Below are 72,089 nucleotides of genomic sequence, written 5' to 3' on the forward strand. Positions count from 1 at the left end.
TGATCTAACATGTGAAATAGTCTCCTTAAAATCTGGAAGGAGACAAAGAGATTTGCCATCACCACTTTAATCTATACTGTAGGTTCTAGCAAGTACAGTTAGACAATAGAAAAAATAAGCAAAGGTGCAAGAACTGGAAAGAAAGAAACAAACCTGTCATTATTTACAGATGTTTTGATCTACAGTCTACAAAGAAAAGCCAAATTTACCTCAAATTATGAGAAATAATGAAAATTTAGTATGGAGATTCTTTTTTCTTTAAAGATGTTATTTATTCATTCATGAGTATACAGAGAGAGGCAGAGACACAGGCAGAGGGAGAAGCAGGCTCCCTGCGGGGAGCCCAATGAGGGACTAGATCCCGGGGACTCCAGGATCACACCCTGGGCTGAAGGCAGAGCTAAACCGCTGAGCCACCCGGGCTGCCCTAAAAAGTTTTTATTTAAATTCCTTAGTATAGCTTAACATACAGTGTTATATGAGTTTTGCATGTACAATATAGTGATTCAACACTTCCATAAATTACTCAGTGCTCATCATGATAAGTGTACTCTTTAATTCTCATCACCTATTGCACCCATCCCTTCACCCACCTATCCTCTGGGACCCATCAATTTGTTTTCTATAGCTAAGTGCCTGTTTCTTGGTTTACCTCCTTCTCTCTTTGTTTTTCCTTTTCTCGTTGGTTGGCTTCTTAAATTCCACATATGAGTGAAATCATATGCTATTAGATTTACTCTGAGGAAGTTTCTATTTTGTTGATATTATAGAACACATCTTCTAAAAATATATTTTTAAATTCTGCTTCAAGGATATAGCAGTGTTAACTGAATATACCACTGTGGCTATGAGCCTGGTCATTGGATATAGCCTACCTGGGTTTGAATCCTGGTTCTGCAACTATTATTGTGTAAATTTCATTAAATTACTAAAATTTTCTGTGCCTAAGTTTCTTAAAGTGTAAAATAGGAATAATATATTGTTTGGTTGTTGTGATTATTGAAGTTAGTTAAGATAATTAAAGTGCTCATGGGGCAGCCCGGGTGGCTCAGCAGTTTAGTGCCGCCTTGAGCCCAGGGTGTGATCCTGGAGACCTGGATCGAGTCCCACATCAGGCTCCCTGCATGGAGCTTGCTTCTCCCTCTACCTGTGTCTCTGCCTCTCTCTCCCTCTCTCTCTGTGTGTGTCTCTCATGAATAAATAAATAAAATCTTTAAAAAAAAACTTTTTAAAAAGATGGCCAAGATTTGTATCAAGAAAACTGTAATATGGCATTGAGATACATTAATAAGAAGAGCTAAATAATTAGAGACATGTACCATGTTCATGGACAAAATGATTCAATATCATTAAGATATTCTGTGCCCATTGATCTATAGAGTCTATTAAATACCAATTACAATTCCAACAAGACTTTTCAGGAAAATTGGCAATCTGGTTACAACATTTGTATGAAAGAACAAAGGACAAAGAAGATTCAAGACCCTAGTGAAGAAGCGAAATAAGGTAGGCACACACACTTTACTATTAAGCTATAGCTATTAAAGCAGCGTGTTGTCAGGAGAAAGAGATGAAAAGAGAAAGACTGACTCATGGAACAGAAAGTGAAGGCCCAGGAGCCCCAGCTCCCACCTTATCTCATGACTTTTATACTTTCTCTCTGTCTGGGAGACTCTCTCTTCGCTTTGATTTCTTATTCTCTCATCATCTTCGGGTCTTTACTCACATGTCACTATATAAAACTCACCTTTCTCCATTATGTCTCTTTTTCCTTCTCTGCTTCATTTTGTCCACATCATTTATCACAGTCTGCTATACTCTGTGTTTTACTAATTTGTTTTGTTTATTTGCTTTCATCTTCAAAACTGATGTGAACTCCATGAAAGCAAGGACCTGTATCTCTCTTATTCCCTGCTGTGTTTTCAGTGCCTAGAATAGTACTTGGTACACTGTAGCAAATATTTATTGAGGTAATGGATGAATGAGAGGGTGAATTTAATGACTAATTTATAAAGCTCCCTGTCTGTCTCAAACCACACTCCCCCCACCACCTAACCTGCTCTTGAGTACCATACTGAACTTTCTTGAAAGCAACTGTGCCTAGATGACTTATTAAGATATTGCTTTAGTGTTTTGTTATTATTGCTGCAGTACTTTTGGAAGAGTGGGGTGTAGGGGCAAAAAATTTCCCCCTGTTCCCTTCTGGGATCTTTGGCTGGTCTAATAATCAAATTGACATAAGACAGATTAACAGGATAAAAACAAATTGTATTATGCACATATGGGAGCTCCATAAAGATGTGAAAGCTCAAAGGCAGTCAGGCAGCCAAGGCTTATATGCTATCCTGAACCAAGGAGAAGGGTGTAGGGGTCTGGGCTTCAAAGGGAAGAGGACAATTCACAGGAAGATGGGAAGAGAAAATGCTGAACAGATGTTTGCCATACTATGCACACAAGTCTTTCTGATACAAAAAGTTAGCTCTGATAACAGCTCTCTTCCTGGTGCAGGAAGAGACTAACTCAATTCTTTTGGGCAGTTAAAGGGGAGGTAAAAAGCTTTTCCTGAGTCACCTGGTAGCCCCTCACCACGTCCTCATGGCCGACGGTCTCTCACACTGCTCCTTTAGGTGGGTTCAAGTAACTTCTCTTTTGCTCTACCTTGGGTGAACTCTTTTACTGCCTATGCTTCCAGCCCCCAAAGAAAGGCTGCTGTGAGTTTGACTATTTGAGATTCCACATATCAGTGAGATCATGCAGGGGCACTCAGGTGGCTCAACTGATTAAGCATCCGACTCTTGGCGTTGGCTCAGGTCATGATCTCAAGGTCATGATATCGAGCCCGGTGTTGGGCTCAGTGCTCAGTGTTGAGACTGCTTGATATTCCCTTTCCCTCTCCCTCTGCACCTCTAGGTCACGTGCACGCTCGCTCTCTCTCTCTTTCAAATAAAACATTAAAAAAGAAAAAAAAAAGCTTTTCCTGAGTCTGCTGCATCTTAACTGTCTTCAGCTCAAAGCAATCTACATGCCAAAGTGGCACATTTTGGGATGACGTATTTTGCTCCTCCTCAGAGGCAAACACATACTTTGCTCTCTCAACTCAAGAAAACAGTCACAATCTCTGTGTTTGGGGTGTTCGTTTTGAAGGGAAGCAGAATTTGGCACCCTAAAATATGCTCCTTTGACATAAGGATTATTTGGGGCTAGTTATTCTGATAAACTGCAGACACAGGAGAAGCTCTTGAAAACCTAGTAGAATTTACCGGTTTATGATATGAAGGACAGTTACATTTACAAAGGAAATGTCCATTTGTAAGGCTGTCTTCCTGTGTGTAATAGGAAGAGGAAGATGATTCTAAATCTCTAGAAACACATCAGTGGGGAAGGCAATAACCTAAAACTGCATAGCAACCATATCCTTCTTTCCTGTGTTTTGCCTGGCCACCTCCCACAGCCGGACTCCCCAACCCCAAACATATGTCCTTTGTCTTTAGCTGGAGATGGTATTTAAAGTGGTGGATTGGACCGTTTGGGGGGAGTTGCTCAGTTTTCCTGGGTCTCTCCCATGGATACAGGAGGGATCTCTGTTATTAAACTTCTGTTTGTTTTTCTCCTGTTAATCTGCTTTTTTATTATAGCCAAGAACCAAAGGTAAAAAGAAAATTAGTTTTCCTCACCTACAGCTTCTTTGTCTGAGGTGGTGACAACCTTGTTCTTACCTATTTCCAGCAGATTCAAAATCCGAACTTTTAGAAAATCTGGAAGATACATACCACAAGCTTTCCTTTTGGAGTTTGTGTCTACTGTGAGAGACTAGGGTTAAGACCAAAGCCCTCTGACCTGGAAGAGAAAGGTTGGGCTTTTCAGAAAGAAGGAGATAGTCACATTAGCTTTTCCACTCCCTCTTGTATAGCATAGTCCACGTATATTAGAGGGGATATTAAATAAGGCACAGTCCATACACATGGAGAGCTAAAAATCAACTAAAGGTGAAATTCTTTCTTTCTTTCTTTCTTTCTTTTCTTTCTTTCTTTCTTTCTTTATTTTTAAAGGGGGGCAGGAGTGGCAGGGATAGATAGAAAGAGAGAATCCCTAAGGGGCTCCATCTCACAACCCTGAGCCAAAATCAAGAATCAAGCTGCTTAACCAACTGAGCCACCCAGGCGCTCCTGGGTGCAATGATTTTTTCAGAGACTTTAGAGTTGTTTTTCAAATAGCTTTTTTTTTTAAATTTATTTATGATAGAGAGAGAGAGAGAGAGAGAGAGAGAGAGAGAGAGGCAGAGGGAGAAGCAGGCTCCATGCACGGGGAGCCCAAAGTGGGATTCGATCCCGGGTCTCCAGGATCGTGCCCTGGGCCAAAGGCAGGCGCCAAACCGCTGCACCACCCAGGGATCCCCTCAAGTAGCTTTTGAACTATGCTCATCTATGGTTTCCTATAAAACTTACTTCAGTATTAATTAGTGAAATACAATTAAATATTGTAAGCATAATAAAAACCAAGGGTAAAAAATCGCCCTGAATTCATCCTGAAACAATAACTGAAATAAAGAACCAAGAATCTATATATATAAAATAAGGAAAAAGTATGAATTTCTAAAACATGAGCAATATTAAATTCTTGCCATCCTGGCAAGGGAGAGGGGATGCTCAAAGACTTTTTTTTGAAGATTTTATTTATTTATTCATGAGAGACACAGATAGAAAGAGGCAGAGACGCAGGCAGAGGGAGAAGCAGGCCCCATGCAGGGAGCCCAATGTGGGACTCTATCCTGGGACTCCGGGATCACTCCCTGAGCCAAAGGCAGGCCTTAAACCACTGAGCCACCCAGGTGTCCCTCAAAGCCAAACTTAATGTGATTTTAGTTGAAACTAAATTTTGTGCTGTTTCTTGCAACAGGAGCTGTGGAACACCTTTATACTTGCTAAACGAACCTAACCACTTAATTCCTCTGCTCAAAACACTCTAACAACCCCCCACTGACCTCAAGATGAAGACCCAGTTTCTTAGTGCATCAAACCCTTCCCTTCACCATTGGGTACATGTAAGTCTTTGCCTGTACAATTGGCCCTTACATTAAGTTTCCAGTCATGCCTGCATTTTCCCACAGAAGCCCTCTTCTCTCTTACCTCTCACCTTTGCTCATGCTGTTCCAATGCCTGGGGTAGACCATCCACTTCCTTGTTTTTCACAAGGAGAACTAACACATCTTTCAAGCCTCTGGCTCCAGGGAGCCTTTTCTTACCATCCTATCCCTGTGTAAGACCATACTAGCTCCTTCTCTGCACTTGCCCAGCCCCCTATGCCTGCCTTTCACAATGCTCGTTGCACTTGTGTCATTGACTACTCATGTCTGTCATCCTCGTGAAGCTGTGAGCTCCAGAACAGCAAAGGCTGCCTGTCATATCTTTTAATCCACAATGCCTGGTATATAGTATATGCTTTATGTATTTCCCTTACCCTCAGAATGGTACTGGGCATCTTGAATAACTGAAATGAAGTCATCCACTGGCGAAACACAAGTGAAGTTGTTACTATAATATTAATTTGTTCAAAGAATTCATTAATCCTGCTTTGGAATGTGAGAGACTGCTTCAGGAATCACAGAAATAAAACATGGAAAGATCTGAATGGAAAACAGTAGTCCTTTTTGATGAATCTGGCTATATTTTGGGTTTTCTCTATGGGGTTTTGGAGAAACTTCTTTAGGCAAAATGTATCACAAATTATGCATGCTCTGCTTCAGAAATTAATGATCAGATCTATGAATACTGCAATGTTGAGAATTTCAACTCTCCAAGCAATATTTCATCTTTACTCACAAATACATGCAGAAAACAAGTTGATATTAAATTTTTCTTTTTTTTACCTTATGACATTGGAGTACTGCTTTATTAGTATTTTTTAAAGAATGAAGATTCTTAATTTTCATCTAACTTTTTCTCCAACGTCAGCCATGAAAATAAATTACAAGGGATATATAGTTATACTTGTTGGTCATTTCTCCTTTTTCAATTCTCTTTCCCTTTGGCTAGGAAATGAAAGATAAGGCAGTAACAGAAGAAATGGAAACAGATCTGCACATCCAGAGCCTTTGGATTTTTATAGTGCATAGATCATCTCCTTCAAAAATGTAGCATCCAATGTCCTAGCTGAAACATTGATCTCATACTTAAAACTTTATACTATTAATTTGTATATACCTCAAAAAATAGTTACAACATGGTTATTAATTTCTATGGAAAGAGAAAAATGTATGTAACATGTAATGGACAACTCATAAAATTATGTGTTAAATGACAAAAATGTTACTTAAAGTTACTGAATGTTAAAACTCTATTTGTTTTGCTTTTCCAAAATCTAATAGAACTGTGCTGGGTGAAGAGGGTTAAAGGGGAGTAGAATTTGTCACCCCAAAATGTGCCTCTTTGACATATTATGTAGGGGCCAAGGGCAGCCCCTCACCCAATATGCCACTTTATCAGAAAGATTGAGTTAAAAGCAATCAAAACCCAGCTGATTCAAATGGAGAACGGAGAGGGCACTTTTAGGCAACAGGCTTGAGCAATGGAAACTTCCACAGGGCACAAGGGCCCATAGCAACCACTGAGAGAATGCAAACAAGCTCCTTAAGCAACCCACCTTGAAACAGCCATAGCCCCTAATTGAGGACATATAACCAGGCACAGTTCCTAAGATTACAAAAAACAAAAAAGGAAAATGCCATCCCTCCCCATCCTCCCTTGCTCTGCCCTATAAATGTAGCCCCTCACCACGTCCTCATGGCAGACAGTCTCTCCTTTGCTCTCTTGCCCACTGCTCCCTTATGGTGTATTCAATAAACCTTTATTCCTTTTGTTCTGCCTTGGGTGAATTATTTTACCTCCTGTGCTGCTAGCCCCCACAGAAAACCTTTTTACCTTCCCCACACTGCCTAAAAGGATTTAGAGGACCTGCTCCAGGAAAAGAGCTATCACCATGGATAACGACATTATGATATGAAGTAGGTAGAGCAGACAGGGAGAAACCTAGCAAAGCTTGCTTGATCAAAATCTTCTATGTCCAATTGTTCCTGAATGATGCAGCAAATATTTGTGTACTGGTATTTCCTTTTTATAGTCTTCCTGTGAATTGCAATCCTTCCCTTTGTAGTCCCAGACCCCTAGCAATTTCTCCTTAGTTCAGGATGACATACACCTCATCTTGCCTGACTATCCTTGGAATTTCCAAGTCTGTGTGGATTCTCCATACATATGAAATTAAATTTCATTTTCTACTATTAATCTGTCTCATGCCAATTTGATTCTTCATCTGGCTAGAAGGACCCTGAAGGGAACAGGGCATTATTGCTCCCAGGCAATTATTTTGAGTTGGTTATTTTTTAAGAAGTAGCAGACCTCGGAAAAGCTATGAAAACAAGTAGTAAGTTACCTTTTTTGTACAGAACATTTAAATTTATAAGGGAAATACCCATTCATAAGTGTGCCTCCCCCTCTTTGGATCAGAAAGAGAAGGATCAGAAAGAGAAGGATGAATCTAAATCTGTAGACTCTCTTATCAATGGAGAAGGCCCCCAACTTAAATCTGCCTAACAATCTTACCATTGTTTACCAGGCTTTTTCTGGTTATTTCCCATGACTGGCTCCCCCGACCATTTTTCTTTTGTCTTCAGCTAGAAATGGTATTTAAGGTCAGTGGCTTGGGCCATTTCAGAGAGTTGCTGAGTTATCCTGGGTATCTTCCATGTATACAGGAAGTATACATTTATTGAACTTGTTTATTTACTATTATTTCTCCTGTTAATCTTTTTATTACAAGGGGGTCTCAGTCAAGAACCTAGAAGGATAGAGGGGAGATAATTTTCCTCCATTACATAGCCTCATTTTTTAAAAAAAATCTTATTTATTTATTCATGAGAGACACAGAGAGAGAGAGGCAGAGGCACAGGCAGAGGGAGAAGCAGGCTCCATGCAAGGAGCCTAACGTGGGACTTAATCCTGGATCCTGGGATCATGCCCCAAGCCAAAGGCCTCTGCCCAACCACTGAGCGACTCAGGCATCCCCAAATTAAGCACATCACTTTTTTTTTAATGTAAGGTATATGCCCAACATGGGGCTTGAGCTCACAACCCCAACATCAAGAGTCACATACTCTACTGACTGAGTCAGCCAGGTACCCCTACACAGCCTCACTTTTAAAAGCAGAAAATGAGGGGTGTCTGGGTGGCTCAGTTGGTTTAGTGACCAACTCTTTATTTTGGCCCAAGTCATCATCTCAGGATTGTGAGATTGAGCACCGCATCAAGCTCTGGACTGGGCATGGAGCCTGCTTAAAACCTGCTTAAAACTCCCTCTTCCTTCTCTCTCTACCCCTCCCCTCTCCCTCTCTAAAAAAAGTAATAAAAACTTTAAAAAGTGTAAAATGGGGGATAATGATAGTACCTGCTTTGAATGTTGTTATATGTATTCAATGAGAAAATTAATCATTTAGCTTAATGTCTTAGCTTACAATGAATGCTTAGTAAATGCTAATTGGATGAATAAATGAATGCATGTGTGAGAACTAGATAATGTTGAGAGGATTCAGAGGGTACTTTTGAGGAGTGACATCTAGTTTGGAAGATAGAAAGGCTTATGTTGCAAATAAAAGCCAACCATATTATATATTTCGTACCAAATACTTATAGATGGTAAAAACTGCAAAGTGATTGAGGACTAACCAAAATAGATGGTACAATGTGATAATCTAGGCAGACAGCTGACCTTGTAAATATCAGCAGAATGACATGAGGATGGAGCACTAGGGACAAATAAAAGGATTCATCTAGACTAGGGATTTATTGGGCAAAGTGAAAGATTCCTCAGGCTTGTGTAGAGGAAGAAAAACAAATTTCCTTCTACTCTTCTAGACACCTCCCCACAAAAAGAGAGATTAATAGGAGAATAACAAATTATTTAATTTTATATACATACAGGGGCCCTAAACATGAGACCCAGTCAGTCATGCAATTTAGGTTTATATGCAGTCTTGAACTAAGGAAATGAGGGTAGGGGGTTGGAATATCAAAGAGGAGGAAAACAATTCACAGGAAGAGAAGAAGAGAAAATGTCTTTCTTATGCAAAAAAAAAAAAAAAAAACCCAAAACTCTGCTATCTTTGGTAATAGCTCTTTTTCTGGTACAGGCTCCCTATCTGCATTCTTTTAGGCAGTTAAGGGGGAGATAAGAAGCTCTTCTTGAGTCTGTGGGGCCTTTATTGTCTTCAGCTCTAAATAATCCACATGCCAAAGTGGTGCATTTGGGGGTAAACTGGCCTGAACCCCATCAGTTCCCTCCTCTGAAATTTCTCTGAAAGTTTCAGATATGAAACGCTGAGCCGATGGCTGTGGAGAGCAGAATTGGGTTTAGTAGCTAAGCATTAGATTGCTCTATATCTCATGGAGCTAGTCTATTAGTCCTGAGAACAGTTGTGATTCATTTCAGGAGGCAATAAAGCAGTTGAGCTCCCAAAGTTAGGTGTATACTGCACAAGCAATCAGGTATTTAGTGAGAGGCATTTCTATGGCAACAAAAAAACAATGTTTAATGATTGGACCAGACTATAATTCCAGTTTCTGAGTTTGGAAGACAGCCAGTTGAGAAGAGTTGTAGATGTCCAGCTCAAAGTATTTTCATATGGAGTGAGGCCAGGCAGTGGGAAATCTGACAGATTTTCCTATTTTGTAGTTTGAATGTCTCTGGTGATCTGAGTGGCCCACACAGCAACAGGCATGAAGATTGTCTATACGTGACCTGTCATGGTGATTTCCTGATGTTTATATTAAGTGGTCTAACTTTAGCTTGCATGGCTTTGGAAAAAGTATAGTTGTAGTTCTCAATAATTTCAAGTCAGAAAGGTGGGAGAAAATTTGGATACGTTAGTTTGGAGAGTTGTAGCCAGATATTGGAGCAAACTAAAGGAATTCAGGATCGAGCTTGGAGGTAGAAAACAAAACCTCAAAGACAATTAACAGAACCACAATCTAATATCCACAAGTATGTATTATACTTTCTACTGAAATATAATTTTTCTCTCTACAATCATCCACATTTCTTATCAGTGATAACCATAGTAAGACTAATTTATTTGTAACTTAAGTCTAGTTTTATAAACTTGGCTTGATTATTGACATAATTATAGCAAGAATAGCAATTAATGGGGCGTTTGGGTAGCTAAGTCAGTTAAGCGTCTAACTTTTGGTTTTGGCTCCAGTTTTACAAGTTTTTTTTTTAAGATTTCATGTATCTATTAGACAGAGGGGGTGGGGAGAAAGAGAGCACAAGCACGGGGAGTAGCAGGCAAAGAGAGACGGAGAAGCAGGCTCCCTGTGAAGCAGGGAGCCCAACTCAGGGTTTGATCCCAGGACTCTGGGACCATGACCTGAGCCAAAGAGATGCTCAACTGACTGACCCATCCAGGCACAACCGCCAGTTTTAAAAATTTTTAGCAAGAGGGGATCCCTGGGTGGCTCAGCAGTTTGGCATCTGCCTTCAGTCAGGACGTGATCCTGGAGTCCCAGGATCGAGTCCTGCATCAGGCTCCCTGCATGGAGTTTGCTTCTCTTTCTGCCTGTGTCTCTGCCTCTCTCTCTCTCTCTCTCTCTCTCTCTCAGGAATAAATAAATAAAATAAAAAATAAATTTTAGCAAGAACAGTGACTGGCCATATAGGTTTCTTTAAACCTGCTTTGCTGGAACTTTTCAAAAGGAATTTTAAATTAAACTTTTAACAGTCTCTCAAGGCTAAGAAGCCAAGCCAAGGAGTTGCCATCAGACTGCCTGTAGTGTCTCTAGGATTGGGTAAATTCCTCTCTCCTCGAGATCGCCAAAATATCCTGAGGTTCCTGGGCCTGCCACAAAGTGGCCTTCCTTAATCACTTGGTAAGGCTGCTGGGAACCCTGTAAGCAAGGTACTGGGCCAATATTTCTAAGGGGCTTTATTGGCTCCATAAAGTCAACTTTAGTTCCTTAAAACTGTCTGGCACATCTGAGTCTATGAATACCTCTCTCAAATATGACATTCCAGTCAAAGTCTTTATAATATACCCAATGTTTCCAGTTGTGTTCTGTTACAAGGAGAAGAGATTTTTATCAAACTTTTGCAACTAACTACATTATCATGAAAATATAAAAATACTCATGGAGAGTTTCCAAATTTTGGAGAGATCAGGTAGGGAAAAAAATAAATGTTTTATCTTTTTTCTAAGTCATAGGTCACTTAAGAGAAAAGAGAAAAAGTTTTCTTTAAATCTAGAAAGCAAAAAGTCAAAAAGCTCAGCAATGTTTAAAACAAAAAGTCATAAAAATTAAATTTATCCTCCTTGGTTCCATGTAATTAAGACTGGTTGGTCTTGATCTTTTGTAGAAGTTTTATGGAGGCCTCAGTTTCTCCTTTAGGTTTTATACATTCTTATTCAGTTCAATGGTATGATCTAAAAGTTATCATAAACCTGTATTCTAAATTACTTGTCAGATTCTTTTCCATGAATGTCTCTGAAAACAAAACACATTTGCAGGAATCTTTTGTAAAAGCATCTGAGTTAAACAATAACTATCTATAAATGAGAAAGACTTAAAATGGCCATGATTAAAGATCTGATGAGAGTTCATTACAATACAATTGACAAGGAAATTTGCTTATTTCCGTGACACACATTTTAAAATAATAACTAGAATTATGACTAATAGCAATATACCAAGACATATCAGAATTTTAGGAATTTTATACAATTTTTAAAACACTATTGATAACATTCACCCATACTATATAACCTAGGAATGTTTATCACCACTTATTTGACAATGCTTCCTATGTAATTTAATATAGCAAGTAGGACTAACTACTGCAACATCTTTCTTTTTATAAGGACAGAGATGAATCCTTTGAGACATCCCAGGGGCCCTCTGATAATTCTCAAAGTCAGTTTGGGGTCAAAAAGATTCTAGAATTTGATTTTGGGGAAGTCTGTCAATAATAACAAAAAGTTCTTAAAACACTTGGTTAAATGGGATCATAGGTCACTCTAAAAACAATACTTAGTTATCTATTTAACCAAAGTGACAAAGACATCACAGGCAAATATAGAAGATTACATAATTCTAAGCAAAACTTAGCCTTTTTTAATATTGAGAGGACTAGGTGTACTTTAGTAATCAAAGATCTGATAAACACAGGAAATTATTTTGACAAAATACAGAATCCTTGTTTTCTAGGCAGATTAATATAAAAGGTAAAGGAAAACCTTTCATAATCTCTTATCATGAGCAGACCAATAGTCCAAAGAACTTTGTCCTTTTAGCAGATGAAAGAAAATTAAGTAGTGGTTTTACATAAGCACACTATTGATATTAAAAGCTTATTTTTAAAACCCTTACAACAACTTCATTCCATTTCATCCAGCTTAATAACACATAAAATTTCATTCCCAAGATTCCATTTTTCAAAAACTTTCTATAACTTCCTATGCCTATTCTACTTTCTCTTGTTTTCTTTCCCACTCAAATAATCAGCTTTACTTTAGAACAAAATTACTTTCTTTTCCCTCAACAAAAATGCATGTCCATTCTTCACAATTTTTCTTACCAAAAACATATATCCTACCTGCTGTATGTATAGAGGTTTTTTTTATTATTTCTAGTAGCTTTAATTAAAGATATTAATTAGAATTTTTAACCCTTGGAGGGTGCCTAGCTGGCTCAGTCAGAGGAGCATGTGATTCTTGATCTTGGGGTTGTGAGTTCAAACTCCACATTGGGTATAGAGAATCCTTAAAAATAAAATCTTTATTTTATTTTTAAAAGATTGTATTTATTCATAAGAGATACAGAGAGATTGGCAGAGGGAGAAGCAGGCTACCTGCACAGAGCTCGATGCAGAACTCAATCCCAGAACGCTGGGATCATGATCTGAGCCAAAGACAGATGCTCAACCACTGAGCCACCCAGGTGCCCCAAAGTAAAATCTTTAAAAAAAAGAATTTTTAACCCTTAGAAAATTTAATTTCTAGTGAAAACTAAGAAGTAAGGAATTGTGAACTTTAGATTGGCAACTTTTATGAATACATTTCATAATTTCTAGAAACATTCATTTTCTCATAGTCCATATTTTAAAAAGGTGGCATAGGACATGTTTACTAATAAACTCAAATATCTTTAGTTCCTTTATAAAAAAAGAGGTCAAGAGTAGGTAAGCTTAGAATTCTTTAGCAATTAATATTTCAGTATTTTATCTTATTTGGAAATGAATCTTATTTGGAAATGATCTAGATACATTGCTAAAAATTTCACCTAAAAACTCTAATCTCATTTATGTCTATTTAATTCATTTGTTCTTAACAATAATGTTTAAAGAACCTACAAAAAGCTTCATTAGACATTGACAATGTGAGTCACCACCCTAAGTTATTTTTTTGGTTGACAAATTTTGTAACAGAGATTTCATAAGCTTATTTGATTAGTAACCTCATGTAGGATAAAAGTTTTATAGTTAATGCTGATAACCCAAAAGACAAGCTTGTTCTAATGAAACTAACAATCTTAAATTTTTATTTACCAAGAATTATTCTAGATAATATGAACTTGAAAAACATTTGGTTTAGTTTCGATATCTGAGATCTAGAAATGATTTGTGAGAGCTTTTTGTTAAGCCAATTAAATGGAGCTCTTTTACAAATTAATTTTGGTAATACCATATCTGTAACATAGATACATAGATATACATATAAACCCATTTTATAGCTTCTGTTGTAAAATGACATAAAACTCACTAGTTAATAAATGACAGCTAGAAGGAATAAGTTAAGTTTATCTGTTCAGATAGCTAAAGCATTTTAGTATTTGTGCAGAAGAACTAAGATTTGTATTTGTCCCCGAAAGTAATCTTAAAGTTTGTGGTCTAGAATTTGGGCAAAAGATCCCTTTTAGCAGTTCGTATTTTTTAAAAGATTTATTTATTTGAGAGAGAGCTCTCATGCATGCATGGGAGTGGGGGTAGGGCAGAGGGAGAGGGAGAGAAGCTGGAGCAGACTTCCTGCTGAGCACTGAGCCTGAGAGGGAGCTCAATCTAATGACCCTGGGATCATAGCCTAAGCTGAAATGAAAAGTCAGATGCTTAACTGACTGAGCCACCCAACTGCCCCTGTATTTTTTTCAAAGGTCTCTTTACCTTTTTTCCCTTCAGTCTCAGAATGTGGGCTGCCTTTTCATTTCAAAGATATGATGATTTACAAATTCAAGAGACAGAAAAACAATGCAAGTTTTTCCTCAAGAGTTTTGGGTTCTATCTGTCTATTATCAAAAGTTTAGGGTAATTGCTATTTAGAGTTTTCCTTCTTTTTCTTAAGTATAAGACAATTTTGTTTCCAGAATTACATTATCTGCAAATATCTGAAAGCAAACAGAAAAGGGTCGAAGTGGGTTTTGAGTTGCTTTCAGAGTTATGCTTTTGTTTCTCTCAAGAGTCAAGTTGTAAATTAAGAATTAATTGTACACATGAAACTAATATAACTATGTTAACTATACTGGAATTAAAACAAAAACAAAATTGTTGATTTTAAGTCTTTTTCATCTGCATTCCTGTATCCTATCTCCAAAGACTTAGGTAGCCTGTTCCATTATTATGTTTAGAGTTCAATTTGCCCATTCAACCACACTATTTGGAATTTGTGTTTCTATATCAGGGTGAAAAACTCCAACTAAGATGGAAATCAAAAGATTTATTTCTATGTTCTGCTGTCCAGGGGACATGAATTCTTTATGCAGATGTCTAGGATATATCTGCAAAGGACATTGCATAGGAAGACCTGAAGCTGGCAAAGTTTTATTAGAGAGCCCAGCAAAATGAGACTTACTGTCCATCCCAGGTGCTTCTGCTAAATTTATTTCCTGGCTTTTCGCATTTACACAAGTAATCTGTATATCCCAGGCCTGGAGATTAGACATGAGTGCTCTCTGTAAATCCTGTAGGAAAAGGGAAGTTAAAACAGGCATCAGGGTGTTTAAGGGATTTTCTGGGGAAGGTGGAAGAGTTTGGGGAGTTAAGGGAATTTGCTGAGGAATAGGAGCCAGATTTTAAGAAAGGGAATTTATGTTGGATGTAAACTTTGCTTTTGTTCAAACTTTAATTTCTGTGCTTTCATTTTATTAAGAGAGTCCTTAATGCTAGCCGTTATACTTCTTTGTATCCATCCTTTTTTATCCATCTTTTATTTATTTATTTATTTTTGTATATTTTTTATTGGAGTTTGATTTGCCAACATACAGCACAACACCCAGTGCTCATCCCATCAAGTGCCCCCCTAGTGCCCGTCACCCAGTCACCCCATCCCCCCACCGACCTCCCCTTCCACTACCCCTCGTTCATTTCCTAGAGTTTGGAGTCTCTCATGATCCATCTTTTAATTTGGTCTTTCCATAGGTATCAATAAGACAATTGTTTAGGATGAGAGCTCTCTAACTTTCTTTTTTTTTTAAATATAGAAGTTTTTCCAATTCAAACAATTCATTTCCTGGCCAATGATGAGTAGGATCTATTAATCTCAATAGCCAAAATAAAGAAATAAATTATTAAATTAAATTAAATTAAATTAAAATTAAAAAAATCTCAATAGCCACTCAAATCAATTCACCTTTTTATGGCTTACCAATGACACAAGAAGCATCCCACAAGAGAGTGCAATAAAAGCAGTATTTTTTTTAAAAGCACTATTTTTTAAAAGATTTATTTATTTGAGAGAGAGTTCTCATGCATGCATGGGAGGGGGTAGCGCAGAGGGAGAAGGAGAGAAGCTGGAGCAGACTTCCTGCTGAGCACTGAGCCTGAGAAGGAGCTCAATCTTATGACCCTGGGATCATAGCCTAAGCTGAGATCAAAAGTCAGATGCTTAACTGACTGAACCACCCAACTGCCCCTGTATTTTTTTTCAAAGGTCTCTTTACCTTTTTCCCCTTCAGTCTCAGAATGTGGGCTGCCTTTTCATTTCAAAGATATGGTGATTTACAAATTCAAGAGACAGAAAAAGAATGCAAGTTCTTTCTCAAGAGTTTTGGGTTCACAAGATCCAGAAAGGATCTCCACAAGATCCAGAAAGATCCTTCACAAGATCCAGAAAGTTTACTTCACAATTAGCTTCAGAAAGCAAAGGCCCTCATTGTCACAGGTGGTAAGAATTGTGTTGTGAAAATGCTATCTCACATTTCTTACAGGGACATGAGACACTTCCAGCCATGGACCTGCCAATCCATGACACCGGACAGGCACTACTAGAATGGGACTTTTCCAGCAATAATAAGAGCACAAAGGTTGAGATGACAAAATTCTCTTATGCACTGGGTCCCCTTATGACAAACTGCCCTGACAGCTGGCACAACTGGACAAAAAGAACATTGTGACATCGTGTATCAAAATCCCAGTCTATTCGACTAGCCACCAGGTGCACTCAAGTATATGCACCATCTGGATAGCAGGGTCTAGAGAGAATATTCTTACGGTTCACAAAGTCAAGCTCTCAGAACATATACCAAGACAAAAGGAAAATCTCATGACAAACACAAAAGACAGACAAAAGAAAACAATGACCATCTCTGGGAGTAAGAGGATCAATAGAAAACGAGAGTACTCGTTAACGAATCTTTACTAAAGTCACTATACTCAATGAACTAATTCCACAAATACTTTGTCCTGCTAATCTAAATTCAGAAAAGGAAGGGACAACAATTTTTTACCTTCCTCTCTCTCTCTCTACTGGGCATATACAAAGAAATCCAGGGGAGCTGACTTTGGTAAGAATTCTTACCTTCTGCTGGCTTTTTTTAAAAGATTTTATTTATTTATTCATGGTAGACGTAGAAAGAGAGGCAGAGGTAGAAGCAGGCCCCACGCCAGGAGCCCGAGGCCGGACTCGATCCTGGGACCCTAGGATCACGCCCCGAGCCAAAGGCAGGTGCCATACCGGGAGCCACCCAGGGGATCCGCCTTCTGCTGGCTTTTGTCAGTTCTCTGGGATCTTGTCTTCAGGCTCCAGAGTGAGTGTGATGTATCAATATCTTCTGGCTAGCTCACAAAACTGTAGGGAGAAAAAATAAATTTACCTCTAACTTCTAAGCTCTTGGCTAGATTGGACATTCCCTGTAATGAAAGAGAAATTAATGGGAAAAAACATATTTAATCAATTTTCATATGCAGCAAAGATATGAGACCCATCGACAGTCAGGCATTTTGAGGCTTATATGCAGGACTGAGCTGAAAAGAAGGTATCGGTGTGGGACTTCAAAAGGGAGGAACTCAATTCCCAGGGAGGTAAGGGCAAATGTTTGGTAAACAAATGTTTGCCATGCTAACTGGAGAAGTCTTTCTGATGTAAAATGAAGTTATCTTTGGCAATGGCTCTCTTCTTGGTACATCTAAATTCTTTTAGGCAGTTGAAGGGGAGGTAGAAAGGTCTTCTTGAGTCACTGGGACCTTTATTGTCTTCAACTCAAAATAACCTACATGCCGAAGAGGCACATTTTGGGGCAAGCTGCTCTGAAACCCAGCATTTGGAATGCCCAAGGGACTATCTGGATTCAAATGCATCCTTTAGGAAGCATAATTTTTTGTACCTTATTCATCCAAATATTCTACTTTTGATCCTAATTCTTTGGTTTCAAGTTAAGTTAGGGGAATGGTTGTTAATAGTTGGAATGTTCCCCCTAACATCTCTGTTCACAAGGATGCAACCATGATGACAGCAAAAAATTCTCCACGTGCCTGGGCCTTTAAAAATTTCTAGATTAGGGATCCCTGGGTGGCGCAGCGGTTTGGCGCCTGCCTTTGGCCCAGGGCGCGATCCTGGAGACCCAGGATCGAATCCCACATCGGGCTCCCGGTGCATGGAGCCTGCTTCTCCCTCTGCCTGTGTCTCTGCCTCTCTCTCTCTCTGTGACTATCATAAATAAATAAAAAAATTAAAAAAAAATTTCTAGATTAAAATAAATAAATGAATGAATGAATGAATGAATGAATAAATAAATAAATAATTTCTAGATTAATTTCACTTATTTTCTCTAAATTCTCACTAATTCTCTCTAAATTCTCTCTAAATTTCTCTAAATTCTCTAAATCCCCTCATATTAAAACATTTCGGCCATTGTAGATATATAGGAACTAAGACCCCCCAGAAGGGAAGTGACTTGCTGAAAGCCCGAGGCTCAGAAAATGGAGATATAGAACTCACCCCTCTAGCCTCCAAGGGTGAATTTCTCTCCAAGGTATCATTTCTCTCTTATACCTCAGCATTGCATGGAAATCTCTGGACTTTGCTTGTCTTCTTTACTAAATTAGGAATTTCTCAAAATGGAGAAGCTTGTCTTATTCATTTCTATGCCCACAATGGGGGCCTGCCACAGAATGGATATTCAAGAAACATTTAATGAATGCAGTAAGTACTTCATAAACAAAAGAGTGAATAAATGAATGAACAGACAAACTGACCTGGGTCTCCCAACATCTTTGATAAACTGTCTCAATGAATGGCAATAAAACATAAAAATTATCTGTGCACTCCTCCCTTGTTTTTTCCTTTTCTCTTTGCCCCCCAACTCGCTCAAATACTCAAACGCGCATACACAAGTGGATTTAATTATAAAGAACTCAAGAAAAAAAGAAGACTGTACAGAAATTTTCCAACTGGAAACTGAAACTTGATTGAGATGGAATATACTTTAAAAGGAATATCAGTGGGAAATATCAGAAAGGGAGACAGAACATGAAAGACTCCTAACTCTGGGAAACGAACTAGGGGTGGTGGAAGGGGAGGTGGGCGGGGGGTGGAGGGGTGACTGGGTGACAGGCGCTGAGGGGGGCACTTGAGGGGATGAGCACTGGGTGTTATTCTGTATGTTGGCAAATTGAACACTAATAAAAAATAAATTTATTAAAAAAATAATAAAAGGAATATCAAAATTGGAGAATAGCAGATTCTACTTTTAGCTATAACAGAATGGAGATCAGGGCCTGTGATAATAAATTTGTATTTTCAGAAGATCTATTTTATGGACAGGCACTAAAATTTACTCCTTAAAAGTCATCCGTATATCAATCACTTTAGTAGTAGTAAAATAGATGCAAGCCCATCCAGGAAACAGGGCATTTCACTTGCACAGAAATTATAGGTATAAGATGCATTTAGCCAAACATCTCTGTTTTCAAGTTCCAATTGTATGTTTGGATGTGCTTTGGGTGATCGATAGCCCTTCTGTGCAATAAACAAAAAAAAAAAAACAGGCTTTATTAACTGTGTTCACTGTCTAGCAGACCAAGGAGAGTTGTACTAGCCATTGCCAGTTTGGGAACAGGCCCATATCCTTTAGAATATAAGTATGATGGATGTGAGATATTCAGGTGTTTGTTTCCTGGAATTAAAAATGAAGAAGGAAAGCAAATGAATGTCGCAAAAACAAAACCAAGATGAAATAAAATAAAAACATAAACTTGGCTCACCCTTAGAATCCAAAGGGGTCTGTGTGATGGAAACCATGTTTCTGATATTCTAGACCCTGGTTTTAACTTTCTAGCCCTTTCCTTTCCTTATCCAGTGCTGTTCACCCTACCTTCCAATCAAGTGCTATACAACTTAGTTGCTTTTTTTCTTCAAAATAACACTGAAATTTTTTTGATTTATAATTTCAGAATGTCATGATGCTGGAGCATTACAAAACAAGCAGTGGATTTCACAGCAAAGCCTACATTTTTAACCAGGCAGCCACTGCTGGAATAATGAGTCCCATAACTCAACATACATGCTCAACAATTGGTAACATTTTCAGCCATATTTGATTTATCTAGATATGTATAAATATGAGTGCATGCTTGTGAGTACATGCATTTTTGTCTTCGACCATTTGGAATTAAGTCCCAAGCATCATGACTCTTCATCCCTAAAACTTCAGCATGCCTCTCCTAAAATTGAAAACAATTTCCAACATAACACAAAACCAGAACCATCCTAAGAAAAGTAACGATTTCTGAATCTCTCCTAACATGCAATTCCTTTTAGAATTTTCACTACTATACCCTAAATATCTTTTATATATTTTTCCAAACCAGAATCCATCCGGTCAAGCTCTCCTCATTGTATTTGGTTGTTAGTCTCATTTCATCTACAATATTGACTTTCTCATGACATTGAGATTCAAAGAAATCAGGCCATTTATTTTGTAAAATCTCCCACATTCTCAATTTACCTGATTGCTTCCTCTTGGTATCATAAATTGATCCTTTATGCTAAATTGGAAGGTAAATCTTTTTATCCAATTAGAATCAGGTAAAAATTTTTGGCAAGGAAAAAATCATAGGCGATGCCCTGTACTTTGTATGGTTTCACATGTCTTTTCTCTCCTTTTCTCTGTTGAAGCTTGTCTGGATAACTGTTCTAGCCCAAGGTAGTTTGGGATCAAGGGTGGGGCTCTGTGCTCATGGAGGAGTCCACTTGAGATTCCCTCTCTCCCTGTCTCTCTGTCCCCTTCCCTGCTTGCACTGTATCTCTCTAAAATAAATAAAATCTTTAAAAAATATGTAGCTATCAAAGAGTTGCTTTCCTATACTTAGTATTGCAGAGGACAAGTCTGGGGCATCCTGACATTTGCAGGCAATGACTGTAGTTTTAATAGATGTATATACAGTTTCTTAAAAATTTACCATTATAACTAAATTTTTAACATGTTGTGTCTTAATGAGGCTATTTTTTTATTATTTTGTCTGACTGATCCTTTCCATGAGTCCCATAGGTCTTGTAGTTGCTGCTGTTTTTAGTTATTTTTTCTTAGATCTGCACAGATTTCTTGGTAGAAATATATTGAAGTGTGCAATACATCCTTCTTTTTTTTAATTTTTTTAAAAGTTTTTTTTTTATTTATTTTTATTTTATTTATTATAGTCACACAGAGAGAGAGGCAAAGACACAGGCAGAGGGAGAAGCAGGCTCCATGCACCGGGGGCCCGACGTGAGATTCGATCCTGGGTCTCCAGGATTGCGCCCTGGGCCAAAGGCAGGCGCCAAACCGGTGCGCCACCCAGGGATCCCCTCCTTCTTTATATATGTACCCATAAATCATGTGTTAAAAACCCATTATTAACATAATGTAATATTTCAAATGTAACTGAAACAGCTCTTTGACAATCTATATTTGTGAATTGTGTTAACGTGTAGAATTCTGATTCCCCGAGCACAAAAAAAAAATTCTCTCAAAAACTATGAAATCAAAATAATGTTTTAATTCAAAAAATCTAAACCAACAGTATAATAAATCATCGCATGAGGAGAGTACTCAAAATATAGATCTTTTTTTGAATTTTTTTAATTTTTATTTATTTATGATAGTCACACACAGAGAGAGAGAGAGAGAGAGGCAGAGACACAGGCAGAGGGAGAAGCAGGCTCCATGCACTGGGAGCCCGACGTGGGATTCGATCCCGGGTCTCCAGGATCACGCCCTGGGCCAAAGGCAGGTGCTAAACCGCCGCGCCACCCAGGGATCCCCCAAAGTATAGATCTTTGATTCTATTGTCTTGCAAGGAGAATTTTAACAAGGAAGATTTTGTTCATTATGTCAGGTCAAGAATATTAACACTACCTTTGTGTTCCTGAGTATTTTCATGAGTCCTTGAAAATTTCACTCAATTATAATTGTTCTAAAATTCAAAAGTCTTAAACTTTTTGAGCATTTTGTCGCGTAGGCAGGTTGAAAAGCAACACTGATCACTTCACTTAGACATGTTTATAGCTGACAAATACCTAAATAAATCAGTGATTCTTCATCATCAAGGAAATGAAAAAGACTGGGAAAAAGTACTTATAATACATATATCTAATAAAGATTATTATCCAGAATACATAAACTACATCTACAACTAAATAATAAAAAGGTAAACAACTCAGTTTAAAGCCATACAAAAATCTGTACACTCTTCACAAAGAAGATAGACAAATGGCCAAAAAGAACATGAAACAAAACAAAACAAAACAAACAAAACAAAAAAAAGAACATGAAACAATGTTCAACAGCATTATCAAAAGGGAATGCCAATTAAAGCCATAAGAGACACCAGTAGAGTTACACTAAAATTGCTAAAATTGAGTAGCCCGGGGGATTCAATGGTTTAGCGCCACCTTCAGCCCAGGGTGTGATCCTGGAGTCCGGGGATGGAGTCCCACATCGGGCTCCCTGCATGGGGCCTGCTTCTCCCTCTGCCTGTGTCTCTGCCTCTCTCTCTCTCTCTCATGAATAAATATATAAAATCTTTAAAAAAAAGAAATGGGTACATTTTATTCTATATAGATTATAATGCAATAAACTTGACATAAAAATTAAAGTAAGAAAATGTTAACCTAAAAATAAAGAATGTAAAACTATAACTATAGTTAGTTTGAGACATTTTCTATTAGCACCAAACAATGGGTCAACAAATCTTCATCTGTGGAAAGAAATGAACGAGTGGACTCTATTACGGAGGCTGAATCTGTGGTAGAGCAGCAGACAAATCTTTGTTTATACCGCCACCTCCATCTGTACCTCTAAGTCATGCTCCCAAGTTGCCTAACAAGCTCTTCAGACTCAAATCGACATGAGATCAGTGTCCATCAATCCTTGTCCCTACTCTAGATCTCCAGCCCGGGCCCCCAGAACACACTCATCAAACAGCTCAGGATTCCTCACTTGCCAATTAAGTCGAAGGAAGTTCTGAAGAATCAGGACACATGCTGTGTATCCTTTGAGATACTGGAAAATAAAGCGTCAGGTAAATGAACAATTTGAGTTCAGGAGGAGTCACAGATATGCTTTTCACAAACCAATTAGTAAACTGCAGTAGGAGAAAACAGAAGTACTGAAATAGCTACACAGCTCAAGGTTTTGCACTTTGGTTTGGTTTGTTTCTCACTTTTACTGATTCCTACTTTGACTCCACATGCTGGGTATTTTTTTGTGTAAACCGGAATCTACAAAAAGTCCTTGCGGATGCTCCAGGAGTCTTCTCACTGCATTTTCTTTCTCGGTGCAGCACTAGTGCCAATTGTAGGCTGCTTCCTATAGGATGAACAAAGATGATTTTCAGGAAAATTAGAGTGGGTGGTAAACTCTGACCTCGGCTACACTGTGGGGTAGCAGCCTAGAGCCCTGCAAAAAAAAAAAAATTACTTTGTTTTTTTTTAGAGAGTAGTGGGGGAGGTCACAGTTGAAAATGTCCCAGGGCTGTACTAAAAAAAAGGAGTCCAATTCTAACTCCTAGAAACAGCCACCTGTTGCTTCCTAACTAGCACTTCTGCGCCCACCTGGGTCCAGGGCTTTTGTTCAGTAAGTAAGTTCCTAAATGGCACTGATTCATGTGTGAGCCCCCATCCCATTCTGTGATTTGCCTGACTCTCAAGAATCTCACTGCCAGAGGCAAGCTTCAAGATCTCGAGGCAAACCTAGGCAAGTCTTGCAGGACACAGGGGATAAGATTTCCTTATGAAGGAGAAACATAAGAAACACGCGCGCAACAGCCACCACTACCAATATTCCAGTGACCCCTGAGGTTCTGAAACAGTTGACCCACATTCTAGGCTTAAAAGTCCAGAATCTTACATTTTTCTATTACAACAAGGCAACATTTGTTCCTTTATCTAGGGTATTTTCTAACATTTTTGTGTTAGAAGAACATGGCAAAGAACAACGTAAGCATAGAAATCATGTTAGTAGTAGGTGGATTTTCACAATGGGAAAGGAGTCTTTGCTTTAAAATTGGATTCATTCCTTGAGCTTCCTTGAAATAGTGAATTTCCTTACCATGTTTAAAAAAGTAGGTATCTCGTGAGCTTCAACACTTAGATTTGCAGACCCATAAACACGGAGAACAAGCTGATAATTGCCAGGGGGAGGCAGGATAGGCAAAATGGGCGAAAGGGACTGGGAGACATAGGCTTCCAGTTATGGGATAAAGAAGTCACAGGGGTGAAAGGCACCACATAGGGACTATGGTCGATGATATTGTAATCACATTGTATGGCCACAGATGGTAGCTACACTTGTGGCGAGCACAGCGCAATGTATAGAGAGGTTGAATCACTATGTCCTATACCTGAAACTAATGTAACATTGTGTGTCAACTATACTCAAATTATTTTTTTTAAAAAACCTTAGATTTGCACGAGCTTTTCAGGAACACACTATGAATCACATTGCATTAGATTTCTATTGCTGCCATAACAAATTAACACACACTTAGTGGCTTCAAACACACAAATGTATTCTCTCATAGTTCTGGAGGTCAGAAGACTGAAATGGGTCTCCCTGGGCTAAAATCAACTTGTGGACAGGGCTGCGTTCCTTCTGGAGCCTCTAGGGAAGAATCCAGTTCCTTACCTTATTCACCTTCTAGAATTCATCTAGATTCCTTCTCTCATGGCTCCTTCTTCCATCTTCAAAGCTCTCTCTTCTGACCTATGTCTATATCCTGACATCTCCTTCTAACACCTTCTTGCCTACCTTTTATAAGGACTTTTGTGTGTATCCGTCCTACTCAAATAATCCAGAATAGTCTCCCCACATCAGGATCCTTAATCACATCTCCAAAGTCCCTTGTGCCATGTAAGGTAACATAGGTGCAGGCTTCTTGGACTAGGATGTGGACGTCTTTCCAAGGCCATTATTCCACTCAGGACACACAGTGCCATGTTATTTTCTATGTCATTTAAAAAAAAACATACTAATAAAGTATTTAATAAAGTTCTATGTCCTTGTTCATGGAGCTGCAGTTTTGGAACAATTGATATTACTTGTCTGTGAGCTGGATTTAGAATAACGGCAATGTCAGAGGAGAGAAAGTCAAAAACATTAAGTTACATTGACCTAAACCTGAATAAGCTGAATCCAGTTAGAATCTTGTTACAAAAGTAACAAAAGTAATTAATCCTATACTAATTTTGTCAAGCTCATGTAAGGTGTTTAGCTTCCATTCCATCTATGGATATAGAACAATGAATAACATGTAGATAATTCTTTTTTGCATGTTTTAGTTACTCAGATAAATTCCCCTGCTGAAAGAATAGGCCGCATTATTTATTCCTTAATAGCAGAGAATCTAAACATATCTTTTAGCTATTTGGAGGTCACTTAGACTTTAAGAAACTGTTCTGTCATTATTGAGTCATAAAACCTAACAGCCCATGAATGCTGCCCGAGTTCAACGCCAAAGGCTAAATAGGATAGAACAATGCATTAATTACAGTCTCTTACCATCAGCAGTTGGTTAGGGGAAACATAGTTATATGGAAACCTCAAAAAATATCAAAAACTAAAACACTTTCATGACAGTAACAGTAAAAACATTTTTAAAATAAAAATTCCTATTCCATATCTCAAACAGCTTCTCTGTTATCAATGTTCCTTGTTCTTTGCTAGTTCTTGTTTTGACATACCTGTAATCATAATATAGATACAAATTTGCCTTTGGCTTTTTATGCTTTACTTAATATATTTTTTTTTCAGGTAACTATGTAATAGTCATAATTTTCATTTTAATGGCTAGTGTATTCCACACCACAGATATAACATTATCTTTAGGATCCTGTTACTGGACACTTATGTTGGTCCCATTTTTTTGGTCCCATTTTTTAATCATTTATGAACACTGCTGTAGTGAACATTTTTGGGTATGTTTTTCTTAGGGAGTGGGGACATTATTTTCTTGGGATAGTTTTTGAAAAGTGTAACAGTGGTAATACGGAATTTTAAAACTGATCATGGGAGGAAGCTTTGTTCCATATTTATACTTAGAGAAAGTCCCACTAGAGAAAGGGAAATTATTTTTTAAAAGTGCTAAAAATATCTTTATTCCAACACTCATACCATGCCTGAAATCATTTTCCTGAGGACAGAGATAAGAATGAAGAATATGCCAAATGCATACAAAGGTTAAATTATACACAGATTATTGTTGATAATGTAGAAAAGATTATATATGTAGGGGAGGAAAACTTTTCCCTTCTAGACCTTTGGCTAGTCTAATAATTAAATTGACATAAGACAGATTAACAGGAGAAAAAAATTTAATTTCATACATATAGGAACTTTGTATAAACATTGAGAGGTTCAATGGCAGGCAGTTGAGGCTTGGATGCTATCCTGAGCTGAGCAGAAAGGGATAGCGGATCTGGGGCTTCAAAGGGAAGGAAGACAGTTCACAGGAAGACGTGAAGAGCAAATGTTTGGTAAACAAATGTTTGTCCTGCCATGCAGACAGTGGGACACAGGGAGTGAAAGAAGTCAATTGGAGAAGGACAAACATTATATGGTCTCATTCATTTGGGGAATATAAAAAATAGTAAAAGGGAACAAAGGGGAAAGGAGAAAAAGTTAGTGGGAAATATCAGAAAGGGAGACAGCACATGAGAGACTCCTAACTCTGGGAAACAAACAAGGGGGGTAGAAAGGGAGGTGGGCGGGGGGGGTGAGGGTGACTGGGTGACGGGCACTGAGGGGGGCACTTGATGGGATGAGTACTGGGTGTTATTCTATATGTTGGCAAATTGAACACCAATAACAATAAATAAATAAATAAATAAATAAATAAATAAATAAATAAATAAATAATTCTTAAAGGCATTTAAGGGGGAGGTAAAAGCTTTTCCTGAATCTTTTGGGCCTTGATTGTTTTCAGCTTCAAATAATCCACATGCCAAAGTGACAGCCTGCCCTGAGCCCCATAATATATATATATATTGAAGAATTGGGGAAGGATAAAAAAAAAAACAGTGAATTTAAAGAGGGCATTACGATGGAGCAAATTATGAAATCACATACACAACTCATATATGTGGCTTCTGTTACATTACACGCTACGTATTTATTTAATTTAACAATTATTACTCCTCTTGTAGGCATTAGTTTTGAAAGAATAGGGCATTAAGTTCTACATATGTTGTTACAAGCTACAAAATTTGAATGGTAATAGAGACATGTTAGAATTTTCAAAGTATATATATCTTAGTGTCAGTAATGGGGTGTAAGGCAAGAAGTAGATTTGGCTTTATCAGATGATGGAAGGAAGGCCATTTCTAATAAATTCTTCATGCTGCTTTTTGATTTTAATTCAAATGTACAAGGAGGAAAGACATTTTCTTAAAACTGGCAGTAAAATACTTCACAAAAGAAGGAAACCACGGGTTAAAGGTTCCACGGAGTGGGAGAACCACTGCAATACATTGAAGCCTTTTCTAGTCTTAATTTCCTTTCATTATGTAGCTGGACATTGTTTACCTAAGGAATTCCCAATCAAATGGAACTACACTTCGAAGCAAGAAATATGACCAATATATACCAAAGATTAAAAGGTGTATTGCCTGTTCAATAATGTGAGAGAAGTAAAAATTCACGCTAATGAGAAAGATGGTTGGCTGCTTTTACATGCGAGACTATCTTCCAGTAGAGTAGCTCTCTGTGACTACAAAGAGTGAATCCACCAGAGAATTCCTGATGCAGCAACCTTTGCTTAATAAAAGAGAATACTGATGTATTCAAACTTTAAAATGCACTGGCTGAAGATGCCATCATATAGCACTGAGAAGAAAAGTGGCAAACTGGAATTTCTGCTATGAGCTATAGAAGGGATAGTAATGATCAATTTCCTGAAAGGAGAATCTTTAGGATATGAGGAGTTACTGCTGATTTGTAAAGAACTTACACCAAGTGGCATGATAAGCTTGGTGAACAACATTAAGCTTTGCTTACGAAACCAACTTGTTGTTAACGTAACTTCATTTCTATATTTCCATTCGTATTTTAAGCATAGAGACTTTCATTCATCCCTTCATTTATTCTCTCATTTGTTCATTCAAAGTATTACGGGCCCAAGTCTGTGATTATATCAGTGACCAGGATAAACATAAAATCCATGCTCTATGCAGCTGACCTCTAATGGGTATCTTTTTATGGTACATATTTTTTTCCTAATACAAAGCATCAAAAGGGCCCATTATTATTGGTGACACAGGAAAAACAACATCATGGTATAACTGTCAAGTGAAGTTGCAGGGACTTATTCTAGAATTACATGGAACAATATAACAAACAGCGGTATATTTCAATGAATATGAGATAAGGAAGAAATAATGCATGCTCAGAAAAGTGTTAGAATTGACACCAGTTTTGTTTTTTAAGATGTCTGAGAGAGGTCTGTTATGCAATTCACCTTCTGTTTGGGGTGGGCTCAACCAGAAGAAAGAGGTTTTATATGCCTTCCTTTGCCACTAGGTCCTCTTCAGTCTGTGGACCCTCATAACCGTAGCACTGGTGGCCAAACAGAGAAAGGCATTAGGCAATAGGTAATCTGGTTTATTTCCATATCCCCTAGATTCCCAAGCTATGCCTGGCCACGTCGCTCGGAGGAAGAATGGAAAATGAATGCAGGGCTACACCAACTGTATCTTTTTTCTTAAGATTTTATTTATTCATTCATGAGAGACAGAGAGAGAGAGGCAGAGGGAGAAGAAGGCTCCCTGCAGGAAGCCCAATGCGGGACTCGATCCCAGGACCCTGGGATCACACCCTGAGCCGAGGGCAGACGCTCAACCGCTGAGCCCCCCTGGCGTCCCAACACCAACTGTATCTTGCATCAGGCTTCCTCTCCAAAGACAAACTTGGATAATCCTGGGAGTGCAGACACGTATAATTGACCTCCAACTGGCTGAGTTGGCATCATTGGGAAAACTCTCTTCAGAGGCTGAAACATGTAGCCAGCCCAAATGAGGGGCATGAAGTGAGTTAATCCACCTTGGCAGAGACAGATGGCCTCACTTTGAGGGTCTTTTAAAACAATGAATGCTTTTGAGAGGGAGCACGGTGTGCTCACTTTGGCATTTTGATTATTTTGAATTAAAGTTACTTGAGAAACAGCCAGTGCAGGAAGGACACTCTGACCCTCCTTTGCTCCCCTGAAAGCAGGAAATAAATCTCCCATGTGTAGGTATTCTCTCTGTATCAGGAGGGTACAAGGCTTCCTTATCACCAGAGACCGGGAATTAAGGCTGGAGAAGGCTACATAAACAACCTTGCTACTTTTTCCACTAATTTACTATCGCAAGCTTACACCCCTTTGTCTTGTCAATTCTTTACAAATGTATTGTTTCCTTATTAAAAAGGCATAAAAGCTGCCTGCTTTCGTCACTTACTTGAGCCTCGTATGTTTGGGGCTCCTGTACGTGAGAAATTAAATTTGTTTTTCTCCAGTTAATCTGTTTTATATCAATTTAATTATTAGAGCAGCCAAAGAACCTAGAGGGGGAGAAGGAAAAAGTTTTCCTCCCCTACACTTTGCATATGGGCTGCAAAGGAAGACAACCACTTTCTACATAGCTGAAGTGCCCTTTTTTTACAGCCAATGCAATCAGCTTAAATATTAAGTTAAAATATTAAGTTTAGATACTCTCCTCTGCCCATGCTTCAAAGAGTAAATGCAACACTAGCCATTATTGCGTCATCTTTAAAGAGACACTTTGTAATGATTAAGCTCATTACCTTTGAATATTTAATTTCTGCCGATACACAACTAAATAATTGTTTAAAATATCGGAGTCCTTGGAGGTTCTAGCAGGGGAGCACAGCTACTCGTATACCCTTGACCGAAGAATGGTCCTCCTCTATTGGGGATGGTCGTCCTCTTTGACCAAGCACGCAGCTTCGAGAGGGACACACATGGAGTGGCGAGGGAGGAAGGGGACACCTACCTAGTCAAAGAAGATGTGGTCTATGTCTACAATGGAATATTCCTCAGCCATCAAAAACAACGAATACACACCATTTGCTTCAACGTGGATGGACCTGGAGGGTATTATGCTGAGTGAAGTAAGTCAGAGTTCAAACATTATAAGATTTCATTCATTTGGGGAATATAATAAATAGTGAAAGGGATTATAGGGGAAAGGAGAGAAAATGAGTGGGAAAAATCAGAGAGGGTGACAACACATGAGAGACTCCTAACTCTGGGAAATGAACAAAGGGCAGTGGAAGGGGAGGTGGGTGGGGGGATGGGGCGACTGGGTGATGGGCACTGAGGGGGGCACTTGTCGGGATGAGCATTGGGTGTTATGCTATATGTTGGCAAATCAAACTCCAAATAAAAATATATAAAAAAATAAAAATAATAAAATTTTGTAGTCAAGCCTACCAAGACTATTAAAAATCCACCAAACTATCACCCAGAAAACATTACAAAGTTTCCAGTCAGGAACCAAACAGACATTAGAGGATTTTCCAGTATCCCCTTGGATACCTTCCCAGTATGGCAGAAAATAATCAGTTTATCAATAGCCAGGTCAAATTCCACTTGACTTTTGCCATTTGAAGTTGAATATTCACCTGTCCACATGGACTTTTCCTAACCTACACAGATAATCACTGAAAATATTATGTATTAGCAGAATTCTCATCACTTAAAAGACAAGGCTCTGAATGTTAGTCCTTAAACTTGTCAGTTACTTATTTTTTGTTTTTGAAAAATAAATACAAATATCAATCAAATGACACCTGTTTGACAGAGGAAGTGATGTCTGTTATTTTTGGCCTAAATGGCCAATGCAGGCTGTTCTGTAAAACTCTGGATCTCTTTATAGTCAATGAATAATGGTTATTACATTGTGTATGGTTCCTTTAAATGATCCATGCTCATTGGTCCCTGGAGACTTAGAGACCAATTAGCACATAGCTTCTTTTCAGATATATTGATCATCTGAGAACAGATATCACAGACCTCCTGAAAGATTAAAAAGTTTTGTGTGACTTGTAAACTGTGGTAAAAATAAACACTTTGGTTGACATATCTGTATGTTACTTAAAGCAGTCTATGTTTGTTTCCTCTGCTGGAACGGCTTGACTTTTTTTGTCACAATGAACCGGAGTTGGGCTTTTTCCTCCTACAAAGTTCTAAAACACAGTATGAACAATCTTAGCTATTTATAAATGAACCAACTTCAGCCTCTCCATTTTTCACTATTATCTATTTCCTCAGAGTCTTCTGCCCTTGGAAATTCTGAACACTTGCAAGTCCTTGATGCAGTAGACGTTTTTATTTGGCCCGCCTTTAGGAGAGTACCTGTGCTACTTTCTGCGCTAAAATCTAATCCGTCCAATGTCAGCCCAAATACCTCCTCCAAAAGCATTACCCTGGTTCTTAAAGGACTATTTTATTTATTTATTTTTTAATGTATTTAATCATGAGAGACACAGAAAGAGAGGCAGAGACATAGGCAGAGGGAGAGGCAGGCTCCCTGCAGGGAGCCTGATGTGGGACTCGATCCCAGCACCCTGGGATCACAACCTGAGCTGAAGGCAGATGCTCAACCACTGAGCCACCCAGGTATCCCTTAAAGGAACATTTTAATGTTCACTGATATTTTAATGCATAATTTAAGAGAAAACTAAGAAAATCATGCAGTTTCTCCTCTATCATAAATGATAAATACTGCAATTTAAAAGTAAATACATACATAAAGATTATTCATGGTATAGTAACAAGCTTTTTTTTTCTTACAAAACCCAACAGAAATAATACAGTTTGGGGTCATGTCACCATTATTAGGACCTAGGGTGTGCATTTTTCTTAGTCTGTAGTAAATATCTCTAATTGCCAGCAGGAGACATCTACTTGAATATTTTCTCCTTTCAATCCAGATCAAGTGTGTCCAAATGTCTACTCTTCATCTTCCCAGGAAATCTGTTCACCTTTACCACCTTCCTACGTTTGTCACTGCCATCTTTAACCTTTCATTAGTTCTAGTACCAAACCTTAGAGCCTTCTCTGTATCCTTTCTTGCCCTCATCCTCTGCAACCTTCGGGTGCCTTGTCAGTCCTTCCAGTGTATGCCTTTTATATCTGTTCACTGCTCCACCCTAGTCCGAGTCCTTGTCATCTCACACTTGGACAAATACAACTGATGCTTCCTGGCTTTAGAAGCTCTCAAGTTCCTTTTGCCCCAATTCATCTTAGACATTGCTGCCAGAATAATTCCTTTGAGACATAAATCTCACAGAAACACTTTTCTATTCAAAACATCCAGTGTTTCTTTTTTTTAATTTAAATTCAATTAGCCAACATATAGAACACCATCAGTCTCGGATGGAGTGTTCAACAATTTATCAGTTGCATATAACATCCAGTGCTCATCACATCACATGCCTTCCTTAATGCCCATCACCCACTCCCCTCCCCTCCAGCAACCCTCAGTTTGTTTCCTAGAGTTGAGTGCCTCTCATGGTTTGTCGCCCTCTCTGATGACTTCCCATTCAGTTTTCCAATCTTCCCCCTATAATCTTCTGTGCTGTTTCTTATATTCCTCATATGAGTGAAACCATATGATAATTGTCTTGTTTCTCTCAGCATAATATCCTCTAGTACCATGCACATTGATGTAAATGGTAGATATTCATCCTTTCTGATGGCTGAGTAATATTTCATTATCTATATCTATATCTATATCTATCTCCATCCAGTGGTTCTTTAATGACCTCTTTGATATAGCTAAAATACTATGACATGTGGAATTTGTTCAACCTCCTCAGACTGACTTCCAAGGTTTTGCCTGTGCTGGCCTGACCTTGCCTCTGTACTCTCATCCCACTATTCCATAACAGGAACCTAGATCTCCCAACAAGGTACCTCTTCACTGCCCACCAACACCATAATCATTCCTAACTACAAGCTTTTCTTTATGCTTTATCTGGCTGTGTCCCCTGCCAGCCAGTGTTCTTTTATTTTTTTTAAAGATTTTATTTATTTATTCATGATAGTCACACAGAGAGAGACAGAGAGGCAGAGACACAGGCAGAGGGAGAAGCAGGCTCCATGCAGGGAGCCTGACGTGGGATTCGATCCCGGGTCTCCAGGATCACACCCCGGGCCAAAGGCAGGCGCCAAACCGCTGCGCCACCCAGGGATTCCCCCCAGCCAGTGTTCTTTAAAGTGTCATCCAAAGGTCACCTGTATCAGAATCATCTGAGACGCCTGCAAATCATGCAGATTCCTGAGCCTATAGCTCAGACCTATTGTAGTTGGAGACTTAGAATATGCATGCTTATGAGCTTTCCAGGTGATTCTGCTACAGGCTAAATTGCAAGCTCTTTCAAGTCCAGGACATGTGGAATTCTATTCTTAGTCTCCTCCGTCTGTGATGGACCGCCTGGCACACATTGGGAAGTGAATTTTTTTTTTAAATGGGTGAATTTACTTCAATAGAATATCCTAAATAGGAAAGTCTCTTCAAATGTCAGATGTCTGGCATGGGGATGAAATTGTTTCTTTCCTTTGCTCTCCAATGGTGTCCTAGCTTTTGGTTAAAATCAGGTACGGCCACTCAAGTCTAGTTTCCACTTGTACAATTGAAAACTTCATAGCAGACACCAGATGGACTCAAATGTAGGCAGGGTATCTGTCTAGCAAGCATGGAGACACAGCTCCTGTTGCAAGCTCTTTCAAGTCATTATAAAGAAAAAAGTTAGAAAGTGAAGGCTAGTGGCAGGCTCACCACAAAGTAAGTATGTTCTTCTGACTGACAACAAAATAAAGCCCAGGAAGTTGTCAAATTCACAGCCAGAGATAATGGAAAACTTGATAGGCTGGTGAAGAAGCATGGCATATATGGTTTCTGGTCAGAAAGAATAAACAACCACCACTGAACAAAACAAAGCATCTTCCTCTGACAGCTGCTCATTCAACAATGGAAATACTCTGGTTAATGTCAAAACCTGGGTGAAGCACCACAAAAGGTGAAAATGAAAATAAAGAAAGAAAATAATATATCCATACGGCGATTCCATCAGGAGATAACACTGAAGGTTACAATCCTTTGAAAAAGCCACTAGTTTTTGAAAACGTAATATATGCACATGCACATGATTATAGTAAATCATAGTGGGACCTCTGGGTTGGTTAGTTGGTTAATTTGCCAACTCTTGGTTTTTGTTCAGGTCGTGATCCCAGGGTCCTGGGATCAAGCCTTGAGTCAGGCTCCATGCTCAGCAAGGAGTCGGCTTGAGGATTATCTCTCTGCTCCTTCCCCATGCTCTTTCTCTCTCTCTTTAAAATAAACACATAAATCTTTAAAACTATATTTAAGATGAATATATGATTCTCCCTCTCATGTGCCTTGCATTTTATATGGAGGTTCAGATTATTAAATAATTGGTTCTTTAACATGTCGTACATATTTCAACCCTTAAGTGCTACTACTCATCTATAACATATATTGAGCTCTCACTGTATACCGGGAAGAATATTAATGTAACTTAATTCTCACAGCAATCCCATTTTTTTTTTTTACAGAAAGAATGGCCAAAGGCTATAGGCTCTGAGGCTCTAGCTACCCTAAGATCGAGGAGAGCAATATCTTGGCCTTCCAGTAACACCTGTGTGCACTGGCCAGACTAGTTGACAAGCTCTGCAACTTGCCCAAAGGCCCATGGTTAGTAGAGTGGGACATGAATCTGAAACTAGGTTTGTTAGATGTTGAATCTCTTATGTTTTTTATTTTTTTAAATAAATTTATTTTTATTGGTGTTCAATTTACCAACATACAGAGTAACACCCAGTGCTCATCCCATCAAGTGCCCCCCTCAGTGCCCGTCACCCAACATTGAATCTCTTAACTATGTTAGTCTGACTTTCATCACCAAACTTTTAGTTGCAGATCCTGTGCACTGGGGGCCACTTTAAATGCCATGAAACAACAGAATTGTGTAAAAACATGCAGGCAGTAATCATTTCCTTTTAGTTCTTGAAAATGTAATTCTATAAATAATTATTTATATCTCTGTGCCACTAAGCCTTATAATATGGATTTTGTTACTTCTCTACCTAAATAAGTACTCCAGGCAAGAAGAAATCCTATAAAATGGAATTTATACAAGCAAGTTCTAATAGTTTCATGAAAGATTTGGAAGTGAGAGCTATTGTCTTGAGTCTTTTAAAAATTGTTGAAAATACAACCTGGAAAAAATTATTTTTCTTTCCATATACTTTCCTTGTTCATGACTATAAATTGGTAAATTATCTCATTTCTGAAGGCTGAAATTGTTCAGGTAAGTATTTACCTATTGGAAATATTTGCCTTTGGTTTAGCAAATAAAACCACTAACTTGAGTTTTGAAATAAATAAAAGTTGAACAGTCATTCAGAATATTGATTTCATTGTTTTTAATTCAGAAAGCAAAAATTGGTACTAAAGCCCAGATGCTGTTTCCAGGATTTAACTACTTTTAAAATGTTACTAGAAAGGTAAAGGGTCACTTTTCTGTTTTTTTTTTCCTTTATATAAAATGTAATTCTGAGAATACTTAGCACTTTTATTTTTAGGATATTATTTCACCTGGAGGTGTCTGGGTGGCTCAATTGGTTAAACATTCAACTCTTGATTTTGGCTCAGGTCATGATCCTAGGGTCCTGGGATGGAGCCCTGTGTTGGGCTCCCTGCTCCATGGGGAGCCTGCTTCTCCCTCTCCCTCTGCCACTCCCCCTGGTTGCGCTCTCTCTCTCTCTCTCTCTCTCTCTCTCTGTCATATATATATATATATATATATATATATATATTTGTATGTGTATGTTTTCAACTGTATTTGGCACCCTTCACCAAATGATTCCCCACTTCTCATTAGTGAAAAAGCAAAAGATAATGCTGTTTAAATGATTGAATGAAGAACACTGATCATCTTACAAGCTGATAAACAATGCAAACAAACAAAACTCAAAAAGTACAATTTCTGTAATGCAGCAGCTAAAACTGTATAGAGCAAAAAAACACCTCAAAGTGAATGTAATTATTTTTTTGAAAATTTTCTTTATTTATTCATGAGAGAGACACAGAGAGAGAGAGAGAGAGAGAGGCGGAGACACAGGCAGAGGGAGAAGCAGGCTCCACGCAGAGAGCCGATGTGGGAATCGATCCTGGGACTCCAGGATCAGGCCCTGGGCCGAAGGCAGGCACCAAACCACTGAGCCACCTGGGCTGCCCGAATGTAATTATTAATTTTATAATCATGTGAGTAAAACCATATATTTCAAGTGGCTATAAAATCTTAATTTACAAAATTTAAGTTAAATATAATACATCGAAAATTTGCTAATGTAGTAATGACACACTATGACGTTTGCATATATTTCAAATATATTGCATATATTTCAGTGTTTCCTTAAATTTTTCTCTTCATACCAGGCCATCATTAAAAATACACTTTTCCATGTTCCATTCCTCAGGACATCCATAAGTACATATATGTAAGATGAGAGCAAGCTTTGAGTGGAAACTGCAGAGGGATAAAGTCCTGTATCAACCTAATTCAGTCTCTATCAGGGTTTCTCAGCACTACTGATATTTGAAATAAAGGGAACAGAATTTGCCACCCCCAAATATTTATTTTTGGCATAAGGATTATTAAAATATTTTTTAAGAATGAGTAGACATAGGAAAAGCTCTGAAAACTGAGAAGTTACTCTTTTGTAAGGAACATTTACATTTATAAACAAATCTCTATTTGTAAGAGTATTTCCCTTTTTATACCAGGAAGAGGATGACCAAATCTCTAGAAACTCTTACCAATGAAGAAGGTAACACCTAAATCTGCATAACAACCTGACCTCTCTTCACTGTGCTTTTTCTGAGAGTTTCCCGTAACTGGCTCACCCACGCCTACCATCTTCTTTTTTTCTTTTTTTATCTGAATATAATTGAAATACAATGCTACATCAGTTTCAGTTATACAGTGGAGTGCTCCCAACATCTTCTTTTTCTTTAGCTGGAGATAGTTTTTAAGGTGGTGGCTTGGGCCATTTCAGGGAGTTACTCAGTTTTCCTGGGTCTCTCCTCTGTATACAAGAGGTATGCATGTAATTAAACTTCAGTTTGTTGTTCTCTTTTTAATTTGTCTTTTATTATAGGGGTGGGAGTGTGTGTGTGTGGGGGGGGCTCTCCGCCAAGAACCTAAGGGTAGAGGGAATTTATTTCCTCCCTCACAGGTCCAGATGATTTCTTGTGAGGGCTTGCCCTGTTGGGTGTTTAGCAGAATCTGTGATATCTATCTAGCACCTACTCAGTAGATGCCAGTAGCAACTTTCTCCGGGTTGTGATAACCAGAAACGTCCCCAGACATTGCCAATTGTCCCCTAGGGAACAAAACTGTCCCTAGTTGAGAAATCCATATTTGAGATGAGACCCTTCTACGTCTTTAACTAGTGGGGAAGGAAAATCAAGTTTCAAACTTTATACAGATTAAGCTTAGACCACCAAAAATTAGGGTGGAAACTGAGAAGGAATGATGAGTGTATTTTTTTTTCCTAACTTGATCTAAGAATAGTAAACAAAAACAGGAACTTTTCAGAACTAAGCAGATTTAAAAATATCTGTGAAGACTTCAAAACACAACTGATCATAGCCCATAAGGTCATTTGCAGACAGGCCTGTACATGTATCTTAGTGACTGCACCAGGGTATGTGCTGTGCAATGGGTATCCAGAGGGCAAGGTGACTAGGAGAAAAACTGGAAGTAGGAAATCAGACTGCAAATAAAATACAAGTCAGGACAGCAGTGAGGTAGAAATGTAGAAAAGCACATAGAAATCAAATGTAAGAAATTGTTTACAGACACAGAGTCATCATACAGGACATCCCCAGAAACAGAAAATGAAGCAAGGCTGGGGGCAAATCATACACATGAACCGAACAACAAGAGAGGGCACCCATACTGACACAGCCCAGGATTGCTTTCCTCATCTCAATTTGTTTATTTCTCCTCCCTTGGAGAGAGTCATCACTAGTCAACCTGGCCTAGAAACCTGCATGTGGTGACCACCTTTCTGGGTCAGCAGCATAGGATCAGACTCACTTGTTTGGCAAAGGCATTTCCATGACACTCTAGCAACAGATAGCAAGTTAATAGATTGTGTCTGCCTGACACTACTGGTTTCCATCTCATTGTTGAAATGATTGCTGCTGTTTTTCAATAGGGACTGTGGGCAGACATTCAGACTGGAAATATGATTGATTGTGTTTGTATCTGCTCTCTCATTTTCCAAGTGAATTTCAAAAACTTACATGAGAAACCCCAGAACATCTCTTTGATGTGCTGTAAGGCCCTGATGAGTACATTTAAACAGTGTCAGAAGTCATACTTTTTTCACTTGTGAATTTCTCTATTTTTGTCTTTATAGCACTTTTTAGCATCTGAAGTTTGTTTGTCCTTGTTTCTTGCGTCTCCTGCACAAAAATATGAGTTCTATGAATGCTGAGACCTTGTTGTCTTGTTCACAGCCAAGTCCCTAGCACCTACAACAGAGCTTGGCATGTAGTAGTCATTCAGTAAATGTTTGTTGAATGAATAAATTAATGAATGAATGGGCAATAAACAACTGGAGAAACATTCCTACTCAAGTAAGAAGTCCTTTTGAAAATTTTAATCTCACATTATTGTACCTACCCAGAAATACCACATTAACTGCAGATATTGTCACTCAACCCCCTCTGTTTTGGAGGTGTCAGTGACTGTCAATGGAGGCTCTGAGGACTTCTTGATGAACCGCAGAGGAGGAAATCACTCTGATCTCTTCGATCTTGACACCAGCCATTAAAGACTGCATATCAGCCTGAGAACTAGAAGTAGCATTAGTGATTTTGGGTTAAAAGACAGACCACAGAGCAAGGAAAGTAATGAGGAGTTGTGTTTTCACCTGAACTCCATATAATTAAATATTGACCTCTAGCTGTATCTAAATATGAAATAGAAACATTTGAATTCAGATATGGCTGTGGAGTCCTACTGATACCAGATACGATGCATGGAATTAACACCTCTTACGGAACAAATCATTGCACTAATTAGATCCCAGGAGCCAATACCTGCAACAACAAACAGAGAATAGTAGATGGGATACCATATGCATGACCAGCTCAGTGAATGAATAAACACTGGTAGTTCAGTATCTAGTCCCAGTCCAGACTCTGCATAGTAAATACTCTAGATCGGAGAATCTGTAGTAGGCCACCCAGTTAAAGCCTTGTAAAAGTAAAGTGAATGGGTTGTGTAAGGGAAAAAATGCAACCAAAATATTGGTATTTTGAAAGAAGAATTTACAGCTTGGCAAGGCAAGTTTTGAAAATTCTGTTTTGTTGAAAGGAAGAGAGCTAGCGCAGCCTTTAGAATAGCTTCCCGTGACTAAGGAGATCACAGAATGCAAAAGATTCAACATAGTTTTTTGAAAATAATGCTATTTGAGGGGCACACTGCTCTAGTTTGCTCAGTTTTGCTTTTATGTATAGGTTTTACTTTTAATGAATCCAAACAATAGTTATTTTTCTTAATGGAGAAGCATTTTAGGAAAGTTCTTTGAATTGCTAGAATCACTATACAAGCTTAGACTATTTCTGATTCAAAGAACAAACTATTTGGTTTAAAATATAATGGATGATGGGGCAATATGAATTCAAGATCTCTTTGGAGTTTAAGATGCATTAAGTAGAACCAGAGTAGAGAGTGTCAATAAAAGATATTATCATTCTCATTCTTAGAAAGAACAATGACTTTAACACACATGCTAATATAAAGACAATGAAGAAGAGAGGAAGAGAGTTTCAAATAGATCTTTTTTTTTTTTTCAAATAGAAGATCTGCATACAGGGACACCTGAGTGGGTCAGTGTTTGGGCGCCTGCCTTCGGCCCACGGCATAATCCGGGAGTCCTGGGATCGAGTCTTGCGTTGGCTCCCTGCGTGGAACCTGCTTCTCTCTCTGCCTGTGTCTCTGCCTCTCTCTCTCTCTCTGTGTCTCTCATGAATAAATAAATAAAATCTTAAAAAAGAATAAAGAAGATCTGCATACAAATAATGTAATTTATTCAGAGCTCACTAGATACTCTGCTTCTTACAAGGGCATGATGCAAAAATGGTCTGGGCATCCTTTCTTGGCTAACAAAAATGTATATGACTACACATGAGTAGGCTTGGAAACTGGCTTCACTATTCTCTACCTTACATGTATAAGTGAGATTCCAACATGGATTCATCATTAATATCTTAGCAGTTTGGTACCAATCTGTGCATCAGCACATTATTAAAATCTCCAAAAAAGTGGCACAATGTCTTAGTCATAAATAGTAAAGTAAGTAAAATAATCTTTTTCCAAGGAAAAGGAAGAACTTAGGTACTGCAAGTCAGTGCTCAAGTGTTTTGGGGTAAGTTATGCTTAAACTAGATTTCTTCATTTGTAAGTAGTCACCTCTCATTTATACATCATAAGAATAAGCACTGGCAAAAATAGGAGAGACTGGATTATAAAGCCATGACTCAACAAAGGAACTCACAAACTACAGACTCAGCGATCTACTCTCCATTTCTTTTGCACTCATGTTTAAATGTATTAAGGTCATCAGTTAATTCAAGGGCAGAGAAATGCCAGGTTCTTACCACAGTGTCAAGTGCTCATGAATGTGGAAATCATTATATTTTACTATAAGAGTAAGATTTTTTTTTTAATTTCAGAAGTAGATGTACAAACCCAAGTGGTCTGAAATAAGCCTGATGTGGGAAAAACAGTTTAGAGGAAGGCATGACCATAACATTGCTCTTCCTATCCTTTGGAGAATTTCTCCTTGAATTTTCTTGTTGCCTTCCTTAAGTTCCTTTAGTAATAATGTAGTAAAGATTGCTACGCAATATTACTTTTTCTTTTCCTTAATAGCAGAACTTCGAACTTGTTTGGTTTGTCAATATGCTTAACCAAACAACTGTATTTCTGAACCTCGCTTGCTGTGAGAACAAAGGAGAAGACTAAGATTTGGCCAGTGTAATGTAAATGAAAGTGTTGTGTGCAACATTCAGGAAGGTTCCTTAAAGATAACTCACTCAATTGCCTAATCTCTCTTCTTCTAATGCATGGAACACAGATACAATGGCTAGAGTTTCAGCATCCATCTTAGACCATATTAGGAGGGTGGGACAGAAAAATGGAAGGAATTTCAATCCCTGGAGACTTTAAAATTGTACTACTAGCCCTGGATGTCTAGTCCTGAAAATATTTTAGACAAGAGAAAAATTAACTTTCCTATTGCTTAAATCAGTGGCACTTTGGACTTTTTGTGTTAGGCAGCTGAATCAAATTCTAATTGATATAAAACACAAAAAGAATTCCCCCAAAGTTAAAACAGTGAAGGAAATAGGGAAAAGCAGATACAAGGTATTAAAGAAGTAAATGGGAGAATTTGTTATCCAAAAATGTCTCTTGGGCAGCCCGGGTGGCTCAGTGGCTTAGCGCCGCCTTCAGCTCAGGGCATGATCCTGGATACTTGGGATGAGTCCCAAGTCGGGCTCCCCGCATGGAGCCTGGTTCCCCCTCTGCCTGTGTCTCTGTCTCTGTCTCTGTCTCTCTCTCTCTCTGTGTGTGTGTGTGTCTCTCATGAATAAATAAATAAAATCTTTAAAAAATGTCTCTTTGGCATAAAGATTATTTATGCTGATTATTTTTTTAAAAATAGCAGACATGAGAGAAGTTCTAAAAAGCAAGTAAAAGTTAATTACCCTTTTGTAAGAGTAATTTCGATTTATAAAGGTGTTGGGGACAAAAAATTTTCCTCTACATTCAAGATTCTTCTAGCTGGTCTAGAATCAATTGGCATAATACAGATTAACAGGAGGAAAAAAAAAACAAAGTTTACTTTCATGCACACAGAGGCCCAATAGTAAAATTGAGACCTAAAGAAATGACCAAGGCAGGCAGTTTTTATACTCTTTAGGCAAAGAGGCATAAATATGTGAGGAATTGGCAGGACAAAGAAAATCTATGTTTAGAGGAACTTTAATCAGTAAGGAATTCTAAACAGAATTTTGATTAGGGTAGTAAATGAGCAAAAGTAACAAGGTTTATTTATGCAGCCTTCTCATTTCTGAATTCCCTATCTCTGGAGAGAAAGATGTCTCTTTAGCTCCTGTTACAGGGAAGGTATCTTTCACATGGGAGATTAATTTCCTGCTTTCTGGAGACAACAAGGGTATGGAGGGGAGGCTCAGAGTGTTCTAATTGCACTGACTGTTCTTTTAAGTAACTTTAATTCAAAATAACCAATATGCTGAAGTATCACATTTGGGAACTGCCTGCCTTTGGCCCTCACAAGGGAAATTTCCATCTGTAAGGGTATCTCCCTCTGTACCAGGAGGAGGACGATGACGAAATATGGAGAAAGTTATCAATGGAGAAAGCATGGACTTAAATCTGAATAACAACTTAATCCTTGTTACCTGTGCTTTGCCTGAAAACCTGGCTCTACCCCACCAAACATTTTCTTTTTTCATTGGCTGGAAATGGTATCTAAGGTGGTATCTTGGGCCATTCCAGGGAGTCACTCAGTTTTCCTGGGTCTCTCCCATGTATACAGGAGGTATACGTGTTATTAAACTTCTCTTTCTCTTCTGTTAATCTTTTATTACAAAGGGTCTCAGCCAAGAAAGGTAGAGGAAAAATTATTCTCCTCCACAGAGGCAAATAAAATACACATAATCAGGACTCCTATTTCAGAGAGCTAGCAGATGCCTATAATGACAAGTTTCTCTCATTACATGACTAAAGAGAACAAATAAAATATATTTGTTCATGAAGCTTTCAATCAATTTTGGAACAAATATGCGTAATCCAAAACGTTAAAGATGGTACCATTTTTTATTTGTAGTAGTATTGTGTACTTCTACATCATCAAATAATGCTCTCTCCAGCATTAAGAGGGAACTAAATGTAATACAGCCTCTACTATGGGTTAGGAGCTGTAAATGATTCAATAGTGTCCTTCAAAAATTCCTGTTCTCCCAAACCTCAGAATGTGGCCTTATTTAGAAGTAAGGTCTCTGCAGATAATACTATTTGAGGATCTCCAGATGAAATCATCCTGGTTTTGGGGTGAGCCTTAGGTCCAACGACTGGTTTCTTTACAAGAAGGAGATTTGGATACAGAAAGACCTACAGAAACAGAGAAAGAGACACAGAGAAGGCCACATGAAGACAGAAATTGGAGTTATACTGTCACAAACCAAAAAATGCTAAGGATTGTCAGCAACCACCAGTAGCTAGGAGACAGGCATGATATGTTTTCTCCCTCAGAGCCTCCAGAAGGAACTAATCCTGCTGACACTGTGATTTCAGACTTTTGGCCTCTTGAACTATGAGAAAATAAAATTCTGTTATTTTAAGCTACCACATTTGTGGTAATTCATTACAGCAGCCCTGGGAAACTAATACAGGATCCTAACATACATTCGCTTATTTAATCTTCACAACAGCACTGTCAGACAGAAATCATTATATATATTTTATAGATACAAATGATGAGTCACAAAGAAAAGGTAATATTTTATTTCTCTGATAGGTATGCAGTGCCTATTCTGTGCTAGACTCCTTATACATTAGGAAGCACAAATAGAAATAACTGCAAAGAAACACAAATTATAAATGATCAAGTCAAAATTTGAATCCAGGTCTGCCTGACTCGAAAGGCACAATGTCCTTATCATATTAGTAAATAATGTTCCTCCAATTGTCTTCAATCCTGTGGTGTCAATGCAATTCCAGCGCTATCAGAGTAGTAAAAATTACTCTTCACTAATGGTCCTATCTGTGTCTCGGTGCTTTTTTCCCCCCAGTAAGACCAAGTAGAGCCACATACTTTCCTTTCTGCAAACAAAATGCTTTGGGTGAAATTTCTCGAAGCTGAGATCATGGGACTTCTTCCTTTGAAAGTGAAAATGTTTTTGCAGATCCTTCCTTACTCCATTGCAAAGAGGGATTTGTTCCATCTGCTCATCACATCTGGGTCAAGGGCAGTAGCTCTGAAGATGATTGTTTGATTTCATTGAAAAAAAAACAGTTTATTGGTTCCTAATTCTGAAACCATATGGTGCCAAACTTGACTTAAGAGCCTCTGTGTGCAAGCATCAGCACCACCTCCTTTTGACCTATTCCCCAAGTAGAATACGGATCATCATGCTCCAGGCATGAAGAAACAAAGGGCAGGGTGGACAGAGTCAAGACCTGACTATATTACAGTGAAAAAGCTGTAGAATCATAACATGAAAGAATTAGAAATCCATTCATTTTCACTTTTCTAGTTTACAGATGATGAAATTGAAACCAACAATGGGTTAGGGACTTGGCCAAGGTTAAGTAGAAAGGCTAGAAGACAGACTGAGAAATAGAAAGCAAGGTTCATTACTTAAAAGCTGATGCTCTCTCTATAAATCGTAGTCTTTCTTTGAGCCTCAAAATCCTTGTTGGTAAATCAAGGGTAAAGATACCAGCTTGGCATATCCATTAAGGTTATTACGATCATCAAATGAGAATCTACATGAAAGACCTTGGGCCCAACACTTCTCGTCTCTGGGTCTCAACTTCAACTACTTTCGAATAAGGATGCTGCACTAGTTGATACCTCAGTTACAATACTTGTCTCTACGGGTTTTGTCTACTCCGTATTTCCCGTCCCTGAACTGAACAATTTGTCTCTTCTTGATTCAGCTTATTTTAGCAACAGTGAACAAAGTGTTTGGGGTCAGATAGAAACAAAACTGGCATCTCTATCCCAAGGTCACTGCCATATTACACATTCCATTAAAGAATATAATTAAGTGAACACACTCAAAAAAAGTTCTGCTGAATGATCACAAACAAAGCCTTTGCTATAATCAAAAAGGAGTGCTCCTTTCACTCCTGGTTTTGTGCCATTTTTTCATACTTCTAATTTTGGTTGAAAGAATACTAGGTTCTATTTTAAATGCTATTATTTCTCAGGAAATTCAATTACAAAAATGATTCCTTTGTTCTCTAAATGATGGTTGGCTAAATACTCTACTTGTGAGGGTTAGAATACACAATAGAAATAGGGATTCACCTAACTGCAATTGTTACCTACCCAGGTGCAAGATTTTGTTGGTGTGGGGAAATATGGAGAGAGGAGAGTAGGAGGAGATGCTTTTCCAGTAGATATGTGTTGTGTCTATTTTCCAATGTTAAAAAAGGGGTGAGCGTAATTTTGAGGGTTAGATTGAGGGGAAACTCAAAATTGTAAGATCCTTGATGAAGATTTTTAATAGATTTTAGAAAGACAATTAAGAGGTATGTATAGAATGTTTTATCTGCTATAACCTGAAAGGCATAATCTTGATATATCTAATATTAACCTTTCATCCGCTCACCCAGCTGCCCAGCCTTTCAACAAGTAATTTTGAGTACACACCAGGCATCATTCTAGGTTTTGGGGAAAAAGTAGTGAACAGGTAAAAATTCCTGCCCTCATGGAATTTACTTTTGTGTGTGGCGGGGTGGGGGCAGTGGAGGGTAGGAAGCCAGACAATAGACAGATAAATAAGAAAAGTATATGGTATATTAATTGGTAAAAGTCTATGGAAAATAATGAAGGAAAGGAGATAAGGAAGACAGGTGGCAGGGATAAGAATTGCAATTTCTGCAGAAACCTACAGAGATAAAGGAGTCATCCATGAAGATATTTAAGGGAAAAATATCTGGGCAGAGGGCTCAACAGTTGCAAAGGCTCCAAGGCAGGGGCATGCATGGGGTGTTCAAGGAAGCCAGATGACTGGAGTGAGGCAGGTGAAGAACAGTAGGGGATGGGATTGGGGGAGATTTGGAGGGAGCACATGGGCTTCCAAACAAATGTTTTTACTCAGAATGAGATGAGAAGCCACCTGAGTTTGTTGAGCAGAGAAGAATATAATTTGATATATGCTTTAATAGGATCAATGTGGCTGTTCTGCTGAGAGCAAACTGAAGAGGAACAAAGATGGAAATAGAAAGATCAGTTAGCAGGCTGTCGAGGTCATCCAGGTGAGAAGTGATGGTAACTCCAATCAGGCTGGTAGGGTAGTTGCAGTGATGGTTAATGAGAAGTGGTCAGATTATGGCTATATTTCGGGGACTGAACAAATCCAAACAGGACCATATTTCAGGCAGACAAGCATCTCTCATGTTCAGGCTAAAGGAATTGCAAACTTTAGAGTGGCACTTTATATTTTTGAGGGGTGGGAACTGCAAACCTGATAGCCTGACTTTTATCCAAAGGAGTTCACTCACTCACTCTTAAATCTTAGAAAAGGAATTTGAGGAAACATGTACTCTACAAATATCTTATTGTACCTCAATAGTTTCTGAGCTATACTCTCAGTATTTATTTTTTTTCCTTTTATACTATTAGTTCAAGTTGGTATTTTCGCTGACCAGATATTGAAATATGTGCCTTGGGACCACACAAGATAACTGAAGGGAAAATAATGACAAGGGGCTTAAAAATGAGGATTGCAAGAACATAATGCAAATGAGAAAACATAGGCAGCAACATCAGTATGTGGATGTGCTTTTCCAGCAAATATCAGGCGCATTGCCAAAAAGTCGCAGGTGTACACGGCATGTGAAAATAAGAGAGTACAAAGTGAAGAGATTTATGTCCAGTACCCTTTCACTCAATTGAGAGGTGGGCATCATTTAAATACAGTTTTGCAAATACTGGAGGATTTAAGGGAATATCAATAACTCCAAAATTTAAACAGGGAAGTTGAGAAACGATGAATCAACGAGGTTTCAGAACACTGGAAAGCTTCTGCTAACCAAGTTTCTCAATTTGTCCCTTTATGAGGTTTGACCATATTTTATGTGACTGGGTTCAAATTGTGTATTTAGCCAGGTTGCAATGAAATATAAATAAAAATGGCCATTGATTCATCAATATCATTGTTAACATGAATGTCACATTTATATATACAAATGACTATTTCTCCGAAATAAACTCATTGATTTTGCTATGCATAGACACCTGGCCCAGGGGATAAGTGATGGCTGAAATCCCATTTTTCATCCACTTCTTTCCAAGTCACAACTCTGGTTATAGGAGAGGGGGCATCTGTTTATAATTATGTCAGATAGAGACGTCTTTTGGTACGTCACACAAAAGTACGTAATGTGCTCACAATGGCTCCTCCCTCCATTCCCTTTGTAAGAAGTCACCTCTTGGAGTCATTTTATTTTTTTTTATTTTATTTTTTTCTTGGAGTCATTTTAGATCAGGCTTCTCAAACGTCAGTGAGCATAGAGAGCTCTGGGGCGGTTGCTACTAATTCTGATTCCTGGGCCTAGTCACCAACCTCTTAACTTGACATCTCAGTAGAATGGGGACCAGAATTTGCAACGTAAACAATATCTCAGCAGGTTCTGAGGCTGGTAGTCCATGAACAATAGCCTGAGAAACACTGTTTTTTAAAAATTTAATTTAAAATCCAGTATAGTTAACGTGTTATATTAGTTTCAGGTATATAATACAGTGACTCAACGGTTCCATACATCACCCAGTGCTCATCACAAGTGCACCCCATCACCTATTTCACCCATGCCCACCCTCTTCCCCTCTGGTAATGAGAAGTCTGTTCTCTATAGTTAAGAGTTTGTTTCTAGGTTTGCTCCTTTATTTTGTTTCTTAAATTGCACATATGAGTGCAATCATATGGTATTTGTTTTTCTCTGACTGACTTATTTCACTTAGCATAATACTCTCCAGCTCCATCCATGTCATTGCAAATGGCAAGATTTCATTAGTTTTATTGCTGAATAATATTCTATTGTGTGTATACACACACACACACACACACACACACATATATCACTTCATCCATTTATCAGTCAGTGGATACTTGGGCTGCTTCCATAATTTCGCTATTGTAAATAATCCTGCAATAAACCCAGGGGTGCACGTGTCCCTTTGAATTAGTGTTTTTTTCTCTTTGGGGGGGGGTACATACCAGTAGCCTGATTACTGGATTGTAGGGTAATAGTTCTGTTTTTAACTTTTTGAGGAACCTCCATATTGTTTTCCACAGTGGCTGTACCAGTTTGCATTCTTACCAACAGTGTAGGAGGGTTCCCCTTTCTCAGCATCCTTGCCTACACACCTGTCGTTTCTGATTTTAGCCATTCCGACGGGTGTGAGGTAATATTTCATTGTAGTTTTGACTTGCATTTCCCTGATGAGTGACATTGAGCGCTTTTTTGGGGGGGAACACATGACTTTTATTGATCTAAGGAGCATAACTAGTTAATAGGCTTGGGCAGAGCTCCCCTATCTGTATGGCTCCCATCTCCCTCTCCTGGGAGTTTGTGACTCACCCCCAGGGAGAAGAGTGTTCTGGACAGGGGTGGCAGACAGAGCCAGGATAAAAAATACAGAACTGGGGTCTGAAAGGGTATCATGGTGAAGTAGAAAACACAGGGTTATGAGATCATCCAAATAAAAAGTCCACCAGGGCAGAAGAGAAGTTTCTCCACATGGGCCCCCCACCTGCCCTTGCCAGGAATGGGAGGGGGCAGGAAGCTTCGGCTGGAGATTTCCTACTGTGCCCTTCGTGCCATCAGCATCTCCCGGATGTTGTCCTCAGCTTCCTTCACACTCCGCTCCAGGTAGGATTTTTTTCTGTTCTAGTTCTTTAATTTTTTCTTCTGCTATTTTCTGTTTCTCTAACAGTTGACTGTGAATTACCAGCTTGGACCAAAGAATAAACATTCTTCCTACACCTTCATACATGTTAGTCTCATCTACCAAAGTCATAATCTCTGTATCTGTAAGATGCGCGTGCTTTTCCGTTCTGTTTAGCTGTTCAGTCTGTATGTCTGCAAGCTTCACCTTCTGTTGAGTGTCAATAACTTTGGCTTGAAGTTCTGTGAAGGCCTTCTTCAACTCCAGATCCGTGGGAGCCGCCATCTTGGTTCACTCGGTGCTTCTCTGAGCACTTTTTCATGTGTGGGTTGGCTCTCTGAATGTCTTTGGAGAAATATGTGTTCAAGTCTTCTGCCTATTTTTTAATAGGATTATTTGTTTTTTGGGGGTGTTGAGTTGTATAAGTTCTTTACATATTATGGATACTAACCCTTTATCAGATATGTCATTAGCAAATATCTTCGCCCATTCAATAGGTTGCCTCTTAGCTTTGCTGATTGTTTCCTTTGCTGTGCAGAACTTTTTATTTTGATGTAGTCCCAATAGTTTATTTTTGCTTTTATTTCCCTTGCCTCAGGAGACATATTTAGAAAAAGGTTGCTACCATCAATGTCAGAGCCCTTACTGCTTGTGTTCTCTTCTAGGATTTTTATGGCTTCAGGTCTTTCATCCATTTTGAATTTATTTTTTGTTTATAGTGTAAGAAAGTGGTCCAGTTTCATTCTTTTGCATGTAACTGACCAGTTTTCCCAACACCATTTTCTGAAGAGACTTTTCCCCATTGAATGTTCTTTCTTGCTTTGTCAAAAATTAATTGACCATAGAGAAACATTTATGATTGTATTTTATCCGTGAGAAAATATCTCAACTCTCTCAAAACACGAATGAATTCTAATCCTAGATTTTCTATTTATTACATGTACAACCTTGATTCAATTTGTAAAATGAGGATAAGATTTGATATGCCTAAATCACAGGGTTATTACAAAATCAGACAAGAAAATATGTATCACTGGTTCCTAAATCAGGTTTTGCATCAGAATCACCTAGCACTTATTAAACATACAACTAAATGGGTTCCACTCCCAAAACCACTGGATCAGAATTCTTGAGAATGGGTCTTGGTATTCCTTTTACCTCTCTTCTATGTTAGAACTCCTGTTTTCTGGATATCCTGTTCCTTATTTTCTTTTTTACACCCATGTTTTTTTAAAAGATTTTATTTATTCATGAGAGACACAGAGAGAGGCAGAGACATAGGCAAAGGGAGAAGCAGGCTCCTTGCAGGGAGCCCCATGCGGGACTCAATCCCGGGACCCTGGGATCACGCCCTGGGCCAAAGAAAGACGCTCAATCACTGAACCACCCTGGCGTCCCTACACCCATGTTTTAGTGGAAACCATTATCTGGCAGCTTCCTGAGAAAGTGTGCATGAAGAGAATTTTAAAAATCTGAACATGAGATTATTTGACCCCTATAATCAATTCCTGGTTTGGCTAAAGATATAATATTATGTAGGAAATTATCTCCCTTCACAAATTTTGATCATAATGCTAATGCTTCTTTCTTTTCTTTTGTAGGTGGCTTAAGGTTTTACCCTCAATATTTCTGTTTCAAAGAGCCTTTGTATTTACCTGCTAATTTACTATTTCTGGTGTTCTATGTTCATTACTATTGACCTGAGCTTCCATCCTGCATCATTTCCATTGTTTACAGAAATTATTTAGCATTTCTTTGAGTGCAGGTCTGCTAATGAGTCTCTCAGTTTCTGTTTATATAAAAAGGTCTTTCACTCTTTTGTGAAGGACTATCATCTTTTTAAATTTTTTTTTATTTTTAAATATATTTTTATTGGAGTTTGTTTGATTCGCCAACATATAGTAATACACCCGGTTCTCATCCCATCAAGTGCCCCCCTCAGTGCCCGCCACCCAGTCACCCCGTCCCCCCACCCACCTCCCCTTTCACTACCCCTTGTTCGTTTCCCAGAGTTAGGAGTCTTCATGTTCTGTCTCCCTTTCTGATATTTCCTACCCATTTCTTCTCCCTTCCCTTCTATTCCCTTTCACTATTATTTATATTCCCCAAATGAATGAGACCATATAATGTTTGTCCTTCTCTGATTGACTTACTTCACTCAGCATAATACCCTCCAGTTCCATCCACGTTGAAGCAAATGGTGGGTATTCGTCGTTTCTAATGGCTGAGGAATATTCCATTGTATACATAGACCACAGCTTCCTTATCCATTCATCTTTCAATGGACACCGAGGCTCCTTCCACAGTTTGGCTATTGTGGACATTGTTGCTAGAAAATCGGGGTGCAGGTGTCCCGGCGTTTCACTGCATCTGAATCTTTGGGGTAAATCCCCAGCAGTGCAATTGCTGGGTCGTAGGGCAGGTCTATTTTTAACTCTTTGAGGAACCTCCACACAGTTTTCCAGAGTGGCTGCACCAGTTCACATTCCCACCAACAGTGCAAGAGGGTTCCCTTTTCTCCGCATCCTCTCCAACATTTGTGGTTTCCTGCCTTGTTAATTTTCCCCATTCTCACTGGTGTGAGGTGGTATCTCATTGTGGTTTTGATTTGTATTTCCCTGATGGCAAGTGATGCGGAGCATTTTCTCATGTGCTTGTTGGCCATGTCTATGTCTTCCTCTGTGAGATTTCTCTTCATGTCTTTTGCCCATTTCATGATTGGATTGTTTGTTTCTTTGCTGTGGAGTTTAATAAGTTATTTATAGATCTTGGATATTAGCCCTTTATCTGATACGTCATTTGCAAATATCTTCTCCCATCCTGTAGGTTGTCTTTTAGTTGTGTGGACTGTATCCTTTGCTGTGCAAAAGTTTCTTATAGTGATGAAGTCCCAATAGTTCATTTTTGCTTTTGTTTCTTTTGCTTTCCTGGATGTATCTTGCAAGAAGTTACTGTGGCCAAGTTCAAAAAGGGTGTTGCCTGTGTTCTCCTCTAGGATTTTGATGGAATCTTGTCTCACATTTAGATCTTTCATCCATTTTGAGTTTCTCTTTGTGTCTGGTGTAAGAGAATGGTCTAGTTTCATTCTTCTGCACGTGGCTGCCCAATTTTCCCAGCACCATTTATTGAAGATACTGTCCTTTTTCCAGTGGATAGTCTTTCCAGCTTTGTCGAATATTAGTTGACCATAGAGTTGAGGGCCCATTTCTGGTTCTCTATTCTGTTCCATTGATCTATGTGCCTGTTTTTGTGCCAGTACCACACTGTCTTGATGATCACAGCTTTGTAGTACAACCTAAAATCCGGCATTGTGATGCCCCCAGCTATGGTTTTCTTTTTCAATATTCCTCTGGCTATTCGGGGTCTTTTCTGATTCCACACAAATCTTAAGATGATTTGTCCCAACTCTATGAAGAAAGTCCATGGTATTTTGATAGGGATTGCATTGAATGTGTAAATTAAGGCTATCATTATCTAATACAGAATTTTGGGTTATTTTTTTTCTTTACCTCCTTAAAGGAAAATGTTACAACTGTGTAACTCCGTTATCTATATAATTATATAGCTCCATTTTCTACCCCTACTTTGATACAATTAATATAGCTTTTAACAGATTTTCATGTGCTAGAAACCTAAGAATATATTTAGTTGTTACTTTATATAATTTTAGGTAATATAAAGAAGCTGAGAGAAGAGAAAAAGTATATATTTATGGAGTATATTATTTACCATTTCTGGTTTTCTATTTTTTGCTGTGGATTTGAGTTCTCACCTGGTCTCATTTCTTTACTCAAGTACAACTTTGCATTTGCCACCTCATTTGTGCTGTTACCATCAAATATATTACTTTTTGTACATGTTATAGGCCCAACAATGTACTGATATACATATTATTTTGCGGCATTTAAAAAATCACTTAACAGAAGGAGGAATATACATTTATATCGTCTTTTATAATTAAGCAACTACCTTCACCAGGGCTCTTCGATATTTTATGTGGATTTGACTTTCTGTCTGGTATCATGTGCTTTCATGCTGAAGAACTTCCTTTAGTAATTTTTTGTAAGCAGATATCCTAGCAAGAAATTAGCTTAGTTTTTATTTATTGGAAATATCTCCCCCCTCAGTTTTGAAAGGTCATTTTTTTTTTTTTGGTTCCAAGATACTTGGTTGAAACCTCTGTCTGCTGTACTGCCAATTCTATGGAACAGCAGCAAGTCATCCAGTTCTATTTTGTTTTCAGAGGCTCCCAGGCATCTAGAGTAGCCAGGTCCCATCAGCATTCTGAGACGGGCGAGACAGAAACCAGTCCCTCAGGAAGCCCCAGAAAATCTGAAATATTGGCTGCATGCTCTACTCTTCCCTTTCTCCCTGAAGGAGAGGCTGCCAAGCTGTGTCAGCTTCTGTCAGTTGTATCACAGGTCCTCTGGGGCAGCAGCACACTGCGCAGCTCTTTCTTGTTCTCAGTAGCCTCCAGGCATCTAGAGCACGCCACGTCCTATCAGCACTCCAAGACAGGTGAGACAGAAGGCAGTCTATCAGGAGCCCCCCTGAGAAGTCAGAACGTTGAACTATTATCCAATATTCTCTTTTTCTCCACAGGGAGCATCTGGGAGCTGGGATTTTTCTGCCCAGTTGTGTGACACTATTGGGATAGATTACGGAGAGAGAGTGCCAGGAATTTTCCTACTGCCTTTGGTGTGGCTGGTTTTGCACTTGCCTTAAGTTCAAGGGATTTTTATTTTATTTTTTTAAAAGATTGCATTATTTATGAGAGAAAGAGAAATCATGAGCAGGTGAGGGGCAGAGGGAGAGGAAGAAGCAGACTCCCTGCTGAGCAGGGAGCCCGAAGACCTGTGGCTGGATTCCAGGACCCTAATATCACAACCCGAGCCGAAGGCAGACACTTAACCAACTGAGCCACCCAGGTGCCCACAGGGGACTTTTAAATGGTTCTGAATTTTTCACAAAGAGAATTGGTCTATGTGTTTTTAAATTGTTGTCTCTGACGTAAGCAAGAGAGTCTGGGGTTTCCTATTCTGGTATCTGGCTGTTGTCCTGTGAGGATTTTTCTGGATTCCGTATTGAAAATATTTAAGGAAGGGAAGAAGCAGTTAGGTCAGTTAGGAGGATACATAAGAATTCAAATGTGAGATGGTGGTGATTTTTAAAGTTTTTTTTTTCAGATTTTACTTATGTATTTGAGAGAGTGAGCCAGTGAGCCTGAGTTGGGTGGCAGGGGAGCAGAGGGAGAGGGAGAGGGAGAAGCAGACTCCCTACTGAGCCTGACACAGGGCTCAATCCCAGGACCCCTGGGATCATGACCTGAGCCAAAGGCAGTCGCTTAACCGACTGAGCCACCCAGGTGCCCCAAGAGATGGTAGTGATTTAGACGAACATGGTAGCCCTGAGAATGTGTTGGAAATGACAGTCCAGATATATTTTGAAGACAGAATATACAGGGTGTGCTGGTGGATTAGAAACAAGATTGTGAAGATCTGACAATGATGACCCAAGGATTTTGGCCTGAACAACTGATGGACGGAATTGTTTCTAATTGAAGTGTGTGGTGGTGGGGTTCAAATGGAATAGATTGCATGAGGAGGGGAAAAATCAAGACTTTGTTTGGGAGATGTTAATTTATAGTTGCCTATAATGCAATCAGTAAGAAATGTAAAGTAGGCAGGGTTTTTTTCTACAAATTTTTATTTAAATTCTAGTTAATGTCAGTGTAATATTGGTTTTTGGTGTAGAATTTAGTGACCTACCACTTCTATACCACACCTAGTGCTCATCACAAGTGTCCTCCTTAATCCATATCACCTGTTTAACCCATCCCCCCACTGCCATCCCCTCTGGTAACCATCAGCTTGTTCTCTATAGTTAAGAGTTTGTTTCTTGGTTTGCTTCTCTTTTTAACCCCTATGTTCATTTGTTTTGTTCCTAAGCAGGCAGTTTAGATATAAGTCAGAAGCTCAGGGGACAGGGATTGCATGGGTTTAAAAAAAGAAAAAACACAAAGAAAACTCCACCATAACGGAGGCATTATGATGGAAGTATTTTTGCCTGTTTGTTTAACTCTGCTTTGTTTACTTCCTAGAACCTGGCTTATATAAGAACTATAAATATTTATTAAATTGAATTTACATGGTTTCTATATGGTAGTATAGATTTCAACACACGTGTTCAAGCCAACACATTGAATCAGAAGTTTATAGTGACAAATCTCTGTCATTCAACTGCACATTTGGCTTCCTAAGACAAAACTAGGTACTTGAGCCACATATGGTGAAAGGGGTGTTGATATTGTTTTCGGGTCAACTTGTTACGAGGTTATAAAGTCCGGTGAGTAATTTTATTATCATTGCTTGAAACCTGGCTCTGAAGAACCTCCAGAAATGTCACTTCAAATATGTTTAAAGAAATGAAGTATCCTTACTGCTACAAGGCATCAAATGGAACATACCAGTGGTAGTAAAATAGTTTTGAAGAAGACTCTGCTCACTTAGAAACTATTAATTACATTGCTTATAATTATTCTAAATATTCAGAACAGAAGAAAGTGTGGACATACACATAAATGTATATGCATATATCGAGAGAAGAGAGAGATTGATATACATGCTTGTGTGTGTGTAATTAGTGAATCAATTAATTATCTCATTCATACAGCTAACTGGTTAGTTTTAGTCTAATTCAGACTAACTAGTTTTAGTCTAATTAGCTATGAAACCAATGCAGATGGTCTCTTATATTGAAAACACTGAGATCAGGTGTCCCCATTTCAGCGCTCATGTACAAGGCTTCAACCTTTTTCACGTCTGATCTGTAAGAGAGAGTGTGCTAAATCAGCACAACAAATTCTAAAAGTGAGTTTTCATCAGCAAAGTAAATAACATTCCAGATACACGAATTGCCTGAAAATATTGTGCAGGTCTCACTGCCTTCGCATAAATGAAGGGTAAAAGAAAAATGTTGTCCCTGTAGTTTATGTTCTTTGCAGCGGCTCTCTTGGTCAAATAATCCATCCAATTTTCATGGAATTCTGTTGCCTGACACCACTAGAAGTTTTGTTAAATTTCACATGACATTTTGCCACATCTGATTTGAAACTTACTGCTCTATCTGGCTTGAATGAACCTCTCTTATAACATGCTTCTAGAGTGACTGTCCAAAGAGACAGATAATTGGGATTCCATCCAGCCTACTGAACAAGTTGACTGGGGAACTGTCTACTAAAATATGTATATTTGGTAAAATGCAGCCTCAGTTTTACTGGTGCAGTAACATACCACTCTGTAATGAGGGTCTAGGGAAAGAGACCTCTGACCCTCAGTTGGCTAAAGAACATACTAGTTGTGAAAAACCAATTCGGTTCATGTCTATTTACAATCTTGTATTTTCTGTTCTTTTTATGGCACTTATTTCCCACTTTATGTTACAGGTTTTTGAAATAGAAATGCTTTATCTGCACTAGACTGTGGCCTCCTTGGGGGCAGGGACAGTGTTTCATTTGTTCAATTTTATGTTCCTCTAACCTTAGCCCCATGTATTGCATAGAGTAGGCACTCAGTGGAGACTGAGCAAGTTGAACCTGTGAGACTATTACCAAAACTAAACTGAATTTGACCCCATGCTTTGAAGCTAAGAAAAGCAAACACATAGCCATGATGGAAAGCTGTCTGTATAATCTATCCAAGAGAAATAATCACCTTCCTCCTAAAAAAGATTTCTTTTTAAGATCTTTGTCACTTAATGAAAAACAAAAACTCAATTTTAAGTAGTACCGATTTGCATCTAAATAATTAAAAAAGAGCCCCAAGGAAAAAGTAACTTAAGATTTAATTGGTATATTGTGTATTTTAAAGCCTTCTGAGATAATTTACTCCAAAGTAGTACATAATTCATAATTTTCAACTGTTTTATTTTTATTTTTTTTAAGATTTATTTATTTATTCATGAGAGACACACACACAGAGAGGCAGACACATAGGCAGAGGGAGAAGCAGGCTCCTTGCAGGGAGCCCGATGTGGGACTTGATCCCGGATCCTGGGATCATGCCCTGAGCCAAAGACAGACGCTCAGCCCCCTGAGCCACTCAGGTGTCCCTCAACTGTTTTAAAACTAATATCCTCCTACATTTTTTATTAGCTTCACAAATCCAGTGTTATTTCTTTCTGAATGTTTAGAACATGTTTAAGTACAAGGTATTTGTTAAACTATGCCCAGTATGTCGTGTATTTTATCACATGATCCTATAAATACATTAGTTTTAAAGTGTTTTTTTTTTGTAATCTCTACATCCAATGAGGGGCTCAAACTTATGACCCCAAGATTAAGAGTTGCACACTCCCTTGACAGAGCCAGCCAGGTGCTCATGTGCACTCTTTGGCAGCAGGGTGGGGGAGGGGGATACACATTTATTTTTCAGAAATGGAAACAAAAAGAAAATTTTCCACTGTAAAGTCAAAACTGTCCTTCTAAACAGGAAAACTAAAAGGATATAGGTATAACAGCTGGGGCACTCTCTTTTTGGTACTAGAAAACTCAAAATAAGAATACTAAAAGAACATGTATTTATGGGAGGCTCTTTTGTTTGCATTTGCAAATGCATTTTAGATTAAAATCTTTACTTATATTGCTCTTTAGGAAAGCAAACAATACACACAGCACCTTAATAGATACTTTTCTGTTCAAAATTTAAAATCCGTATCTCCAAATTTTACATGTTATATGGTTTATTTTAAGAAATATTTGCATTCCTTCTAAAGAAAACATAGCCAGGTAATGTTTTTCTACATCTACATTTTATAATGCAGACACAACAAACAAAATCTGACTGGTTTAACAAAGCCATAAAATGAATCTTATCCACAGGTTTCATTAAGTATCTAATTGCCCAGTGATGTGGAACCACCAACACATGAAAAACAAGGTCCAGAGCCAATCTAAGACTTCTATACCACCCGGTTATGCCATGGTTGACTGTGAAAAAGGTTGGTGAGATAATCCTATGTAATTTTTGTAGGATGCTTACTGAGAAGAAAAGAATAATTCTGAAATCTAAAAGGACTTTGAAGTGGGAAGTTTCAGCAGTATTTTCATATAGCTTAAACAAAGCATAGATCAAAAGACATAATGGAGCTACTAGAGAGAGTCCATAGTTATTCAGAAAAGAATGGGCTCAATTAAAATTGGAAATAGGATAAACTAGGCTAGCATTTCATTTTGTTTTTCAAGCATTCATTAATTCATTTAAAAATTAATGCTCACCCCACAAACATTAGGATGGCTACTCGAAGAAGAAGAGAAAGAAGAAGAAGAAAAGAGCTAGTGTTAGTGAGGATGTGGAGAAATGGGAACTCTTGTGCACTTCTGGTGGGGATGTAAAATAGTGTAGCCTCTGTGAAAACCAACGTTTTGTGGTACCTCAAAAAACAGAAAATATAATTACCAAATAATCCAGCAATTCCAAAAGAATCGAAAACAGGGTCTTAAAAAGATATTTGTACACCCATGTTCATAGCAGCTTTATATTCACAATAGCTAAAGCATGGAAGCAACCCAAGTCTCTATCCATGGATAAACAGATAAAATATGGTATACATGGACAATGGGATATCATATAGCCTTTAAAAGGAAGGTATCTAAAATAGTTCAGAAAGCGGAAAATAGGATAGTGGTTGTCAGGTGCTGGGGAAGGGTTGGGGGGAAATGGGGTATTGCCACTAATTTTCAGTTATGTAGATGTGTAAGTTCTAGAAATCTACTGTACAAATCATGCCTAAAGTTAACAATGTTGTGTTGTACACTTAAAAGTTTGTAAAGACGGTATATATAGTGTTAAATATTCTTCAAAAATAAGAAGGAAATCTTGACACAGGTTATAACATGGATGAAACTTGAAGACTTTATGCTAAGTGAAATAAGCTAGTCATAAAAAGAAACACCATATGATTCCACTGATATAAGGTACCTAGAGTGGTCAAATTCATAGAGACACAAAATAGAGTGGTAGTTGTCAAGGGGTGAGGGAAGAGCAAATGGGACATCATTTAATGAGTATAGAGTTTCAGTTTTTTGCAAGACGAAAAGAGTTTTGGAAATCCATCGCACAATAATGTGAATATATTTAACACTACTGAACGGTACATTTAAAATAGTTAAAATGTTAAATATTATGTTATGTGCATTTTGCCACAGTAAAAAGTTAAAGATAACTTTAAAAATTATTGTTGAAGGGTGCCTGGATGGCTCATTTGGTGAAGCGTCCAACTCTTGGTATTGGCTCAGGTCATGATCTCAGGGTTGTGAGATCAAGCTCCGCATTGGGCTCTGTGCTCAGCATGGAGTCTGCTTGTCTCTCTCCTTCTGTTCCTCCCACAGCTTACACTCTGTCTTTCTCTATTTTGTAAATAAATAAATAAATAAATAAATAAATAAATAAATAAATAAAATCTTTTAATAAAAACAATTATTGGTGAATGTCCACTATGGGCTGAAAAACACATTCTATGTTGAGGATAAGATAAAAAAGACACGATCCAGCATTTTCACTACTGGGTATTTACCCCCAAAATACAAAAACCTTACTTCAAAGGGATACGTGCACCCCTATGTTTATTGCAGCATTATTTACAATAGTCAAAGTAGGGAAGCAGCCCAAGTGTCCACGGATAGATAAGTGGATAAAGGAGAGGTGGTATATATACACAATGAAATATTATTCAGCCATAAATGAAGTCTTGCCATTTGCAACACCATGGATCTAGAGAACTTGGTGCTAAGTTAAATAAGTCAGTGAGAGAAAGACAATATCATAGGATTTCATTCGTATGTGGAATTTAAGAAAGAAAACAAGCAAATAAAAAAAGACACAAAAAGAAATAAACCAAGAAACAGACTCTTAGCTATAAAGAACCCATTGATAGTTACCAGAGGGGAGGTCTGGGGTGTGTGTGATGGGATTGAAGGAGGGCACTTGTGATGAGTACCAGGTGATGTATGGGAAGTGTTGAATCACTATACTTATGCCTGTCACTAATACTACACTGTATGTGAACTACACTGGAATTAAAAAAAAAAAGATATGGGAACACCTGGGTGGCTCAGAGGTTAAGTGTCTGCCTTCAGCTCAGGGCGTGACCCTGGACTCCCAGGATCGAGTCCCACATCGGGCTCCCTGCAAGGAGCCTGCTTCTTCCTCTGCCTATGTCTCTGCCTCTCTTTCTCTGTCTCTCATGAATAAATAAATAAAATCTTAAAAAAATAAAAAAATTAAAAAGATATGATTCCTTTCCTTAAAAGGTTTAGGGAGTAGACAGGCAAAGAAACAATGACACTTGTGTATGCATGGGGAAAATTCACAGGGGATAGAGCACCTAAATCTATGTGAGGTGGTTATTGAGTCTTTGCAATTAAGGCTGAAGAATAACCAAGAAATACTATAATATTTGAGGTGTTTTTCTATACTAGCTGTCTGACCATAAGCACATTTTTTAATCTCTCTGAATCCCAATTTCCTCATCGGTAAACATGGGAATGACCTATGTCAGAGATTAATTGGTAAAGATGACGGGAAATAATATACGTGAAGTTCCCAGCACAGTTTCTGGTGCACAGTATTGCACAGCAATTTGTATCTATTACCATGAGTGCTGTTGTTTCATTATTTTTACTATTGTTGTTTTCCCCTGGCATCAACTTTTCCTTTTGCATTGCTAAATTTTGCGGCTTTCAACGTTGTTTTTACCTTGCTATCCACTCCTCCTTTCCTATCCCACTCTCTCTATCCAGTCTCTCAGCATTTCTCACTTGGGCAATTACAAAAGAATTCTCACTTTTCTTATTGTTGTCTTCCAAACCATCCTTTAAATTGTAGCTAGAGTTGTTCAGACTTTGAGTTTCCTAAAAGACAGTTCAGATCACTTGGCTCTCTTCTTTAAGAATCTTGAAACTTTCCTCTGCTCACAAAATAACATCTCAATCCCTTGCAATGCTGGTTTGAGCTCTCCTAAATCAATCTCCACCTATCTTTTCTTTTTTTTTTTTGTCACTACAATGTGTGATGCTCTTCTTTATCCAGCTATAATGGACTGCTCTCCACTTCCCAAATATGTAGTGCAGTTTTGGCATTTAATTCTTTTATACACAGCATTTCTTTTGGTTGAAATACCATTCTTCACCCTTTCAAATTATATTCTTCTTTCTTATCCCAGTTCAAATGTCACCTCCCAAGTTCGTTGTTGCATAGCAATTCGAATATCAGTATAATTGTTTATTCCCCTTAGTATTAAATTCCCTGTTAATTTTTTTTTTTGCCCAAAGAATATAATCTAAACTCCTGAACTTGGCCTTCTGAACCACTCATGCTATGATCCCTTCTAAGTCCACCTCTAACCGTTCCCTTACAAATATCACTGGCTCCAACAAACTGCTAAGTCTCTTCAATTCTTCTCATATACAAAGAGATTTTAAATATTCAAGACCTAACATGAGCCGTCAATTAGACTTTCCTCAAAACCTCACCCCAGAAATCACTCCTGATGTGAAATTCTGTAACACTCTCTGTCAGCACCCCTCACTTTTCTTTGGACTCTGTGCTCTGTATATTAGCATTTGATTTGTATTAACCTTCCAATTAAATTGCTTCTCAAAACAGAAAGAATCTTAAGTTTCTTTGTATTCCTAGTATCTCACACTGTCTCTCAGGTAATAGATGTTTGTTCAGGTGGTTGTTTTAGAGAAGAAAGGGCTGAAAGAGATTTTAGGGTCCATCTAATCTTGTCTCCTCATTTTCTAGAGGAGGAAATTAGAACATAGAACAGGCTAAGGTGTTGTCTAGAAAAGTCCAGCCAGTTAATGGTAACATGCAAAAAAGAACTTCAGGTTCGAATTCTTTGGTTGATCATTTGAGGCTGTTTAAGATGCTATTTTAAATTTTATAAGATAGATTTTGAAATATTTATTGAGAGTATATTTTCAAAATATTTTGTTTGTATGGAAGCCAATTTAGTTTTAAATAAAAAGTTAACTATATACAGCCTGATAATATTAATGCAGAAGTAAAAGATCTCTACTACGTTTTAAAATAAAAACTTTTAAAATAAAAAATGCACTTAAAAAAGGATAAAAGCTACAGAGACAGTTGCACAATATACATGCAAATACTGCCACTGAATTATATACTTTAAAATGGTAAAATGTCAAATTTTATGTTATATATTTTTTACTATGAATAAGGAAAACAAATAATGTAATATAGCAAAACCCACTGAATTGTCCACTTTGAGTGGGTGAATTGCATATGTGAAGTATTATGTCAATATATCTGTTTTTTAAAAATAAGAAGAGAGATATTTTGCAGACTTAATATTACTTCATCACTGAAAATAAATGAGAAATTCTGATGTGTTACTCTGTAGTCTTCAACCAACTACCTATATTTTCTTCTGTAGATAAAGGCTGATGCTTTGTGTTTAAGCCATCAAAAGAAGACTAACGTTCACGTTTTAACCTATTGAATCTTTTGATTCAAAGATACACTGCTACCTACCAACCTATGACAATTTGGCTAGTCACCAATTCTTATATTCTTTTGGAAAATATCTTAGTTTTCCACAATTAGACATAGGTAAGGGCTATGCTTTCTTGACCTCATATTTGTTAAAAGTAGGAGGTTGCCATGTTAAAACAAAACAAGTTAGATCAGTTTGTGTCAAATCTAAGTTAAAGAACAAAGACACAGAAAGCCAGTTACATAATGAATCCTTGTCGCTCATGGGAGTCCCACCCTCTAGCCTCAAGCAGTCCAACAAGATCTCTGTGCCAGAAGCAGTGATATAAGGTAGTAATGGTCAATCTTATTCTTTAGTCAAAGGTCAGAATCCTTCTGAAATGCAGGGGGAGGATGGATACAAGACTAACAACACATATATTATAACACGCAAGTAGTTTAGAGTGACTCATTTTAGCAATTAAGTCTCGTTGATTTAGGTGACTTAGTAATGACATGGCAGACCAATTACAAATAACTTTAACACACCCTTGATTTTAAAAGTAAGAAATAACAATGCTGATAATAATTTATCATTTAGTGAGTATGTACTATGGGGTCAGGTAGAGGGCTAATCTGGGTTTCTACTATAGCAGGCATAAGAAGAATTTGAGAGGTTGTTCAAAGAAGCAGGAGTGTAGCAGTGGGTGGAAACAATGAAACAGAGAAAGCCAGAGACTAAAAGGTACATTATGAGTTCTCAAAATAATAAGCTTCTAGGACCCCTATACATTTAAAATATTGAGAGCCCTCAAAAGATGTGTGTGTGTGTGTGTGTGTGTGTGTGAGAGAGAGAGAGAGAGAGAGAGAGAGAGAGAGAGAGAGATCTCTATCCAGGTAGCACTAGAATTGAGTCTTGTATGGTAGGTAGGGCTTCAAGTGGAAAAGTTTTAGAAGGGACCTTCCTAGATGGGGCAAAAATGTTCAAAGTCATGTCAGAGGATGATCTACTCAGGAAATATTAGTAGAACCAAAAACAATATTTACAGTTGTGCAAAAGATGAGAAATACCCTAAACGTGCACAAATGAGAACAATGGTTAAGTAACAATAGTAGCCACATGTTTTATAATACTATGCAATGATTAAAGCAATATTCTGCATCTGCAATTTTTAAATGTTTTGGCCTTAGGATTCATTTGCATTGTTAATAATTATTAAAGACCCTAAAGACTCTGAGTTTTTGTGTAAAGAGTTTATATCAATTGCTATTTACCATATTAGAAATTAAACTGGAAAAAATATAAAGCAATTATCTATTAATTCACTTAAATACAACAATAATAAACTCATGTTAACGTAAATTATGCACTTAAGATAAAAAAAGATATTTTTCAAAATAAAATATACTGTAGCACTAAAAGTGTCATTGTTTTACATTTTTTGCGAAACTCTTTAATGTCTAATATAATAGAAGATAGCAGGATTTTAATATCTGCTTTTGCATTTAATCTGTAATGATAAACTGTTTTGGTTGGATCATATGAAGAAATTTCAGCCTCAAACAAATACCTAGTCAGAAAAGGGAGTAGGCTTAATTGACTTTCTAAATACGAATATTATTTGATATTTCAACAAAACTCAGCAAGAATTTCTTAAAAATAATTGCAAAGTTAATTCTGAATCCAAATGAATGGATTTTCACTTGTGTGATTTTGTAATGTCTGCATGGCCACTTGAAAAATACTACTCCACATTATTAATATCACCACCATCTCAACAGAAAAGGCTTTGAGCTGCATGTTCAGTGTGGAATCTGGGAGAGATTCTCTCTGTCTTTGCCTCTGACCCTTCCCCCACCCCTCCCCTCAAATAAATAAATCTTTTTTTTTTTTTTTTTTAAGAAAAGGCTTTAAGTACTGGGAAGCTAGGAAACTCCTGGTGGTGGATACAAAATTTCCAAAAGTCTAATTCTGATTTGAACTGTCAAATATTATCATTGGCAGCAATTACTGTCATTTGTTTTCCTTGAAGTGGCAGGCTCATATTTACCTTGGGGGAAATGTCTGCAAAATAACCAACTCTGAATGACCACACTTTTTTTCTCTCATTCATTCTTTCAGGCTAAAATGGTGTTCCTTGAAACATAGTAGATAGTTCAGTTCATAACTCAAAATATTTCACAAATGATTTTCCTCAAGATCACAATCAGACTTCAGTACATGTTCTCAGAAATGCTTCATGTATACTTCTCATTTTGTCAAACAGCATGGTAAATAAAAACACATGTGCTCAAGGGTAGAGAATTAATTAAATTAAGCTTTACTGTTCAATCAAGAACTTTCTTAAATGAAACTGGATTTTAAAAGAACTGATAGTGCATGGATGGAAATATACAATAACTACTTCTATAAGTTGATGCCATTTCTTCCTTGATTTGTGCTAAGGCACCAGCAGTTTATCGACCATTGATTTTATATCAACAATACAAATTGCAACACAGTGAAAAAAATAGTTTTAACCTCACAGACCCCCTGAAAGTTTCATGAGAAACCCTAGGGTCAGTGGGACACAATTGTACCACTGCTGTATATTTCTAAATTGTCCTTCTAAAATATGAGAAGATACTCTTTGTCCTCTTACTTCTACCCTCATTGTTCAAAAGTTGTCCCTAAGGTTGTTCATGTTCCTATATTTATAGTCATCTCTGTGGCATTAGTTTGGGCGTGCTGAGAACCAAATCCCAAGGCAAGATTAGGTACACAAAAGGTTTACCTAGGGAGCAGAAGGTGAGGAGAGCCTTCAAACTATGAGTCAAGTCTGACAACTCTGGAATGAGAGAGAGAGGGAAGGCAGCTTGAAAGAAGGTAGAAAGGGTAGGAAGAGGCTTGGATTACAGAGCAAGTCCAAGGGTGATTTGGTCAGGTAAGTGGAGAAATATCTAGTCAAAGTTTTCCAGTGTAGGAGTGCCATGTCCCTCCACAATGGGCCTGCCTTAGTACTTCAACATGCTCCATCATTGGCTGGGTGAAGCCCATGAGCAGTGAGAACTTGGTAGGCATGCAGTGGTTGATCCAGAAGGACAATTGCTATAGCCATCAGTCTCTCATGCTCTATAAGGTATAAGATCTGAGGTCATTTTCATGACCCCAACCCCCACAGTCCACCTCTTGCATCAAACAGATCAGTTTCTCCAAGCATGTTTTGGGAACATTCCCCATGATTCTAATGGTCCTGTCTTACTTTGGGGAAACTGAGAAGTGAGAGTTTAGTGAACAAACTACAATTACCATCACTGTAGTTGATCTTGGGGTTGCAATAGGTATTCATCTTCTCCTTTCTCTACTATTTATTCTAGATTCCCCTTATCATTAGCTATCATTGTGGCATGAAAGTAAGAGAGCCAGTAGGTGCAAAGAATTCCTAGGTGAGGCAATATGAAAATATGCAACAGGACACCAAAATCTACAGGCTTATTTCCTACATCCATCATGTTAGGTACAATGTGTGTGTGTGTGTGTGTGTGTGTGTGTGTGTGCATGTGTGTGTGTCTATTGTGAGAGACAAAAAATAATTTTCCTTCCACCTTTCTAAGGTTCTGGGCTAAGATACCCCCTGTGAAAGACATATTCATAGGAGAAAATCAAACAAAAGTTTAATAACATGTATACCTCATATACACATGAGAGAGACCCAAGAAAATTGAGTACCATCCACAACCCCCGAAATGGCCCAAGTCACCACCTTAAATCCATCTTTCATTAAAGACAAAAGAAGATGTTGAGGGGTAGAGGGGAGTCCCTTATAGGAGGCTGTCAGGAAAAGCACAGTAAACACAGGTAAGTTGCAGATTTAGGTCCTTGCCCCCTCCACTGATAAGAGTTTCTAGAGATAGAATCATCCTTCTCTTCCTGATATAGAAAGAGAGACACCTTTACAAATAGAGATTTCCCGTATAAGTGGAAATATCTCTCTCACAAAAGGGTAACTTCAATTCAGTTTTCGGAGTTTCTACTGTGTCTGCTGTTTCTTAAAAATAATCAGCATAAAATAATCCTTAGGCCAAAGAGACATATTTTGGGATGTTAAATTCTGTTCACCTGAAGTGAGTGTGTGGATTATAATTATATATATATATAATTCTCACAAGTATGGTAGGTTAATGTTACATTCATTTTATGAATAAGGATATTATTAAAACTCAGTGAGGTAAATTTACTTGTTCAAGTTTATACAGATGGTAATTGGTGTATAATTTCCAATAATTATAATTTCCCAATGCCTGAGCAACATTACTTTAGAAAAAGAAGACCTCTGGGCAACCTGATAGTTGTTTACCCTACATATCACTCTGCAAGGTCTCTCCATGGAAATAATATAGAAGAAGCAAGATGCATTGATATAAAAAAGTTAAAACCTGGGGCACCTGGGTGGCTCAGTGGTTGAGCATCTGCCTTTGGCTCAGGTCGTGATCCTGGGGTTGTGGGATCGAGTCCCACATTGGGCTCCCCGCAGGGACCCTGTTTCTCCCTCTGCCTATGTCTCTGCCTCTCTCTATGTGTCTCTCATGAATAAATAAATACAATCTAAAAAAGAAAAGTTAAAACCCCTGGAAGTAGCTCTTGCTCTTCTGATATCATAATATAGCAAAGCATTTCTATATACTTTGAGAGTATTAGAGCTGGTATCTTCTAGCAGATAATTCCATAGGCATAATATCTTATTAAGCCTTAACCTTTCCTTTATAAAGAAATATGAACTTACAACTAGAGCCTTATTTATAACAGTTGTTAGCTGGCATTTGGTATATGCTTAATGGTTCCTGCTGTTTCCTGAGAAGTAAATATAAACCTATAGCACCTAATTTTCTTCCAAGTCTATCATGAGGCCTCACCTCCAGATCCTCAGGGACACTTAGCTCTTAACTACTTCCTTTGGTTTTCTTTTCAGTACATTTATTTTACAAAATAATAATTGCATCCTTTAAAATTTGTTCCTCAAAAATAACATCACCAACCTAACTCCTGGGGAAAATTGTAATTGAATCAATGTTTAAGAAGAGGTTGAGAATATCACCTAATCTACTCCCTCTACCACCACCCCCTTTTTTCACAGATTAGGAAATCCAGACCAAGCAAGAAAAATATGAGATTCTCAAGGTAATAAAGCTATTTAATGGCAGATAGGTAGTAGACAGGTTTACCCTCTTAGAGCTCCCCAGGTAGACAAGAGAAACACAATTTTGAACACAAAATAAGAGTTAACTGGCAAGGTGAGAGCTAAAAGAGACAGGAGGGCAGTAATAGATGATGATGGACATTTGTAAAACCAGTAAAAACATCCTTACTAATCTTTTCTTGGGGAATGAAGATATCTCTATGAGATCCTGATTTTAATTCCTTTGGGTATGTACCCAGAAGTGGGATTGCTGGAGCATATGCTAGCTTTATTTTTTTTAGGAGCTTTCATACTGTTTTCTACAGTGCTGTACCAGTTCTTTTTCTTTAAATAATCTGTACTGGTATCTTTTTTAAGATTTTACTTATTTATTTGACAGAGAGAGAGAGAGAGAGAGAGAATAAGCAGGGGGAGTGGCAGGAAAAGGGAGATGGAGAAGCAGGCTCCCCTCAGGGCAGCGAGCCCAATGCGGGGACTCTATTCCAGAACCCTGGGATCATGACCTGAGCCAAAGGCAGATGCTTAACCAACTGGTCACCCAGGTGTCCAGTGCTATACCAATTCTTGTACTTCCATCTTTCATCTGGGGCTTAAGCGGGGGATAGCAGGGGATGGGGAACTACAGAGATGGGAAAATGAGAGTGAAATGTGATTTGTGCCAGATGTGTTAAAAATTCTAATTATTTCAATTCCTCTTAGTCTGCTAACTCATCTGTTAGACCAGAGCTTAGGCAAGTCACTAAAAATAGTTGGAATCTAATATGGCTATGTCCATCAAGGTAGAGTAGGTTATGCTGCATGAACAAAAACCCTCAAAATCCAGGGACTTAAAACAAGTTTCTTTTATACTCAGATGATGTATCCATCACTGTTCCACAGGGGGGCGCTGTTATTCCAGTTACTCTGTCTCCCAAGTTGTCAAGAGTAGCCATCATCTTGTAACATTGCTTGTCACTGTGCCAGAGGAAAGAGAAGTGGCATAGTCACCTGTGTTCATATTCATCGGAAGGAACTAGTCCCACAGCCCACCCGACCACAATTCTGCTATGTGCTTGTTAGAAAAACCCGATGTATTTGGCAAACAGAATTAATGGCCATCTCAATGGCAAAAAAAGGTTTCTTTTGTTCTGTATCTAATAACTCAGGAAAATATTAAAGCATGACCATCTTAGATTTTTCGAGCTACACATGTAATGCTGACTATCATCTTCACCTAACTTGCCCACTGAAAATGGTAATAGCCCCTGAATTATCCTGGTAGTAAGTCGGCCCTCTGACTGGTCTCTTTCAATGGCAGTGATCTCACTACCTAAACTAGCAGGATAGCCAATATTTACACACCTATCATTGATACTGAAGAATGTTCATACTCATATTTGGATGAAATTTGATTTGTTCTGACATTATTGGTCCAGGTTCTACCCTCTAGAAAAATAAGAATATATTAATAATAGTAGAAATAATAATATGCATATATAAATGTATGAATTTATTTTTAAAAAAGATTTTATTTATTTATTCATGAGACACACACACACACACACACACAGAGAGAGAGAGAGAGAGAGAGAGAGGGAATCAGGCTCTATACAGGGAGCCCAAAGTGGGACTCGATCCTGGGTCTCCAGGATCATGCTCTGGGTCGAAGGCGGCACTAAACTGGTGAGCCACCCGGGCTGCCCCAATGTATACATTCAATTATCAAAGGAATTCTTTGTTATTAGGCAATGTTGTTATCATTCCCATTTAAACAATGACTGTGATTTTTAACTCTTCCACATAACAGCCTTTTAAATATATGAAAATTAGTATTAGCTAATCAGCCCCACTTCCTCCAACTGTATCTCATGAAATAGTTTCCAGGTACTTCATCAACTTGATTGTCCCATTTATTTTAAGTGGAGACATGCCCAATATAGGGCTCAAATTTCCGAGTTACATGCTCTACCAGCTGAGCCAGCCAGGGGACCCTCTACATATACTAGTTTGTTGATACTTCTAATGTTGTAGTTCTTAGAAATAACCTTAGTAGTCTAAATAGTTGGAACAGCACATAGTTCAATAGGATTAGACTTATTTTCAGTTCGTATATTATATTCCTAGTGGTCCACACTAAGCACAAATGACTTTTTTATTTGTCTCTTTGTGTTGAAAATCAGGACTTAATCATTCATCCTGTCCCAGATCTAATTGGTTTCTATAATCTCAGCCCAGGATTTCAACTATACAGTCAACTTTTAACATTTAATGACAGATTAAACCCAAGATGGATATTACTTAATCTAAGTATAATATTTTATATCTTTGTCTATAGCGAGAAGAAAATATTTTATGCTAATTGTATTCACTTTGAGAAGATGGCATCCTCATATTCAGAAACTAAAATACCATCAGATGGGATATTCTCAATATCAAGTATACATATGCACACACATCCTCTCTTACTTCTCTCTTACTGTTAAAATAATGTAGCTGTTTCTCTCAACTAAAGCTAATCTCTCTGCCAGTACTTGGATGCAATCTGTCTTTCCTGAGAGCTTTGCATCAATTTCCTTTTTACATTTTACATATTTATCTTTTTCTCTCAACTCCGTATTTCCATCTCTGTCACCAATGTACAAGTCCAAGCTTACCACCATCTCTAACTCAGACTATAGCCGCCTCCTAACTAGTACATCCTCACCCACTTTGATCTTGCTCCATTAGAGTAAATTTCTCCATACAGCAAAAGTTATGTTTTTAACTAATATACCCAATAATGTGACTTTTGTGCTGAAAATTCTCCAATTGTTTTATAATCACACTTAAAATCTAAACTCTTGATTGTGACCTACAAGACCATACTTGATACAGCTTTTGCTTTCCTCTCTTTTTTGCATTAGTTTCCTGTAGCCGCTGCAACAAATTACCACAAATTTGGATGACTTAAAATAATACACATTTATTTTCCTGCAATTCTGGATGTCAGAAGCATAAAATAGGTTATCAGCCTGCATTTCCTCCGGTCACTTGAGGAGAGAATCTGTTCCTTGCCTTTTTCTAATTCCTCAAGTCCATCTGCACTCCTTGGCTCATGGCCCCATGTCACTCTGACCTCTCTTTCTATCATCACATCTCCTTCTTCCTACACTGACCCTCTTACTTCCGTCTTATAAGGACAAGTGTGATTTCTTTGCACCAGCTGGATAATCCATGATAATCTTCTTATCTCAAGATTCTTAATTTAATCATATCCACAAAGTCCCTTTTGCCAGGTAAGGTAACATATTTGCAGGTTCCGAGGATTAGGATGTGTACATCTTTCTGAAACCATTATTTTGCCAACCACAATCTCCTGAAACTAATCCCCATTCCATTATGGTTTAGTCATACTAGCTATATAATTTGGGGCTCTAAATTAGAAGCAACAGAGACTTATGCTGAATAATTAATGAGAAAAGAAGCTTACTAAAATGAATTTTTAAAATACTAGTGTGTGGGGGATAGAGAACCAGGCTCCAGGCTATGCTTCCAGAAACAACAATCAAAATCATCTTCAGGGATGCCTGGGTGGCTCTGTTGGTTGAGCAGTTGAGCGTCTGACTCTTGGTTTTGGCATAGGTCATGATCTCAGGATCATGAGATCAAGCCCCACATTAGGCTCTGTGCTCCAGCACAAGTCTGCTTGGGATTTGTTCTCTCCCATGCTCCTCCCCCACTTACTCTAAACAAACAAATAAATAAATAACATCTTCAAAACAAAATCATCTTCAGAAATGATCTCATGAAGAAATTTCCATTATGTCTGGACCAGGAACACAACTTTTCAATACCATTATGACTCCCAAGGAAAAAAGATCTCCTTCCTTTCCCTCTTGTGACACTACCTCCTGAGTCAAAGTGTCAAACAATTGGGGGTGTCTGGGTGGCTCAGTAGGTTGAGCATCCGACTCTTGATTTCAGCTCAGATTATGATCTCAGGGCCTTGGGATTGAGCCTTATGCCAGGCTTCACACTCAGTGGGGAGATGGCTCGAGATTCTCTCTCTCTATCTCCCTCTGCCACTCCCCTCTAATGCTCTCTCTCTTTCTAAAATAAATGAATAAATCTTTTTAAAAAATTCAAACAATTGTGTCTGATTGATGGAGACTACTTAGCAAGAAAGGCCAGAAAGGCAAATCCTTAGTAGTTAATCTCTTGAAGAAAGAGGCACATTTTGTGTTCCACTAAAACTCATAAAGAAAAGACTTATTTTAAAAAAGGGGTGTTCAAAATACCGTGTCACCAAAATAGATTGCAAATGTCTAAATCCCCTTAGTTCTCTTTCTAGATTATGCTGTTTGTTTCTGTGTCAAGGCCTTTGTACTTGCAATTATTTCCTCTTCCCGGAACATCCCTCCTCATGTTCTTCAGATAGTTAACTTGTTCTCATTATTCAAGTGTCAGCTCAACTCTCCTCAAAGAGGTACATTGGGACACTTTATCTAATGTTCTTCTCCAGTTACTCTCTATTATTAACTTGTCCTGTTTTCTTCATATCACTATCTAAATTTATCATGCATTTTTCTTGTTGACTAACTGCATTCCCGTAAGACTGTATCTTCCCCTGGAGTAGTGACCATATCATTTATACATCACTATATGTGTTATCACTAGCATACCTCATGCGTAGGAGGTTGTCAATAAATGATTTTTGAGCTGAAAACCAAATGTACTATACTAAAAAATGTACATGCTTTGGAACTAAATATACCTGAGTTTGGACCCTCGTTCTACCAATTAAAGGTCTGTCACTCTATAAAAACTCCACTAAAACATAGAACTATAGGCCAATATCCCTGATGGACATGGATGCAAAAAGTCTCAAAAAATACTAGAAAACTGAATCCACCAATACATTAAT

At 38.1% G+C, this 72,089-nt stretch overlaps 1 long non-coding RNA gene and 1 pseudogene across 1 annotated transcript; one reads left to right on the top strand and one right to left on the bottom strand.

Moving 5' to 3' along the window:
• Positions 1 to 29,640: 29,640 nt before the first annotated feature.
• On the top strand, positions 29,641 to 39,804 carry LOC129517536 (uncharacterized). The gene is made up of 3 exons (XR_008666068.1): positions 29,641 to 29,891; positions 34,363 to 34,501; positions 39,687 to 39,804. It is a non-coding gene; the product is annotated as an uncharacterized LOC129517536 (long non-coding RNA).
• An 8,471-nt stretch (positions 39,805 to 48,275) lies between these two features.
• Positions 48,276 to 48,829, bottom strand: LOC129518314 (prefoldin subunit 1-like; annotated as a pseudogene).
• Between the last annotated feature and the right edge of the window lie 23,260 nt (positions 48,830 to 72,089).

This window comes from Nyctereutes procyonoides, unplaced genomic scaffold (genome assembly GCF_905146905.1).
Source record: "Nyctereutes procyonoides isolate TBG_1078 unplaced genomic scaffold, NYPRO_anot_genome, whole genome shotgun sequence".
NCBI lineage: Eukaryota > Metazoa > Chordata > Mammalia > Carnivora > Canidae > Nyctereutes > Nyctereutes procyonoides.